The sequence below is a fragment of the Nicotiana tabacum genome, chromosome 9 (genome assembly GCF_000715075.1).
Source record: "Nicotiana tabacum cultivar K326 chromosome 9, ASM71507v2, whole genome shotgun sequence".
NCBI lineage: Eukaryota > Viridiplantae > Streptophyta > Magnoliopsida > Solanales > Solanaceae > Nicotiana > Nicotiana tabacum.
In genome coordinates this window covers 84564529-84636617 of record NC_134088.1, presented here as the reverse complement: position 1 = coordinate 84636617, position 72089 = coordinate 84564529, and the positions used below count along the sequence as shown (strand labels likewise).

The 72089-nt window shown below is 35.9% G+C and overlaps 2 protein-coding genes across 4 annotated transcripts; one reads left to right on the top strand and one right to left on the bottom strand.

Annotated features, from left to right (window-relative positions):
• Positions 1-31925: 31925 nt before the first annotated feature.
• LOC107780051 (serine/threonine-protein phosphatase PP2A-2 catalytic subunit) lies at positions 31926-37913 on the top strand. The gene is given in 10 exon segments (NM_001325295.1): positions 31926-32340; positions 32343-32363; positions 32365-32413; positions 32415-32421; positions 32424-32498; positions 34663-34777; positions 36091-36199; positions 36280-36357; positions 36955-37146; positions 37276-37913. Coding segments are annotated over 10 exon segments (915 nt in total). The 5' UTR covers positions 31926-32245; the 3' UTR covers positions 37450-37913.
• Positions 37914-38816: 903 nt separating this feature from the next.
• On the bottom strand, positions 38817-51520 carry LOC107780050 (uncharacterized). Of its 3 annotated transcripts, none has more exons than XM_016600571.2 (9): positions 51141-51520; positions 50332-51035; positions 45788-45887; positions 45508-45564; positions 44132-44249; positions 41752-41831; positions 39795-39856; positions 39614-39710; positions 38817-39385 (listed from the first exon to the last, which is right to left on the bottom strand). In XM_016600571.2, exons 2-9 carry the CDS (start codon positions 50691-50693, stop codon positions 39329-39331), a joined length of 933 nt encoding a protein of 310 aa, XP_016456057.2. In that variant the 5' UTR covers positions 50694-51035; positions 51141-51520; the 3' UTR covers positions 38817-39328. The 3 variants fall into 3 exon arrangements, with proteins under 3 accessions (XP_016456057.2, XP_016456059.2, XP_016456058.2); XM_016600573.2 differs by having other exon boundaries at positions 50332-50677; positions 51141-51437; XM_016600572.2 differs by having other exon boundaries at positions 50332-50717; positions 51141-51342.
• Positions 51521-72089: the final 20569 nt, after the last annotated feature.

The following is a 72089-nucleotide window of genomic DNA, read 5'->3' as shown; positions in this document are numbered from 1 at the left end:
CTAGTACTCAAAACTTTTATCAAAACTGTTAAATCATCAAGTTTTTTATCAAGAAAACTAATCTATTCTCCCAAAACTTTAACATATAAGCTCAAATAGTTATTTTGAGAAATTAATTTATTAATTTCTGCGATGCTGACTGCAGCAACATCTTCATCAATAAATTTTTGAAATACAGTAAAAGTAATACCTGTATTATTAGGTAAAACAAAAGGTGCTTGAGGAGGGTAAATAGCTTTAGTAATATTGCCACTCCCGTCTTTATAAGATCTTTCCAAAATTTTTATAAAAGTGGTAAATATGTGGTTATAAACCAAGGAACAAAATACATAATTTGATTAGGTAAAGCACAAGTTTCATAAAATTTTTGAGAAATATTGTTTAAATCCTCTTTACTATAAGTATCAAAAAACCAAGTTTTAAACCGGTTTCATTTATCACTGAAAAATTCCTTTTGAATATAACTTCTAGCTTGTGACCCTGGACTAAAATCAATTTGGTGTGGAATCATTTAAACATCATTTGGGTCAAAATCCATCTCGGACGCAGAAGGAATATCCTTATCAAAAATATTATTATTATCCTGAACAATATTTGTCTTGGGGTTAATCTTAACCCTTTCAACAGGTTTATCACCTACTTTAGTAGAAATTGTGTGTAAAGATGCAGCACGATTTCTAGCTGGTCCATAGACTGGTTCAACAGGAGAAATGTGTTGAATATCAGGCAACAGTCTACGATTGGTAAAGGAATGTCTATTATAATTAGAACTAGTAGCAGGCAAGAGTCTATTATTAGAAAAGGACTGCCTATTATAAGTGAAACTATTTTCATCTAACTGAATACAAATCCTACCGTCCGGATTTTGAGTAATATGGGAATATTCAGTATTACTAACAGCATTTGTAATCTGACTTGGTGATATTACCGAGTCCAAAGTCCATGTAGTTGGAAAATTAATTTCTTCCCACTTAATAGGTCTCCTTATGGTGACCTTAGACTTTGCAAAATTCGTTTTCACTAATATGGTCTGATCAGATGTATCATATAATTTACATCTAGGGTTTAACCTAGATAGCAATTTAAAATAAATCCTATACGATAAACATATAAGTTCAGAACCAGGCGCATAATTATAACCATGCGTTTTCACATTTAATGTTAATGCATCAAGTATATTAACATCAGATAGAGATAATTGCAGATTGGGTTGAGTATTAAATATACTGGGCCGTAGGCAACAGTAGATTCAATAGAACCCATCAGAGACTGTCTAAAATTCAGATTTCTGGCATCTTTGAGAGCAGCCAAAAACGTCTCTGGTAACCCCTTTAGGGTTAATGGCTTAAAAGCAATTTGTACCATACCAATATGCAGATAATTATGTTGGTTTTTATAAACATCTACATCATGCTTGTTTAACAAACGAATAGTCTGTTCAAACGAATTTAAAGCTAAAGATTGCTCAGTTGTTTTAACAAGTTATTTAGAAGAGAGTTTATCAAACCATCCTTAATCATAGATTGTTCTAATAGGGACTTTAGGAATAGTCCATTTATTTAACAAATCAAGATTTTGAGGTATATCTACCTCTTCCAACCTAGTATTTTTCATACTAGTTTCTCCTAAATTCATATTTCAGAAACATATCTATGTCAAATATTTCATATCTATCTCATATATACCATGAAAGTACCTAGGCTCTGATACCATTTTAACAAAAAGGATTTATTGTCTAGATTATATGACGCCAATGAAAACGAATCTATGAACAGTAAAATATATATATATATATATATATATATATATATATAAAAGCTATATTCGATAAACTATATATACATCTTATATACTATATATAAGATGTATATATAGTATAGTATATATATTAAATGTATATATAGTATATATATATAAGCTATATATAATATCTTATATATTATATATAAGATGTATATATAGTATAGTATAGTATAGTATAGTATATATATTAAATGATATATATATATATATATATAAAAGTTATATTCGATAAGCTATATATACATCTTATATACTATATAGATGTATATATAGTATAGTATAGTATATATATATATATATATATATATAAAAGTTATATTCGATAAGCTATATATACATCTTATATACTATATATAAGATGTATATATAGTATAGTATAGTATATATATTAGTCTAAAGACAAAAGGATGTTAAAAATAATATCTAAGTCTAAAGACAAAAATATTGTAAAGAGATATGCCTTGTAATTTTATTATAGCATTAAAAAATATGGCAATATCTTTCTTAGTCTTCATCCCCCTATGGAATGAGCACAACAAGGTGCTAATACCACCATTGAGAAGAAAAAGAAACTAATCAAGATGTGCCAAAATATAAGTTACATAATACATACTAAATTTTATTTATACAAGTTACATGGTATCTCTTACAAACTTCATAAATCTATCAAGGTCCGGAGAAATTTCCGTTGGTGGTGGCGGAAAAGTTGCTTGGTCATCGCCACTTCCGGGCGAAGCAACATCCTCCGCAAGTTCAGCTAGCATTTCTTCGTAAGCTTCGTCTTCATCTGGTTGTGATTCAGCAAATCCAAACTTTGTAGTAGGATAATATTGCCCAGAAAATTCATTTGTAGCAATATGAAATTTTTCTAAAAATTCTTCAAGTATTTTAACATTAGCCCAATCCCCATTTATAAGGTGCTCATCATCATCACTTACATGTGAATTAAATGTTGAGTTTATGGGGTTTCTATATTCATATGCAACAACCAAACTTTCATACATGTAATTCCATCTAGTTGGACAAGGTTTAGGAACCTTTCTTTCTCTTAGGCCAAATTCATCGCATCTTTTAAAATATTCTCTAAGTCTACTTCTACGGTTTGAATAAAAAAGTCAGTTAAGAGCCATTTTAACCTTTTTAATTTCAATATTTAAAATTCTCATACCATCACCCACAATTAAATGGTAAATATGACAAATACATCTAACATGAAAAATATCACTAAATGTAGGATTTAGCGTAGTGGTAAGCAAGGCTATAGCATTTGTGTTACTAGTAGCATTATCCATTGAAATTGACATTATTTTATCACTAATGCAAAAATATCTACAAATATCTGTAACTGTGCTAGCAATAAACTGCCCTGTGTGACGTGAATTAATTATTCTATAAGAAATAATGCGCTTTTGCATTATCCAATCCTCATCAATCCAATGACTGGTAACAGTAAGGTAATCACAGTCGTTACCACTTCTACCAATATCAGTTGTAATAGCAACACGATAATTTATATGAGTAAATAAATAGTGCAAATATTGTTCATATTCATATTTATATTTATAAATATCGCTCTTTACGGTTGTGCGAGGAAAACCTTTATAAGTAGGATTAAAAAAATTCTAATATAATGCACAAAGTTAGGATCAGAAGGAAAACTATAGGGTAAACACATAACAGTTACTATTTTTGCCAATTCTTTCCCATCTTTTTTTGGATCATAATATAAAATACTACCGGTAACAGTGTTAATTCCCGGTTGAAATTGATTTGAACCGGTACTAGAGTCAACCTGACTAGGAGTTGGTAGACTTTTTCCCTCGGCCAAAGCTTTCAGACGAAGATATCTCACTTTATCTTGAGGGTGTTTTATTATGTGTGTAGCCAAAGTCCCCCCCTCCCCTCGTCCCCCCCCGCGATCCAAAATATTTAAAAACTAACTCCGTGCCACAAGTTTTACACTTAGTCTTATTTTCTGGAATTAGTTGAGTAAAAAATGGTCAAACGGGAGATGTTTCCGTCTGTTTGCTAGGTTATCTAAAAAAAAGTAGGGGTAGTAACAGGAGTATCAAATGGGGCATAATTTGGATTAGCAGGGTTACCACTAGTTGGGTTAACATCAGGAGCAGGACTAGTTGATGTATCATCATCTGGTTGAGTTTCATCAAAATCTATTTTCTCGTCATCATTTTCATCAATAGTTGGATTAGAATAAAGAGCATTCATTAATTCATGGTCTAATTGTTCATCAGATCTAATATTATGGCAAAATTGACTTTCAGTAAATTGTAATAAACTATTATCGCTATCAATAATAGCAGGTGTAAGACGTATATGGAGTTTGGTTCGGGGAGCCCGGGGCAGTGGGGGTGGAACAGATTGAGCACTACATTCGTCATTCTTGGATTTTTTCTTATTTTTACCAAACAGTTTTTTTAAGGAAGCCATCTTAATTAATAAAGTAATAGAAAATAAATAAAATAAACAAAATTATAATATTAAAATTTAAGAGTTGGAACGAGTTTACTGAATTGACGAACAACTTGTTGGAAATTGATTATCATTGAAGACTTCAATTTCACCAACTTCACAATTGTTTCACAAATTGTAACAATAAAGTAAGCAATAGTAGCAATTATAGAAGAAAATTAGAGAGAGATTGTGATAGATTGATGATTTTGTAAGAAAAAATGAAAGAATGATGGGTATCTATAGTTGAAAATAGGGAAAAAGTATAATTATAAAAAGTTTGGGATTAAAACAAAGTTGGGGGTATTAAATGGCTATTTTATAAATAGCCAATGGCTATTTTATAAATAGCCAACGGCTATTTTTGACAGCCCAACGGCTATATTTTTTTTTAAAAAAAAAAAAAGCCGTTGGGACCGTTTGGCCCGCTAAGATCCCGGGCCTGACGGGCCTAAATCATAGGACCGGCCTACGAGACCGGCCCAGGCCCGCTAAAATCGGGCCAAACGGTCCTAGCCCGTTTGGCCCGCGGTCCCGGGCCTGGACCGGTTCTCTTGCCACCCTTACTGTGAACCATGCTGATTTGAATAATTATAATTTATTCCAATTATTATTATTGACCCATAGTAAGTGTCAAAGTCGGCTATCTCGTCTCTACCACTTCGAGATTAGGCTTGATACTTACTGGGTACATGTTATTTTCGTACTCATACTGCACTTGATGCACATTTTATATTACGATCCGCAGCTAACAGAGTCTCCTTCATAGTTATTATATTTTCCTGTCTAATTTGTATTCTGGACAGATGCTGTAGTTTATTTTTAATTTCCTAGTAAATGCTCATGCACTTGTGACACCGGGTTTTAGGAATGGTTGTGAATTGTTTAAAAATTTAGTTGCTAAAAATATTTATCATTTACTCTATGAGTTTTATCTTTACAATTTCATTGAAGAAATTTTTATTTCAAAAATACTAAAATGGGTAATTAAGTTAATTGATTATGGTTGGCTTGTCTGACAGTGGTGTTCGGCGCCATCACGGCCTTTAATTGAATTTTCGGTCCTGACACCTTGCCTTCTCCACGTGTCCATCCAAAGTCGACCAAAAATAACCTATTTGACTTAAGTTATATCGAACACTTTGGTCTGAAGACAAACCATCTCTGTTAGGTCTTCTTCTTCATCTCATCTTCTTCTCTATCGGTAGATGAACCACCATGAAAATCAGAATTATGAGGGGGCTTTTTCTTCTCAACACATTAATATATTGTCGTTCTCTTAGTTAGAATTCAAGATAATTTACCAATAGCGAAAAAAGGATCAAGCCATTTATGGGACCCATGATTTGCACATGATCCAGTAAGTGAATTCTCTTGTTAGAGTAGACAAGATGTATATTGCTTTAAAAATATAAGATCTGTTAATACTTCACCTTATATGTTAGAATTCTTTTATTCCAATTGATAATAGTAAACAACGGATCAGGCCATCTATGGGACACGTGATTCGGCCGTGATTTAATTTGTTTGTATAAGTGGTAATCTTGTTAGATTAGACTGGATTTATATGGCTTTTAAGAACATAAAATCTAAGGATTTTTACCTTCTTACACTACATATGAAATTTATTTACCCTCCCTAATCAAGTTTTAACTTAATTATATAGGCATATATAATTTACCAATTATATACAAATTAGTATTAATGAGTATCCATTTATATTAGGAATTGAATAGGGAATCAGTTATTTTCACATCCCTATGCTCTCTCTCTCTCTCCGTCTCTCTCCTTTTCTGTTCTTTCCCCAATTTTTCTTCCTTCGTTTTTTTCTACTTTTTATCCTCTTTTCTTATCAATGAATTTCAAATGTTTTAATATAGATTTTTAACTTAGCAATTTCTTTTATGTTGCATAATTGGTGTTCGAAGTGAAATTATCAATCAATTAATTATGAAGGTATTTGATTCTCCATCATTGACATCAATTAAAAAGCTTCAAAACTTTGAATTCGAATTTGAGTTTTCAAAAACTATTATTTGTTTGGATATGGTGTTGTTGCAAAAAATTAGAAATATTCTTTGGGGTTTGTATCTCAATTTTGAGGGTGTTTAGTGAAGATTAGACTTGATTTTGGCTGAATTTCAGATTAAAACTCGGAGAAGAAGAAGAAGAACACATGACATACAATATACTTACGAATTGTATTAAAATTTTATATAAATTGTATTTAAGTTATATTCTGTTGTAATTATATTTTTTTTTAATTTGAATGTTGTATGTAAGTTAAAAAATAGTTGTATAATATATGAATCATTGTATGAAATTTGTATTTAAGTTATAAATACTATTTTTTACATAAAGTTATTGATATGTATCAAAATTATTTTAAGAGAGGAAGTTTTGATTGGAATTTCAGAGAGGAAGAAGAACACATCACTTATAAAATATATACAAATCATATACAAAATATATACAAAAGACATATTGTATAAAAATTATATGAAAATTGTATTTAAGTTATATGATGTTGTAGTTGTATTTAGCTGATAGAAATTATGTATGAAAGTTATAGATAAATTGTAAATAAGTTGTATATTATATATCTAGTTGTATGAAATTTATTTTTACTATGTATGTTGTTGTAGATATTCAAATTTGCATTAAATTTGTACGAAATATGTTTTTAATTTGTATGTTAATGTACCATACATTGTTCATTTCTCAATTGATTTATTAAGGAAAGAAAAGTAGAGAATTAATTCCAAATCGACTCATGCACATTGATTCAGACTGTTTGAACTGAAAAACTTGAATATTGATGGGAACTGAATGATTTGGGTGAAGAAATTCCGAGTTTCACATTAAAAGCGCCATCGCCGCCCGTCGGAGAAACTAAGTTTTATGTGAGATTTGAATTTTGTGTGAGAAATTAACTGGGTAGCATAGATTCTTGTTGGAAATACTAATACAAAGTTGAATCTGGAGTTTGGAGGTGATCGAATTTAATTTGAAATCTGCTAAAACTTTGAATCTGCTCAAATTATGCTTTTTGATTCAACTGCGATTGGTGATGTAGTTTGACATTGTTGTTAAGAAATTATTCAGTAAAAGCAGAGTAGAGCAATCGGAGAGATGAAAACAGGGATAAATTTTAGTGACAATTGCGTTCAAAGCCGTTGTCATATTGTAGCGTATCTTTTTTTGTAACTAAAGTCCCATTTGTTATGGCTTAAAATAGTACTACCTCTGTTCCAATTTATGTGAACCTATTTCCTTTTTGGACCGTTTCAAAAATAATGACCCCTTTCTAAATTTGGTAATAATTTAGCTTAAACTTATAATTGTACCCTTAATGAGAAGCTTTTATAGCCACACAATTATTCTGGGCTCATTTTTGACTTGTTTAGGACCACAAATTCCAAAAGTATTTTTTTTCTTAAACTATGTGCCCAATCAAACAGGTTCACATAAATTGGAACGGAGGGAGTAATACACAACTGGAAGGACTCTTATTAAAAGAGGAGTGGAGAGAAAATAGAAAAAAGATGTAACTAAATCACCTAATTTAAGGCACTAATAATTGAGAAAAAAGATATAATTAAATCCTCTAATTTAAGGCACTAATAATAGATTGTATATAATTTGTAAGTATCCTTGTTTAGGGGGGTAATATATAAAATTAGGACAATTTCGATAAATAAGTTTTAAATATTATATAGGAAGGAAAAAATCTACTACTTCTCCTTATATATTAGCATTCTTTTAGTTACGATTCAAGATCAGTGCAAAAAAAAAAAAAAAATCAAAGTCATTTATGAGACGTGATTTGCACGTGATTCAATCTATTTATATGAGAGTGTCAGTCTTGTTAGATTAGAGGATTCAAGATCTATTAAGAAAAGCAAAAGAACAATCATGCCATTTATGGGACATAAGGGTGGTAAGTGGGCCGGTCCGAGACCGGGATCGGCCCGAAACCACGGTTCAAACATGCCAAACGGGTTAAGTGGGACGGGACTGGTAGGACCGGTACATGTGGGCATGTGCCCGTTATTGGCTTTGGAACCGATAGGACCGGGACCGTTTGGCCGGGACCGGACCGGTTCCTTGGCGGGCCAAACGGTCCCAACGGTCAGTTTTGTTTTATTAAAAAAATGGCTATTTAGAAAATAACCGTTGGGCTGCCCAAAAATAGCCGTTGGCTATTTAGAAAATAGCCATTTAAGCCCCCCAACTTTGTTTTAACCCCAAACTTTTTATAATTATATTTTTTTCCTCTTTTCAACTATAAATACCCCTTCATTCTTTTATTTTTCTTACAAAATCAATATCAATCTATCACAATCTCTCTCTAATTTTCTCCTATACTTGCTACTATTGCTTACGTTTTTCCAAAAAATAGTTCAAAAATATTGAGGTTATTACAATTTGTGAAAAATTTGTGAAGTTGGTGAATTGAAGTATTCAAGTCTTCAACGATAATCAATTTTCAACAAGTTGTTCGTCAATTCGGTAAACTCGTTCCAACTCTTAAGTCTAAATATTATAATTTTTGTTTGTTTTATTTATTTGCTATTACTTCATTAATTAAGATGGCTTCCTTAAAAAATTATTTTTCCAAAAATAAGAATAAGAAAAAATGCAAGAGTGTCGAATCTAGTGGAATTGTTGTTCCTCCTTCTCTGCCCCCGGCTCCCCGAACCAAACCCCATATCTGTCCTACACCTGCTATTCTTGATACCGATAATAATTTATTATAATTTATCGATAGTCAATTTTACCATAATATTGCACCCGGTGAACAATTAGACCATGAATTAATGAATGCTCTTTATTCTAAGATGTTATTTCTAACTGTTTAGTTTATATTACAGAACTTGCAAATTTGTTTACTCATTTTTCAGATGGTGGGGAAATTTATAAACTTGCTATTGATTCTATGAGAAAAAAGTTTTAAAAATATTGTTTTCCTATTCCCCCTATGTATGGGGTGTTGCTGCTTTGTTAAATCCTTGTATGAAATTAGGAGGTCCTCAATTTTAGTATGAAACTGTTTACAATGGTTTAGCACTTGAAGATGATGAGTTGGTTGAACTTCCGAAAGCAATAGCCTCAATTAGAATAAATGCTCAAACTATTTATAATGCTTATCAAGTTGCATTAAATCATGTTAGATCAAATATTCCAACTCCCTCTTCTTCTGATTCTCAATCATCTAAAAGAACTGCGGAAGTAAGAGCACTTAGTGCTTGGGCCGGGTTTAGGGGTTCTCAAGGTTCTAGTAGTAATGATTTTTCACAACTAAATGAGCTTGAAGTTTATTTGTCGCAGCAAATTTAGGAAGTGAATCTCGGCGGCTCCTTTAATCTTTTGCAATGGTGGAAGGACAAAGAAAAATACTTTCCGGTTCTTTCAAGGATGGCCAGAGATATTTTAACTATTCAAGCTTCAACAGTGGCATCGGAGAGCGCTTTCAGTCAAGCAAGACTTCAACTCAGTGATTATAGAGTGTATGTGAGGGAGAGCTTGCAAAAATTAGTACTTTTCAGAGATTAGATCCGTTCGGAAAGAAGAAATTTTGTACTTGCTGAATCACAACCAGAGGAAGACGAAGCTTACGAAGAACTGCTAGCTGAATTTGCGGAGGATATTGCTTCACCCGACAATGGAAGCGGCAATGACCAAGCTACTTTTCCGCCACCACCAACGGAAATTCTTCCAAACCTTGAAGGATTTATGAAGTTTGTAAGAGATACCGTATAACTTGTATGAACAAAAATTAGTATGTATTATGTAACTTGTATTTTGGCACATCTTGATTAGTTTCTTTTTCTTCTCAATGGTGGTATTAGCACCTTGTTGTGCTCATTCCATAAGGGGGAGGAAGACTAAGAAAGATATTGCCAATGCTATAATAAAATTATAAGATATTGCTTTGAATATCTCTTTACAATATTTTTGTCTTTAAATTTTGAATTAAAAAGTTTAGTTCACAATTCTATAATAAAATTTACAAGGCATTGCCTTAGATATTTTTTTTACATCTTTTTGTCTCTAATTTTAATTCTAATTTTTTTAAAAAAAAATTAATATTTTAGCCGTTGGGCCCACTTAACCCATTTAGCCTGTGAGCCCGACCCGTTTAGCCCGAAATCATGAGTTTGTGGGCCCGGTTCCGGGATGATTCCTAGAAAAAGACAGTTTAGCCGGGACCGTTTGGCCCGTTTAGTTAGGGACCGGCCAGAAACCGGGACCATGACCGTTTGGACCGGCCCACTTGGCCCGTTTAGGGCCTGGACCGGCCCACATACCACCCCTAATGGGACATGTGATTGTCATGTTAGATTGCATATTATCAATTTTCAAAACAGAAAAATTATTATTAAAAATAAAAAAACAATCAAGTCATTTATGAGACATGTGATTTGCACGTGATTCAATCTATTTATATCAGAGTGTTAGTCTTGTTAGATTAGAGGATTCAAGATCAATTAAGAATATCAAAAGAACAATCATGCCATTTATGGGACATGTGATTGGCAGGTTAGATTGCATTTATCACTTTTCAAAACAGAAAAATTATTACTACTTCACCTTATATGTCATGATCCAATTCTGGGTTAGGCTGTGATGGCGCCCAGCACCGTTGCTAGGCAAGTCGACACTGGACAATCTAGTGGTTTTTATTTTTTTATAAGTTTTTAAAACAACTAACTTTCCTTAAATTTAAAGAATTTAACAAATAACGGAATTTAAAGTGAACAAAACGAAAGCAACTAAATGAAATCATAACCGTAGAAATACAACTCAAAAATCATAAGTCTACTAGTGTGTACCAAGATCCGGTGTTACAAGTATATGGGCTACTAGTAGAATATACAAAAGAATTCTAATCTACTGCCTGAAATTGAATAGACAGAATAAATAAACAAAAGGAAGACTCTGGCTGCTGCAGAACGGCTCGGAAGGGTAGCTCACCGTATAGTCTCGTAGAGGGAATCAAATATGCACACCGAACTGGTAACCAGATGTACCTACCTCAGATCCTATACGGTCAAGTGCAGAAGTGTAGCGTGAGTACATAAACAACATGTACCCAGTAAGTATCCAGTCTAACCTCGAAGAAGTAGTGACGAGGGGTCGACTTTGACACTTACTATGGGCCAACAATGATATATCAAATTTTATACTAAGCATGGATTTCATGAACAATACTGAAAGCTCAAATATCAGGAAATGATAAATTCTTCTTTCGCAAATATTAAATCCCAAGTTTAGTTTCATTATTTAACAGCTCGTATTTCAAGGCATTTTAAGCAATATAAATCATGAATAGTTTCAAAGATTTTCATGCGCATATTATGACGAGGTCGTACGGCCCGATCCAACTTAATATTTAAATTGTGCATTGCCGAGGGTCGAACGACACGAACCATATATGTATTTATCTGCTACCGAGGCATTCAGCCCGCTCCACAAATAGAAAATATTTCAAATAACACACAAATTCTCATTTATAGTCAAGTGTTCCATTCGCAACTTAAGTAAATGAGTTTACCCTTTTACAATTCTTTTATCAACTTCCAATATGACTTAAGAAATTAACTCAACAAGCACGAGTGCAAACATTTCAAGTATGGCATGGTATGGGTCCTAGACTACCCGGACAATAGCATAATTAGTAGCTACATACGGATTCTCGTCACCTCGTACGTACGTAGCCCCCACACATAGGAGCACATATTAGTTATAATTTACCTATGGGGTTAATTTCCTCTTACAAGGTTAGAAAAGAGACTTACCTCGTCTCAAGGCCTACTTTCCGGTCTAAGATTTGTGCCCCACCCTCAATTTGGCGGCAAACGACTCAAAACTAGTCAAATATTATATGAAATAATTAATACATGCTTAAAAATTCATACCCTAACTATCAGAAATGACTTCCCAAGCCTATTTGCAAAAAATTCTAAAACTCACCCCCGGGCCCACGTGCCCGGATTCCAAAAATGTTTGAAGAAAGTTGTTACCCATTACCTTATGAACTCAAATATATGATTTTCACTAAATTCTATAACAAATTTCGTAGTTAAATCTCATTTTATCAAAAATCTAGGTTTTCACTTAAACCCATAATTTTTCACTAATTTACATATTATTAGCTACCCTTAATCTATGTCTTTAACTCAAAATTGGTAGAAATCACTTACCTCCAAGTGCTAGGTGAAATCCACTCCTTAAAATCTCTCAAATCGCCCAAGAGTGAAAGAGAAATGTGATAAAAATGCCCTAAGTCCCGTATTAAATGAACCCTCACTGCCTAGCGATTTTCGCACCTGCGATGCCATGGCCGCATCTGCGGTCTTGCACCTGCGGCAATTGCCTCACATGTGCGTTTTTCCCTCACCTGGCCTTACTCCGTATCTGCGGACAGAAGGGGCCGCTTCAGCGAGCCTAGTCGCACTTGCGGTCACGTAGGTGCGCCCAATCATCCGCATCTGCGGTTCCGGGGCTGCCCTCGATATTTCGCTTCTGCGGCTCGAGGCTCGCATATGCAAGCCCGCACCTACGGCTGGCCAAGCGCAGGTGAGATTATAACAGATCTGGGAGCTTCAGTTGTTTCTCTAAGCTCCCAACTTGGCCCGAGCCTTGTCCGATCGGCACTCGGGGGGCCTGGGGCCCCACCCGAACATACCAGCAAGTTTGAAATCATAAAAGAGACTCGCTTGAACTCTCGAAACGCCCGAAGCAACATTAAAACTAAGAATCGCACCCCAAAACTCATTGAATCAAACTTATAAACTTTAAGTTCTTCAATTTACTCCAAATACGCCAAAACGTACTTAAACTACCTGGATTGACACCAAAGTTTGCGTGCAAGTCTTAAATGATATTACGGAACTATTCCCAATCTCAAAAATTCTATTTGGACCTCGATATCACCAAAACCCGCTCCAGACCAAATTTAAAGAACTTCTAAAACCTGCAAAAGAACCAACCTTCACTATTAGGTGCCAAAACGCTCCCGGGTCATCCTAAATCCGATCAGGACATACGCCCAAGTCTAAAATCATCATACGCACCTATTGGAACCGTCAAATCTTGATTCCGGGGTCTTTTACTCAAAATATTTACCGAAGTCAAACTTGACCTTTTTAGCCAACCTTAAGGAACCAAGTGTTCCGATTTCAACTCGAACTCTTCCAAATCCCGAACTAACCATCCCGCAAGTCATAAAATAGTAAAAGCACATACGGAAGTCTTATTTAGGGGAACGGAGTTCTAGAAAGAAAAATGACCGGTCAGGTCGTTACATTATATGTTAGAATTCTCTTATTTTAATTAATAATAGTAAAAAACGGCCCAGGCCATAAGACACATGATTCGGCTGTGATTGAATCTATTTATATAAGTGGTAATTTTGTAAGATTAGACTGGATTTATATCGCCTTTAAGATCATAAAATCTATTACTTCTTCACCTTATATATTAACATTTTCTTAATTACGATTCAAGATCAATTGAGAATAGCTAAAAAAAATCAAATCATTATAGGACACGTGATTTGTACGTGACTCAATCTATTTATATATAAAGGATTTTAATAAGAAGAATGCAGTATATTGTATTCAATCTCAAGGCATGTATATATATACAAGTATAGATGCTGAAAGAATAATATAAAATAAAAATTAAAGAATATTCTCTATACACTTGTCATGTTTTCATTCCCTACTCCTATAACAAGATAACTAATTTTATTCCTCTACTATGTATTCACATGTGTGGGCACGTGTAGAGAAGCTTCCGGGCGTATCATTCTTGTAAGCTTAGTATGCCATATCGACGGCTGAGATTAAGAGCAGCTGAGGGTCAAGATGCTTCCATGTGTCACATTATTTTGATGAAGTTAAAAGACCAAAACTATACACTACATAGACAAATCCTAAATCCCTAATGTTCTTATCTGAAACCCTTCTCTTTCCCTTTCTTTCTTTCATCGATTAAAATCTTGATGCCCTCCTTCTTCTCTACATCACCTCTCAAGTTGGAGGGGAGAAAATAGACCCCCAACTTGTGTAAGAAAAGGTTATGCGAAGCTCACGATAATGGTTTGGTAAAAAGGTCGGTGAACTGCAGCTGCGATGGTACAAAAGAAAGGGTTATCAAACCGGAGAGGTACTGTTGGCGGACGAAGTGACAATCGAGCTCAACGTGCTTCGTTCATTCATGGAAGACATGATTGCGGGCGATGTGTATCGCTTCTTGGCTGTCGGAGTGAATCGGAACAGGAAGAGAAGGTGGAGATGACATATCTGCAAGAAGGCGTACCAACTAGGTAATTTATGCGGTAACTCATCTCATAAACCTATATTCTTCCTCTGCAGATGAAAGTGAGATTGATGCCTGTTTTTTCGATTTCCATGATATCGGAGCACCACCAAGAATGATGAAAAGCCCACTTATGGACCTCCTAGAGTCTTTGCAAGCTGCCCAGTCAACGTCACAAAATGCGATCAAATCAAAGGAGGGATCTGAAGATAGGAAGATTCCTTGTGAAGGATTTGCAAATAAGTAGCGTAAAACATACAAGCCAGCTGTGAAATGGGAAAGGCAGGGCCTTTGCATGAATTGAGTGAGGCAAAGCACTGCAAAGGACAAGTTATGGTAGGTGTTTGTGAGGTAATTAATCTTGCCTACCAAATGCCTGTAAAGACTAGGGTCTAAAATAAGAGGCTCATCATCAGCGCAGAGCTTGGAATAAGGATCAAGTGGTGAAGACACAACCGAACAGAGTAATCAAATTCCTTCAAAAGGTCCAAGGTAAATTACCTATGACTAATAATGAACCCCTGTTTGAATTTCCATGCCTAGGAAATAGTGAATATGTCCTAAATGTTTGACCTTGAATTCTGTATTGAGGAAATCTATAATTTGATTGTTTCCTTCAATGCCATTGCCTGTAAGCAAAATATCATCGACATAGACTGCTATGATAAAAATTAAAAGCCCAGATTGCTTATAGAATAATGAATGGTCATTGAAGGAAACTAGAATAACCTTTGTAGCTAAGTGCCCCAGCAAGCCTCGCATACCACTGCCTAGAAGCTTGCTTTAAACTATAAAATAATTTTCTCAATAGACACACTTTAGTAGGATCGGAAGGAGATAGGCCAGTAGGAAATCTCATGTAGACTTCTTCTTGCAAGTCTCCATGTAAAAAGGCATTGTTCACATCAAGTTGTGAAGCAAGCCAACCTTTCTTGACCGCTACTGTTAAGAGGCACCTGATTGTGATCATTTTTACCACAGGGGAAAAGGTCTTTGAATAGTCAATTCATTCTCTTTGTATATCCCCCCCTCTCCCTCTATCCCTTCCACTAATCCGGCCGTCAGCCTTTCTATAGTACCATATGACTTATGTTTTACTTTGTAAACCTACTTGCATGGTAGAGCCTTCTTGCATGGTGGCAAAGCCACCACATTCCAAGTATGATTCAGCTCTAGAGCTGCAATTTCTGCTTGCATTGCACTTCTCCAGCCTGTTTCCCTACAAGCTTCATGATAACTTGTTGGTTCTGAAATATTGGACACACTCTTTAGGACATTATGATTATTCAGTGTTAGTGCTCCAAAAGAAAAGGCGGTAGGTTTAGATGACTGAGTAAAAACATGAGTTAAGGTTAGTGAGAAATATGTTGTTGCACACATAATCATTTAGGTATATTGGTTTTTGACTAATCCTTTCAGATTTTCTGATTGGAGGTGATGGAATAGGAAAAGTGGGAAGAGGAGATGAGATTTTTGGATTTTCTAATTGAGCATGTTAGGGTCATAGGTTGATGGTGAACTAGGTGAGAAATGTGGTGAGTTGTTTAGACTAAAATTTGGTGTGATGACCCGATAGGTCATCTTATATTTTAAAACCTAATTCTATGATCCGAATTCTTAAAAATCATGTTTTACCCTTCCTCGATTTGTGTAAACAGTCCGTGCATCTTCCCGGAAAGCTTTTATGTTAAAAACTGAGAAAAATAAGATTTTTTTTGCCTAAAAACTTCATTTGAGTTGACTTCGGTCAATATTTTGAGCAAACGGACCCGGATTCATATTTTGACGGTCCTAGTTGGTCCATATCATGATTTGAGACTTGAGCGTATGTCCGAAATCGAATTCGAAAGTCCCTAGCCCGAGATATCGGACTTTGTTGAAATTTGAAATCTAAAGGCTTACTGAATTTGAAATGTTTGACCCATAGTTGACTTTTTGGATATCGTATCCGTATTTTAGTTCTGAAACCCGGTATAGGTCCAATACCATATTTATGACTTGTCTATGAAATTTGGTGAGAAACAGAGTTGGTTTGACGTGATTCGGACATCCGGTTGAGAAAATAGAAGTCTTAAAGTTTTCTTGAAAATATCCTTTGATTTGGTGTCCGATTCATAGTTCTAGGCGTTATTTTGGTGATTTGATCACACGAACGAGTTTGTATGATATTTTAGAACTTGTGTGCATGTTTGGTTTGGAGGCCCGAGGGATCGGGTGAGCTTCGGATAGTCTACGGAGTGAATTTGGACTTAGAACATTTGCTGGTGTGTTTTAGTTTTTGTTGCAGGCCTCAGATCTCGCAATTGCGAGACCAATCCTCGCATTTGTGACCACTGTTGAGTTCGCATTTGCGATCTACTCATCGCATTTGCGAAAGTAGCTGGGGAGGCCAGAGTTTGCATTTCGAACAATGTTTCGCATTTGCGATCACCGAGTCGCATTTGCGATCTAGCCAGAGTTCGCATTTGCAAACTATTCTTCGCATTTGCGAAGAAAGCGGAGGTGTGATGGTTCTTGCATTTGCGATGAATTCTTCGCATTTGTGGGGCTCGCATTTGCAAACCCCAGGTTGCAAATGTGACATCTGCAGCTGAACAAAGTATGACTTAGGCGGGATTTTTGATTCATTCTTAAAATTATCAAAACCTATAACCTTAGAGGCGATTTTTCCAAGACTCCTTCTTCCCTAAATCATTGGTAAGTGGTTCTAACCCATTTAATTTCAATCTTCCACTACATTTCATAAGTTTTCAACCTAAAATCTAAGGTTTCCATGGTGGAATTCGGGTTTTTTGGGTAGAAACTAGGGATTTGGTAAATTGGGGATTTAGACCTCAAATTGAGGTTGGATTCCAAAACAAATTACATAACCGGGCTCGAGGGCGAATGGGTAACCGAATTTTGGTCCGAATTTCGGGTTTGGACCAGCGGGCCCGTGAGTTGACTTTTGTTGACTTTTTGAATAATGACCTAAATTGAATTTTTTGCAATCGTGGATAATTACTAAGGCTTATTTTGAATCATTTGATTGGTAATTTGTTAGATATTATTGGTTCGGAGGCTGGTTTAAAAGGCAAAGCTGTGGTTGAGCTTTGAGTGGTCTTTGGAGCGAGGTAAGTATTGTGTCTAACCTTGACTTGAGAGAATTGGGAACCCTCGGACTATTTGCTATGTGAATTTCATGTGAGTAGTGTATATGTGAGGTGACGAGTGCTTATGTGCCGCCGAATTATCTATTTTTTTCATGTTTCCCCGTTCTTTTTATATTATCTCTTTCCCTATCTTAGATGTTATATGCTCTAAATGTGTTTCCATGCCTAATTGCTACTTGTAGTCATTGTTTCCTCCTGTTCATGATATTATTTCTTTCCATAGTTTCATAATCTCCTACTATTTGCTCAAGTTGGTTTTTCTGTACTTTGTAGTTGTAAATTCTGGATTGGTCTCGCTGTGTAGTATTACTTATTCGGATTATCATATTGTACAAGGTTTCCTATTTGTTCAGTTTGGTGTCTTGGAATTTTAAAAGGGTTCTTCTATGATTTGAATTGTGAGTTTTACTGTGCTTATTGAGTACGTGATATTGATATGGTAGGATCGGGTTGCACGCCGCAACAGGTGAAATAAGGGTGATATGTTGAGGTGGAATAAGGGTGAATTTCTACTATACGATGGGATCGGGTTGCACGCCGCAACAGGTGGAATAAGGGTGGATTGACATGGTGAAAAAAGGGTGAATTATGATACTGATATTGACATATATCGGGTTGCGTATATATATATATATATATATATATATATATATATATATATATATATATATATATATATATATATATATATATATATATATATATATATATAAACTATTGTTGATATCGTTACGGTGAAATAAGGGAGGAATTTGTGTTGTCTGGTGGGATCGGGTTGCGCGCCACAACAACCTATATGTTTCCATTTCTTGAGATGTGTTGATTTTTTTCGGTATTTATATCTGAATTTCTATTGTCTGGTGGGATCGGATTGCGCGCCGCAACAACCTATATGTTTCCATTTCTTGAGCTGTGTTAGTTTTTCCGGTATTTATATCTGAGTTATTAAAGATTGGTAATTCTGGACGACACTGGTTTATTCTTGAGGTTGTGGTTATTATTTTCAGTTGGCTGTTTAATTCTGTCCAGTAATTCCATTTTCTATCATTATTATATACTGCATTCAGGTTGTAGTGTAGGTGACCCGCCTTAGCCTCGTCACTACTTCGTCGAGGTTAGGCTCGACACTTACCAGTACATGAGGTCGGTTGTACTGATACTACACTCTGCACACTGTGTAGATTTTGGAGACGGTCCCAGTGGCAGCTACTAGAGAGCTCGGATTGGATGGCCTGCAGAGACTTGAGGTACAGCTACTCAGCGCCCGCAGCTCTTGAAGTCCCCGTCTTCATTTTTATTTAGCCGTGTATTTTCTTTCAGACAGCTTTGTATTTATTTCAAACCCTTGTATGTATTACTCTAGGAGCTCATGCACTTGTGACACCTGGGTTCAGGGATTTGTAGCAGATGTTTTTACGGTTTTAGCTTCTGCATTTATATTTGGAATATTGCAGTTAAATCAGTTCTTCTTCATTAATTAAATTAAAATTGTTAAAAAGGATAAGTTATTCTAACGTTGGCTTTCCTAGCAAGTTAAATGTTAGGCGTCATCACGATTCTGACGGTGGGAATTTCGGGTCATGATAAGTTGGTATTAGAGCACTAGGTTACATAGGTCTCACGAGTCACGAGCAAACTTAGTAGAGTCTGGAGGATCGGTTCGGAGACGTCTGTACTTATCTTCCGGAGGCTATGGAATTAGAAACAGTTTCACTTGTATTCTTCTCTATCGTGCGATTTTATTCTATCATTGCTTATTGGACCCTTCTATTCTGTTCTCTCGCAGATGGCGAGAATGTGTACCACAGCTTTAGCTGAGTAGCAGCCAGAGCCCCCAGTGGCAGCTCCTACGAGAGGCAGAGGTCGAGGCTGAGGCAGGGGTAGAGCTCAGCCCAGAGCTCGAGCAGCAGCACCAGTAGTGGAGCCTCATGTAGAGTTTGATGAGGAAATTCCAGTCCAGGCTGTGCCTGTCGGACCAGCTCAGGTCCCGAAGGGGTTCATTGCCACCCGAGTGCTTCAGGATGCTTTGGTCCGTTTGGTAGGCCTTATGGAGAGTGTGGCCTAGACTAGCGTATTCTCCATGGCACCAGCCGTCTCTCAGGCTGGAGGAGGAGCACAGACTCCTACTACTCATACTCCAGAGCAGATGGCTCCCCAGTATCAGACTCCAGCAGCTCATCCAGTCGGAGTAGTTCAGCCGGTTATTGCGACACAGGCTGGTGATGGGTCAGCTATGTCTTCCGAGGCTTTCTGGAGATTGGACAGGTTTACCAATCTCTTCCCAGTTCACTTCAGTGGTGCTCCTTCAGAGGATCCCCAGGAGTATATTGACAGTTGTCATGAGGTGCTAAACTTCAGCTACGGAGATCAGGAGTTTCTTGGGTTTGGCGGGCTATTACCGTCAATTTGTGGAGGGGTTTTCATCTATAGCGGCCCCGTTGACTAGGTTGACCTAGAAGGGTGCCCCATTCAGATGGTCAGACGAGTGTGAGGTGAGCTTTCAGAAGCTCAAGACAGCTTTAACTACAGTATCGTTGTTGGTGTTGCCCACAGGTTCAGGATCTTATACGGTATATTACATGGGTATAGTGGAGAGCAATGGGGTCGATTTTGCTGCATTTCAGATGTCCGGTTCAGCCAAAAAATGGTGGAGAGATTATTTGTTGACCAGACCATATGGATCGCCTGCTCTTACTTGGGAGCAATTCTCTCAGCTCTTTTTAGAGAAGTTTCTTCCCATCACATTGAGAGAGGAGCATCGTTGTCAGTTCGAGCGTCTTTAGCAGGGCAGTATGATTGTTACTCAGTATAAGACCTATTTTGAAGATTTAGCCCGTCATGCTCTTCTTCTGCTTTCTACTGATAGAGAAAGGATGAGGAGGTTTATTGACAGACTTTCTCAGCCTATCAGATTACAGATGACTAAGGAGACTGAGAGTGAGATTTCTTTTCAGGCGGCTACCAATGTTGCCACGCGAGTCGAGATGGTTCTTGCACAGGGAGGTTAGGGGTCTAACAAGAGGCCTCGCCATTCCGGTGGGTTCAGCGGTGCCTCATCTGGAGGCAGGGGTACTTTTGGTAGAGGCCATCCTCCTAGGCTATTTCATTCAGCGCTCCAGGCATCCCACAGTGCTTCAGGGAGTCGTGGTCCTTATGTGCCTCATTATGGACAGCCAGCTTATAGTGCACCACCATCTCCTACAAGTGCACCCCCTATTCAGAGTTACTACCGTGGTCATCCAGCTCGTTCAAGTCAGTCTCAGTTTCCACTGCCACAGTACCAGGATGGATGTTTCGAGTGTGGTGGTTATAGGCATATCAGGAGGACATGTCCGAGATTATTAGGCGTCATGCCATAGCATCAGGGTTCTCGTGCCATGATTCCGGCACCAGTTGCTGCACCACCTGCTCAGCCAGCCAGAGGCAGGGGTCAGGCAGCCAGAGGTAGAGGCCAGACTGTTAGAGGTGGAGCTCAGGCTGTTAGAGGTGGAGGTCAGGCCGTTAAAAGTGGAGGCCAACCAGCTAGAGGCCGTCCCCTGGACGTGGTTCAGGGTGGTAGGGCCCAGCTCCGATGTTATGCTTTTCCAGCCAGGCCTGAGGCTGAATCATCTGACGTCGTTATCACAGGTACTGTTTCAGTTTGCAGTAGAGATGCTTCAGTTCTATTTGATCCGGGTTCTACTTACTCCTATGTGTCATCCTATTTTGCTTCATATTTGGTTGTGCCCCGTGATTCTTTGAGTGCTCCTATGTATGTGTCCACACCTGTGGGGGATGGCATTATTGTAGATTGTGTTTATCATTCGTGTGTGGTCACCATTGGGAGTCTTGAGACTAGTGTAGATCTTCTACTTCTCGATATGGTTGATATTGATGTTATCTTGGGTATAGATTGACAGTCACCTTATCATGCTATATTGGATTGTCACGCCAAGACGGTGACCTTAGCCTTGCCGAGGTTACCTCGATTAGAGTGGAGGGGGTCTCCTGGCCATTCTACCAGCAGGGTTATCTCTTATGTGAAGGCTCGACATATGGTCGAGAAGGGGTGTCTAGCTTATTTGGCTTATGTCCGCGATTCTAGTGCGGAGGTTCCTTCCATAGATTTAGTACCAGTTGTTCGTGAGTTTCTAGAGGTGTTTCCTGCAGACCTGCCGGGGATTCCACCCGACAGGGATATTGATTTCTGTATTGACTTAGCTCCGGGCACTCAGCCCATCTCTATTCTACCATACCATATGGCCCCGCAATAGTTGAAAGAATTGAAGGAACAGTTATAAGATTTGCTTAATAAGGGCTTTCATTAGACCTAGTGTCTCACCCTGGGGTGCACCTGTGTTGTTCGTAAAGAAGAAGGATGGATCGATGAGGATGTGCATAGATTACCGGCAGTTGAACAAAGTCACCATCAAAAACAAGTATCCATTGCCGAGGATTGATGACTTATTTGATCAGCTTCAGTGTGACAAGGTATTTTCGAAAAGTGATTTGAGATCTGGCTACTATCAGTTGAGGAGTAGGGCATCTGATGTCCCTAAGATAGCTTTTCGGACTCGGTACAGGCACTATGAGTTTCAGGTGATGTCCTTTGGTTTGACAAATGCCCCAGCAGCATTCATAGATTTGATGAACCGAGTGTTCAAGCCTTATTTAGAATCCTTTGTGATCGTGTTTATTGATGATATCTTGATCTACTCCCGCAGTTGAGAGGACCATGAGCAGCATATCAGGATTGTACTTCAGACTCTGAGAGCCAGCCAGTTGTATGCTAAATTTTCAAAGTGCGAGTTTTGGTTGGATTCAGTCTCTTTCTTGGGGCATGTTGTATCAGCAGAGGGCATTCAGGTAGATCCTAAGAAGATTGAGGCAGTTTAGAACTGGCCTAGACCTATGCGTCCCGTGTTGGGCTCGGTGCGGTATTGATACATGAGGGTAGGGTGATTGCGTATGTGTCACGGTAGTTGAAGGTTCATGAGAAGAATTACCATGTCCATGACTTAGAGTTGGCAGCCATTGTTCATGCGCTAAAGATTTGGAAGCACTATCTTTATGGCGTGTCGTGTGAGGTCTTCACGGATCATCAGAGCCTTCAATATTTGTTCAAGCAAAAGGATCTCAATTTGAGGCATAGGATGTGGTTGGAGCTATTGAAAGACTATGATATCACCATATTGTATCATCCTGGAAAGGCCAATGTGGTGGCCGACGCCTTGAATAGAAAGGTAGCGAGTATGGGCAGCCTTGCGTTCATTTTAGTCGGTGAGAGGCCGCTTGCATCAGATGCTCATACTTTAGCCAACCAGTTTGTGAGGTTGGATATTTCAGATCCCAGCCGTATTCTAGCTTGTACAGTCGCTCGACCTTCTTTGTTTGAGCGCATCAGAGATCGGCAATATGACGACCCTCATTTGTTGGTCCTTAGGGACACAGTGCGGCACGGTGGTGCCAAGCAGGTTACTGTTGGAGATGACAGAGTTTTGAGGATGCAGGGTCATGTTTGTGTACCTAATATGGATGGACTTCGTGAGTTGATTCTTGAGGAGGCCCACAGTTCCCAATATTCTATTCACCCGGGCGTCGCCAAGATGTATCAGGACTTGCGGCAATATTATTGGTGGAGGAGGATGAAGAAGGATATAGTTGCTTATGTAGCTCGGTGTCTAAATTGTCAGCAAGTAAAGTATGAGCATCAGAGACCTGGTGGTTTGCTTCAGAAGATAGAGATTCCTGAGTGGAAGTGGGAGCGTATCACTATGGATTTCGTTGTTGGACTCCCACGGACTCAGAGGAAGTTTGATGTCGTTTGGGTAATTGTGGACAGGCTGACTAAGTCAGCACATTTCATTCCTGTGGCAGTTACCTATTCTTCGGAGCGGTTGGAAGAGATTTACATCCGCGAGATCGTCCGTCTTCACGGTGTGCCCGTGTCTATCATTTCTGATCGAGGTACGTAGTTCACCTCGCACTTCTGGAGGGCAGTACAGCGTAAGTTGGGCACACACTTTGAGTTGAGCACAACGTTTCATCCTCAGACAGACGGATAGTCCGAGCGCACTATTCAGATATTGGAGGATATACTCCGTGCATGTGTTATAGACTTCGGAGGATCGTGGGATCAGTTCTTGTCCCTTGCTGAGTTTGCCTACAACAACAACCAGTCGAGCATTCAGGTGGCTCTCTATGAGGCATTATATGGTAGACGGTGTCGATCGCCGGTTGGGTGGTTTGAGCCGAAGGAGGCTCGGTTATTGGGTACAGATTTAGTGCAGGATGCCTTGGATAAGGTCAAGATTATTCAGGATAGACTTCGCACAGCTCAGTCTAGGCAGAAAAGTTATGCCGACCGTAGAGTTTGTGATGTTGCATTCATGGTCGAGGAGAGAGTGTTGCTCCGGGTGTTACCCATGAAGGGTGTAATGAGGTTCAAAAAGAAGGGCAAGTTTAGCCCTAGGTATATCAGGACCTTTGAGATTCTGGAGAGAGTGGGAGAGGTGGCTTACGGGCTTGCGTTTCCACCGGGGTTATCATCAGTTCATCCGGTGTTCCATATGTCCATGCTTTAAAAGTATCACGGCGATCCGTCACATATGTTAGATTTTATCTCTGTCCAGTTGGACAAGGATTTGACTTATGAGGAGGAGTCGGTGGCTATTCTAGTCCGGTGGGTTCGTCAGTTGAGGTCGAAGAGTTATCCTTCAGTCCGAGTGCAGTGGAGAAGTCAGCCAGTTGAGGAAGCTACTTGGGAGTCTGAGTCGGACATGCGGAGTAGATATCCCCATATTTTTACCAGTTTAGGTACTTTTCTATGTTCGTTCGAGGACTAACGGTTATTTTAGAGGTGGAGAATGTTATGACCCGATAGGTCATCTTATGTTTTAAAACCTAATTCTATGATCCAAAGCCTTAAAAATCATGTTTTAGCCTTCTTCAATTTGCGTGCGTAGTCCGGGCGTCTTCCCGGAATGCTTTTATGTTAAAAATTGAGAAAAATAAATATTTTTGCCTAAAAACTTCATTTGAGTTGACTTTGGTCAACATTTTGAGCAAACAGATCCGGATTCGTATTTTGACGGTTCTGGTGGGTATGTATCATGATTTTGGACTTGGGCGTATGCCCGGAATCAAATTCGGAAGTCCCTAACCCGAGACATCGGACTTTGTTGAAATTTGAAAGCTAAAGGCATAATGAATTTGAAATATTTGATCCATAGTTGACTTTTTGGATATCGAATCCGTATTTTAGTTTCGGAACCCGGTATAGGTCCAATACCATATTTATGACTTGTCTGTGAAATTTGGTGAGAAACGAAGTTGGTTTGACGTGATTCGGATGTCCGGTTGAGAAAATAGAAGTTTTAAAGTTTTCTTAAAACTTTCCTTTGATTTGGTATACGATTCGTAGTTTTAGGCATTATTTTGGTAATTTTATCACGCGAGCGAGTTCGTATGATATTTTAGAACTTGTGTGCATGTTTGTTTTGGAGCCCCGAGGACTCGGGTGAGTTTCGGATAGGTTACGGAGTGATTTTGGACTTAGAACATTTGCTCGTGTGATTTAGTTTTTGTTGCAGGCCTCAAATATCGCAATTGCGAGATCAATCCTCGCATTTGCGACCACTGTTGAGTTCGCATTTGTGATCTACTCATCGCATTTGCGAAGAGTAGCTAGGGAGGCCAGAGTTCGCATTTGCGAACAATGTTTCGCATTTGCGATGGGAGCTGGGAGGGGGATTCTTCGCATTTGCGATCACTGAGTCGCATTTGCGATCCAGCCAGAGTTCGCATTTGCGAATTATTCTTCACATTTGCGAAGAAAGCAGAGGTGTGATGGTTCTTGCATTTGCGATGAATTCTTCGCATTTGCGAATCCCAGGTCGCAAATACGACATTTGCAGCTGAACAAAATATGACTTAGACGAGATTTTTGGTTCATTCTTCAAATTTTCAAAACCTAAAACCTTATAGGCGATTTTTCCAAGACTCCTTCTTCCCCAATCTCCCACTACATTTCACAAGTTTTCAACCTAAAATCTAAGGTTTTCATGGTGGAATTGGGGGGGGGGGGGGTTTGGGTAGAAACTAGGGATTTGATAAATTGGGGATTTAGACCTCAAATTGAGGTCGTATACCAAAACAAATTACATAATCGGGTTCGGGTTGAATGGTTAATCGGATTTTGGTCCGAATTTCAGGTTTGGACCAAGCGGGCCCGGGAGTTGACTTTTGTTGACTTTCTCCATAATGACCTAAATTGAATCTTTTGCAATCGTGGGTGATTCGTAAGGCTTATTTTGAATCATTTGGTTGGTAATTTGCTAGATATTATTGGTTCAGATTCTGGTTTGAAAGGCAAAGTTGTGGTTGAGCTTTGAGTGGTCTTTGGAGTGAGGTAAGTGTTGTGTCTAACCTTGACTTAAGGGAATTAGAAACCCTTGGACTATTTGCTACGTGAATTTCATGTGAGCGGCATATATGTGAGGTGATGAGTGCTTATGTACCGCCGAATTATCTGTTTTTTTCTTGTTTCCCCGTTCTTCTTATATTATCTTTTTCCCTGTCTTAGTTGTTATATGCTCTAAATGTGTTTCCATGCCTAATTGCTACTTGTAGTCATTGTTCCCTCCCGTTCATGATATTAGTTCTTTCCATAGTTTCATAATCTCCTACTATTTGATCAAGTTGGTTTATCTGTACTTTGTAGTTGTAAATTCTGGATTGGTCTCGCTGTGTAGTATTACTTATTCGGATTATCATATTGTACAAGGTTTCCTATTTGTTCAGTATTTTAAAGGGTTCTTCTATGATTTGAATTGTGAGTTTTACTGTGCTTATTGAGAACGTGATATTAATATTGTGGGATCGGGTTGCACGCCGCAACAGGTGAAATAAGGGTGATATATTGAGGTGAAATAAGGGTGAATTTGTACTATACGGTGGGATCGGGTTGCACGCCGCAACAAGTGGAATAAGGGTAGATTGATATGGTGAAAAAGGGTGAATTATGATACTGATATTGACATATGGTAGGATCGGGATATATATATTGTTGTTGATATCGTTACGGTGAAATAAGGAAGGAATTTGTGTTGTCTGGTGGGATCGGGTTGCGCGTCGCAACAACTTATATGTTTCCATTTCTTGAGTTGTGTTGGGTTTTTTTCGTGGTAATTATATCTGAATTATTAAAGATTGGTAATTCTGGACGACACTAGTTTATTCTTGAGGCTGTGGTTATTATTTTCAGTTGGCTGTTTAATTCTGTCCAGTATTCCCATTTTCTATCATTATTATATACTGCGTTCAGGTTGTAGTATAGGTGACCCGCCTTAGCCTCGTCACTACTTCGTCGAGGTTAGGCTCAACACTTACCAGTACATGAGGTCAGTTGTACTGATACTACACTCTGCACACTGTCTAGATTTTGGAGACAGTCCCAGTGGCGGCTACTAGAGAGCTCGGATTGGACGGCCTGCAGAGACTTGAGGTACAGCTGCTCAGCGCCCGCAGCTCTTGAAGTCCCCGTCTTTATTTTTATTTAGCTGTGTATTTTCATTCAGACAACTTTGTATTTATTTCAGACCCTTGTATGTATTACTCTAGCAGCTCGTGCACTTGTGACACCGAGTTCAGGGATTTGTAGCAGATGTTTTTTCGATTTTAGCTTCCGTATTTATATTTGAATTATTGCAGTTAAATCAGTTTTTCTTCATTAATTGAATTTAAATTGTTAAAAAAGATAAATTATTCTAACGTTGGCTTACCTAGTAAGTGAAATGTTAGGCGCCATCACAGTCCCGACGGTAGAAATTTCCGGTCGTGACACTTGGCAAGGGGGAAGAGACATCAGAATGGTTGGTGGTCTAATTTACTGTCGTAATTATCCTTCTAGGTGTAGAAAAGGAAAGAGATTCAGTTGAATATGCTCCAGGTGTAGAGATAGTGCTGATGGGTGGTTGAACATATGGTGGATTGTCAGAGGATATGGTAGAAAGGAAAAACAAAGGCTGAGGTGTTGTGGTTGTCAAAGTGAATGGAAAATGATCCTCATGGAACTTTACGGACCCGTTTGGCCATAGATTTTGCCAAATATTTTCCAATTCTTTTTGGCAAATACATATTTGTTCATAAATTTTATCCATATGTTGATAAATTCCCAAATTTCAAAACCATTGGCCCAAAATTTTACTATTATATTTTAAAAATATTTTAGAAATTGCACCAAACTTTTGTATTTTATAAAAGAGCCCACCATTTATTATTTTTTAATAATGTTGCTTCGTCTTCTCGGTCATCTGATAGTGTATTATGTAGTTCATTACAAATGATAATTTTGTACCAAATTTATTTATGTTCAAGACTATGGTTTGTGATAATGATAATGAATGTTATTGATGAAGGTACTGTTGGGTATTTGTGATAGTTATTAAAACTTGTGGGTATAAGTCATATTTCATATTTATTTATTTTTTAAAAGTGAAAAATATTTTAAAAACTGATGTTCAAATACATTTTCATCTTCAAACCAAACTTCACCCAAATCAGATTTTTCAAAACAAATTTGGGAATCTATGGCCAAACGTTAGCTACATCCCTGAAAATAGACACCTTTCTTGTCTCAATTTCTAGAACTTTATAACCTTTTTGACCTTGTGCATAGCCCAAGAATACACAACTCTTAGCTCTTGGCTCTAACTTACTCCTGTTATGAGCCAAAGTAGATGCATAACATATACATCCAAAAGATCTAAGAGATTCATAGTCAGGTGATTTCCCAAAATAGAACCTCATAAGGTGTTTTCCCTTTCAAAACTCTATAAGGTATTATGTTGATGAGGTGAGTGGCTGTCAGTGCACATTCTCCCCAATATTGAATAGGGATCTTAGACTGAAAAAATAGACCTCTTGCAACCTCTAAAAGATGCCTATACTTTCTCTCAACCACCCCATTCTGCTGGGGTGTTTCCACACAAAATATTTCATGCAATATCCCTTGTGATTCAAGAAAAGCAGCTTCATGTGATCCTTTGCCTAATTCGCATGCATTATCAGACCTTATCCCTTTTACCATCATGTCAAATTGCCTCTCTACCATGCTCAAGAAGGATTTTAGAACTGTAAAGGCATTACTCTTGCAACTCAACAGAAAAGTCCATGTAGCTCTACTGTAATCATCTACAATAGTTAGGAAGTATTTATAACCATTGTATGTCACAGTCTTGAATGGTCCCCAAGTATCAATGTGAATTAAATCAAAAATTCCCTTTGTTTTAATATGACTTAAAGGAAAAGAAAGTCTAGTTTGTTTGGCTTGAGGACAAACGTTACACACATAATCAAAATTTGAAGGAAAATTAATGAAACTAAGATTCTTCATTACTGAAAATGGAAGATGACCCAATCTGACATTCCATTGGCTTACATTAGAAATAACATTAGCCACTGATCGTGTTTAAAAAGAAATAGAACTAGAACAATGATTGAAATTTCTTCCTTTTAGAATTGAAACTACATCTTGACAGGGCAGAATGCCAGAAACTACACTAGTGGCCCTGAGTAGATATAAACTATCTCTTACTTTACAAAAAACATGTCTCCTCCTCATTAAAGGGACCTGCATTAGGCAACCATCAGAAGTTAGATTTAAAAAACATTTGAATTGACTACATAACTTATGAACATATAATAAGTTATATCTAAAAGAAGGCACATGAAAAACTCTTTTAAGGATCATATATGGTTGAATGGAAACACTACCTATGTGTGAAAGGAGTTAGGTAGACTAATATGTAAAGGGACAGGTAGGGGAGTTAAATTGATAAAAGAACTTGAATCAAAACACAGGCTCCTAAGTCAATGATCCAAGTCCTAGTATTAAAAGCTGAAAGACAAGTTCAGTATATTTAAGAATTGTACCAGCCACAACATTGGCATTGATTTCTAAACTTGCATGTGCTGAGCTTCCAATCTGAACCTGTTTGATCAAGTTAACTAGCTCAGAGACTTGCTCCTTGCTGAACATTTATGGATGATTGTTCATGTTTTCCTCATTTTTAACAGCTGCTGCAACCTCCTCATGTCTTGTTACCACTGCATTTCCGTTCACTGTTTCCTGATAATTGTTTGGTTTTTTGGTGAACTAAAAATCTTCTAAAAACCCTATTAGTCTGTAACAATCTACTCTCACATGTCATATCCTCATGCAATGAGAGCATGTCACATTAGGGTTGTATTTAGACTTCTTTCCTTTGAACTTTTGTGGACTGTTTCCAAACTTTTGAGTGGTAGTCCAGAGTTTCTGAGTCTGATTGTTGTTCCTCTGTTGAAACTTTGTCTGAGCTCCTACCATAAAGGATGCTCCATCAGAAGGGTATTGAGGGCTCATGTATACCTCTCTTTGACTCTCACCCTGAAGTAACAAAGAGTAGGTATGGTCTAAGCTAGGTAGAGGATTCATCATAAGAATATTTCCTCTTACTTGGCTATAGATATCATTAAGTCCCATAAGAAATTGAATAACTCTTAGATCTACCAAAAACTTAGCTACCTTCTTCTTTCCATCACACACACAATCACAGATGCATCCTAAGTGTGTGCTCAGAGAGTCCAACTCATCCCACAGTCTCTTTAGAGTTATGAAATAACCTGCTACACTGCTATTTCCTTGAACTGACTTTGATATCTCCTTTTGCAGGTGTTATAATTTGGCCCCATTGGATTGGCTAGATCTGTGCTCAAGACTGTTCCACAATTTTATTGCAGACTTAGAGTATATGACATTGTCTCCTATTTCTTTAGACAGAGAATTCAGTAACCAGGAGGTTACCATGTCATTGCACATGCTCCATTGAGGAAGGTCATTGGAATCCAGACTTGGTTTTCCACAGCTTCCATTGATGAAACCAAGTTTATTCTTGCTAGAGAGTGCAACTAAGATTGATCTCCTCCAACTTGGAAAGCCTCTTCCATCGAATGGTGTGTTCACGAGAGTCATACCAGGTGCATCAGAGGAGTGAAGAAAATAGGGGTGCTTACAGTCCTGATTGACTGTAGTAGATGAAGAACCAGTGCTAGAAACCACTAGAGTAAAGATGACTGGAGTTTTTTTTGTTACTGCCATGGTTGATCTTGAAGTTTATGAAACTTTGAGATTAAGTTTATGAAGGATCGAGCTATAAGAGCTCTGATACCATGAAGGATTTTAACAAGAAAAATGCATAAATTTTTTCTGTATATTGTATTCAATCTCAATGCATGTATATATACAAGTATAGATCCTGAAAGAAATAATGTAAAATAAAAATTAAAGAATATTCTCTATACACTTGTCATGTTTTCATTCTCTACTCCTATAACAAGATAACTAATTTTATTCCTCTACTATGTATTCACATGTGTGGGCACGTGTAGAGAAGCTTCCGGGCGTATCATTCTTGTAAGCTTAGTGTGCCATATCGACGGCTGAGATTAAGAGCAGCTGAGGGTCAAGATGCTTCCACGTGTCACATTATTTTGATGAAGTTAAAAGACCAAAACTATACACTACATAGACAAATCCGAAATCCCTAATGTTCTTGTCTGAAACCCTTCTCTTTCCCTTTCTTCTCTTTCCCTTTCTTTCTTTCATCGATTAAAATCTCGATGTCTTCCTTCTTCTCTACACTATAAGAGATTATTCTTGTTAGATTAGAGGATTCAAGATTATTAAGAATAGCAAAAGAACAATCATGCATTATGGGATATGTGATTTGCACGTAATTCAATATATTTGCATAAATGGCTAATCTTGTCAATTTAGATTGCATATTATCGCTTTTCAAAACAGAAAAATTATTACTACTTCACTTTATATATATTATAGCCATTATTTTAAAATTATTTTGGTTTTTTTCTCATATTTAGTGTGGGAGGATAACAAAATTTCACAAGCTACAAAACAAAGATACAATATAATATTGTCGTCAAGCCTTATAATGAGTTCACAATAGGTGCAGGTTCGATTCCTACTTTTCCCATTGCCTTTTCATTCCCCACCAACCGTTTGGAAAAAAGTAAAAACTTAAAATAAAATAAAAAATTTTAAAAAATAAGAGAAGTCTTTTGAATTTGTGAGTTAAAACGGAATTAAGGGGTCTGATATATATATATATATATATATATATATATATATATATATATATATACAGCGGAAAAGAGTATTTAAAAAAGTTTTTGCTTCATTTTCAGAGAGAGAGAGAGAGGAGGAAATGGAGACCAATATCAGAATTAGCAGATGATTTGGAGATTCAAACCCTAGTTATTTCCACTTTTATCGATATTCAATCTCTTTGTATTTTAAATTTTTTCCTGCTTAATTTTAATTTTCGCTACGTATATTTTCATTTGATTGATATCAGCTGGATATTCAATCTTCGATTCTCTGATCGGTCGGCGTGAGAATTTCAGATCGGAGACGAAAGCTCTGTATAAATCTCTAGAAAATTCTAGAGAAAAAAATGCCGTCGCATGGAGATCTAGATCGGCAAATCGCACAATTGATGGAGTGCAAGCCGCTATCAGAAGCGGAGGTGAAAACGCTGTGTGATCAAGCGAGGGCTATACTTGTGGAGGAATGGAATGTTCAGCCGGTGAAATGTCCGGTGACTGTTTGCGGCGATATTCATGGACAGTTTTACGATCTCATTGAGCTCTTTCGGATTGGCGGCAACGCTCCTGATACTAATTATCTCTTCATGGGCGATTATGTTGGTATGTTTTTCCTTTCGATATAGATTTTAGTTATATGCGTTGACAACGTAATGAATGTTTTACACTTTATGTGTAATTTAACATGTTATAATACGTTACTTACAATTTATTACAGATTACCTATCAATGTTATTAAATAAAGTTACCTGCAAATGCCTTTTAATTGACTCGATTATGTAAATATTTTTTACGGCTCTTTGGATATATGTTTCTGTATTGGGGGATTTTGTGGTTTGTTGCATTTATTCGGGCTTTGGATTCTCTAGATGTGAATTGAATTGTTTAAGTAATTTTTTGTGGTCTAATTTTTTTTTAAATTGCAGTTGCTAATCGTGCCTTAGATTTCCTATTGAAATTTTCATGTTTGTATGTCTCTAGAAAATTAGAGAACCTTAAGTGATAGAGCTCATAATTGAAATTAAAGTTTGAAACACGTATTGGAATGAAATGAGTCCAAATAGAGCGGAATAGATATTGTGGATTCATATAACTGATAGTTTGGGACTGAGGTGTCATTGTTGTTGTGTTATCATCTGGTATGGACAGAGATGAGATGTATGGTAACAAGTACTAATGAGAATGCCACTAATGTGAAGGCTGGTTAGTCTTGTAACATTATATATGAGATTGTGAACGATAACTTTTATGCTGAACACCTATGGTTTGTTGCCAGCTCTAATAGTCATGTGAGTGGTTTTGCAAAGAGTAAGGTTGCCTCAAAGGCAGCCACGTGGGGGCTGTTCATTTGTTGTTTCAGGAAGTGGACGACACATGATTGTCCATTCATTAATGTGGTGGAGTTATTATGGTGGTCCATTTTTTATTTTGGCAATTTACATTGAAAACATCTTTGCTATGACAGGCTTTAGTTTGAACTGTTCATTGTTTAGCTTCGAAGTGATGAATTATTGTTGCGATGCAAAGTTGAAATGTTCTTTTGGTTGGGATTGGCCAAAAGTGAGATAATGGCCTTGATGGCCACAGGTGGTACAGAAGTTCATTTGGCAAACTTCGTTGGCCAAGATATTTTTACTTGTCAAACATTGCTTGGTTAAATATCCTGTTAACACATGCAGGGTGCTAATTTACGAACAGTAGTTTAGCCAACCAAAATGATGAGTGACTAAACTTAGTTTGTAGTTATGATTTACTTTATCAGATAATACTGTTGCTTGTCGTCCATGTGTATTGTCCTTTTGTTAAGCTTGCTCAAGTGCGAGAGGACAGGGCTGGATGGTGAGTGTTGGGTTGTTGGATTTACTTTCGCTTGTTGTCCACGTAGATTGTCCTTTAGTTAAAGCTAATTGAAGTGTGAGAAGACAGGGCTTTCAGGAAAGTGAGTGCTGGCGCGTTTGATTTTATTTCCTGACTCATAAATTCGGTAAAAAAGGTGCTAAGGTTTATTACCTGTGACAAAGTGTTCTGTTCTGGCTTTTCTTTTACAAAAAAAAATTGTAAGTAGAAGTGTCTCTCATCCTATGTTGCTCGGACTCGGGTGCGGTTATCCGATCTAGGTGCGGATCTAGAGGTCGAATCCTTCATAATCTAAATTTTAAGATTCGGGGGTGCGGATCCAGGTGCGGGTGCGGGAATTCGGCTAAAAATAATTCAAAATTCTAAAAATAGATCTATAAAAATATCCTAAATTATGTGGAAAACTAATAGGTAATGGAGATCAACCAATAATTCAATCTTTCATTTTGAGAAATAGAATTTCTCAAGTTGTAGGCAGTTAGGCACTACGCATAGCAGGCAGCAGCTAAAATTCAATCTTTCATTTTTCATTTTTCCTCAAATTTATCCATGGATTGTGGTCAAAGTACCCGATCTCGATTGACCACACCATGTACGAATCCATTCCCCTACCAGTACAAGTGTTGTGTCGACACGGGTGCGTAGGCTAAAATGAAGAGTCCACGCAACACAGCTCTCGTCACCGCTTTGTACTCTTTATGTAAAAAAGATTCATTTTAGCCTAGTGGAATACAACAGAGGAAGTGTTATCACGCTGTCAACTGACACCGACTCATCCCAAACTTTCTTGAAAACTTTTGCTTGCCCAAGGTTGTCTTTTGTTTTTTTAATAACTTGCACTTTATCAGTTCTCTTGTTGGTTAAGTATTTTATAGTTGTTTATCGTTGTATAATTGTTTAATCAATGCAGACCGTGGATACTATTCGGTGGAGACTGTCACACTTTTGGTTGCTCTCAAAGTCCGTTATAGAGATAGAATCACAATTCTTAGGGGAAATCATGAAAGCCGGCAAATCACTCAAGTGTAAGTCTTTTTAATATTTCTTCAAGTAATATTGTTATTTTAATATGGGGTGCTTAGAAATGGTTCATCTTTCGCAGAGGTTAGATTCAAAGAGCTATCCTTTTCATAGTTCGATCATTTGGTTTATAGATGAGCATGTGGACTTTTTACTGCGTCTGTTATGATATTTTTCTCGACTCTTTGTATTTAGCTATCTGAGATTATATGGCAGTAGAAAAATATGGAGAAGGTCTAGTACTTCCTATTTTTTATTACTTCCTATTATTTTTATTGTACAATATGGGCTTTGAACTTAATTGGAGGTCAGTGAGGATTCATATAGTCAACCCCAACTTACTTGGGATCGAGGCATAGTTGTTTGTTGTTGTAGTCTCTTTTGTGTTTAGTTTTTAAATGTAGCTCGGCTGCTGTATGCTCTGATTTTGTTTTCTAACATGCCCAGAGTTAATGCAAACAGAGTTACAAGAATGTTTAAAACCTACATAATCTACTCTGCCATGAAGTCCATAGAAAATATTTCACGAACTGACCAAAGAGTCTTAACCTGCCACTTGGCAAAGAAATTATTTCCATTCTAGTTTTGCTTCAAAAGCTGTTGTTTTCTCTTTATTAAGTTATTGATACGCAATCAGCCAATATCCCTTTGCTCTTCTCGTCATTCCAGTTTTAGAAAATGATCTTGAAATAAATTAATTACTGGTTCTCTACCTTATTCTATTTTTGTCTTTATATTAAGGTAGCATTCAGGATAGACTATGTAGCATGATACACCTGTGTGTGTGTGTGTATTATCATTTACTTTATCAGGTTAATGAACGACATTGTGCTTGTTTTTGGACTCACTTTATTGTCTTCTCACATCAGAAATGCCAAAAGAAAAAAGAGGTGGGAGTAAAAATTCTATAGGAAAAGGTGGAAGATCTCTATTTTCTCTGGACGGTTGGAGTTTAAAGTGAAATAATATGAAAATCTGCATGCAGTTTATTGGTATATATTCTACTATTAATAGTTTGTGAACATGGTTTTTATATCCAGAAATTGTATTAGTACCGGAGGGAGGATGAACGTTGTTCCTGAGGCTAAGGAGAAAAAGGAGTTTTTTCATTTTTTTTCATTTTTTCGGGGGGTTGGGTGGGAATGGTTCCCAAAATTTATGAATGATGAGGAACTTCAGGACAATGCAAATAAGGATGTCCCACAGTTTTTTCTTCTTTTGGAGTAATAAGGCGGCCAAATATAATTTGATGTTATAGAGGACCATATGACTGATCAAGTCATGGATGGAGTAATTGATATACCTCTTTTCCTGCCAGGTATGGTTTTTATGATGAATGCTTGAGGAAATATGGCAATGCGAACATTTGGAAGTATTTCACTGATCTTTTTGATTATCTACCACTGACAGCACTTATAGAGAGTCAGGTTTGAGCTCTTATTGTACTGATTTTTCATTTGAACAGAACTGCTGGCTAATATTATGTGCGTTTATCAATTTGTTGTAGATATTCTGTTTGCATGGAGGACTCTCGCCTTCTCTGGATACACTGGATAATATCCGAGCGCTGGACCGCATACAAGAGGTACATAAATGGTTGTGAGATTTAAGCATTTGTATTTCGATGATATGTAACATAGTCTCTTTAGTATTTTGTCACTAGTGGCTCCCCTCCTGCTTGATCAATCTTGACTCCTGCAGTTTTTATCCCTCCCAAATTTAGTGGCTGTCCTCTCAGAGAAATCCTACAGAAACAAAGTTTGATTTCCTGTTTTATCTTCCAAAAAGTTTACCTCTTTGGTGCAACGGCTTTCTTCCCATGACAGTTTCTGTTAACAGTAGTTCTGCAGAAATATCCAGCAGGACTACAAAGTCAGATCTGGAGATAGCAGTTATGATAGCATTATTAACCTTTTGCTGCTCTGCTATGCGTTGGTATCTCTATTCTGCTTAGAGACTTAGAGACGGCAATTATTACCTTTTATCATCTGATATCTCCCTGTTTCTTATTCTGATGAAGTCTGATATCTCTGTTTTCTTATATCTGCCCTGTTAACTTTTTGCTGAATCTTGCACATTTGCATCAGTGGTCTCCGTTCTCTCTGATGTCTCATGATATCAATTCTATGCATGTTAATGTTGCTGCCCTCATTGCTTATGCCTCTTATTTGGTGGTTATTAGGTTCCACATGAAGGGCCAATGTGTGATCTCTTGTGGTCTGATCCAGATGATCGGTGTGGTTGGGGAATATCACCTCGAGGGGCTGGTTACACCTTTGGACAGGATATAGCATCTCAATTCAATCACACCAATGGTCTCACTCTGATTTCTAGAGCTCATCAGCTAGTCATGGAGGGTTTTAATTGGTGTCAGGTTTGTGGACCTAAATTGAGGCACCGCCTCCCATCTCCCCCTTTTGTTAATTCTGTGGAACTTGATTTTAGCAAGCAGTTTGTGTTTTTTTATTTTTTAACATGCTCTTTGGTGGTGTAACTTTGGCAGGATAAGAATGTTGTGACAGTATTTAGTGCTCCAAACTATTGTTACCGGTGTGGTAATATGGCTGCCATCCTAGAAATAGGCGAAAACATGGAGCAGAATTTCCTTCAGTTTGACCCAGCTCCTCGGCAGATAGAGCCTGACACCACGAGGAAGACTCCAGATTACTTTTTGTGATCCCAATACTTGCACTGATTGCCTGCAGGTATGTTTTACAAGAGGAGTTTTGCTGGTTGAGTGTTCTCGGCATCATTCTTTTGTTTGGAGCTTGACTACCTATGCCAGATGCTCACCAGAGTTGTCGAAATGCCTTAATTGGTTTTCATGTATATTTCCAAAAAGGAAGCAACATGGTACATTCTGCTCTGTAATTTTGAAATTTACCGTAAAAAGCAGGGTTTTTTTTCTTCCAAAGTCCAATTACCAATTCGTGGCAGCCAAATGCTGTCATTCCAAATTGCGTCTAGATCTCTTGATTTTAGACAGGACATACTAGTTTTCAGAAGAGATGAATTGGTAGTAATAGACTAATAGGTATTTGTTCGTATCTTTAGTCTTCTGTAGTTGTTTTAGACACGAGATACTTTTCATTTGGTCTCTGGCATTGCTGTTATGGGATCATGTTTTTAAATTTATTCTAATGATTCTTCCAAACGAAGGTCTAATTTTTGCAATATCCGAGGTTAATATTAGTTTCAAGTGAGATGAATTAAAAAAAATTCCCAGACAGTTCAGGAAATGTTTAAAGACCTTTCTGAAGTTCTCAAATAGATTTATTCATTGTCTTCTGATGAGTCCTTTATTCTTTCTTTTCATTATCGAATTTGAAGGAATTTAAGGTAATTGTTTTACATCCCTCGTTGAGAGGAAGATGCTGTTTTCTTGTTTTCTTTTCTTCCTATAGCTTTCGAGTTTGGAGGTGGAGATTTTCACTCCGAATGATATAGCGGAATAAATCACCAAATCTGATTCGAAACACAACACTATAAGATTGGTCGAATCCTTTTTGTTTTTTTCTTTCTTTGATGTTACAAGTCTCATTTTATACTGGAAAAGTGCTTATATATGGTAAACCCGAGATTGGTTCATGTCACTGTTCCTTTAATTTGGAGAATGATAAGGGTAGTAGGTATTATGTGATGTGGTAGAAATAGTATTTAAGAAAGTAAACATTATGTGATGATGGTCCAAAAGGCAACATTGACATTTGACAGTAACCAAGAGATGATAACAAATTTTATTTTTCGTCTGTCTTAATCAATATTCTTAAAATTTAGACCGGTACCATTTTGCTATTATTTGTTATGTATCTTGCTAATGTCCATATTACTTTTCTAAGTCGTATTAAATTTTTTATTCCATAACATAAATTCCAGTGCGTCTGGTATGACCGAACATATCTATATAAAATTAAAAAATTACACGAGAGCTAATATTTTTTCTAGAATTCAAACAATATCCCCAATTCAAAATGGGTGGAGATTTACAGTACTAAAATGGAACCAACTCTAACACAAATGATATGAGAACAGCAAAGAAATAGCTAACTGGTCTCAATCTTCTCTTCTTACATCTCGTTTCTTTCCTTAATATTCATACCAAATCAAGACAGGGTATTCAGTAGGAAATCAAGTATTATTTGCCCTATGAAATATACACCTAAAGTGGAACAAACTCAACACAACATGAGAATCGCAAATGATAAGGCATTATAAAGCTAATAGTTAATCAAGCACCACGGAATTGATTTTGAAGATCGATTTATCCCCTAAATTTACACACAGAAGGCTGAAACAAGAAGAAGAAAAATGCTTGTAAGTGCAGTATCAAGATAACAGTTTTTCCCCTGATATGCAATAACACGAGGCTGCTATTTCCTGGTGCTTGTGTTCAGATGTTCAGCTTCCAAAAAACAGGTTCTCATAAATGTTCTTCCCGTGGAACCCAGTCGTATACCCAAGCTGCAAAGACCTGCCAGCTTTTTATGCATTTACAGCAAAAAATTTGGTGTACTTACACAAGCTAGTAATCCAAATTTAACACCAAGCGTTTTGCATCAGCAGCCTGGCTCTTGTTTCAGCTGGATTCCACTTGTGGAGCCAAACATCATCGGCTAGAAAAACAGAACAAACCATAAGCATTACGACATGTTTGGAAGAAACATAGTTTCAGCAAAAACAGAGATCAACTTTTGTTAGTTGCTGAGGTAGTCGCAGAGAAATTATTTCATTAAGGTTACAAGTGGGCAACTCCTGTTACATGGTGAAATTCGTATTGGGTGAGAGATTTAATAAGATTAGGGAACTACGCCTAAAATAGCATGCAAAAAGCCTGATTTTACCTGAGTCATACTAGGCAAAACACTACTAGCAAGTTCCTCATTCAACAAAACTGGAAGGGGTGGCATTTGGCTCATAATCCCTGGCATATTTCTCATGCTGCAGCATAAACAACACTATCACTACATGAATTGTATTGACATCTAAATTCAGCCTGTCAAATATAAAGAATGACAACATTACTCGTTTAAAACTGCCTTTATATTATTTCTCGTTCGGATGAAGAGATCAATGTTGTCCTGCAACTGCCCATTAACACATGTTGATGTCAGATATCAGCTGATATGCTTAACTGAATACTGTAAAGTATTGACAAACCCCTCTGCGTACCCAAAAGTTGCAACCAGAAATAAGACATAAAAATGAAGAAAAAAACTACGCAGTATAACATGCAGAATCAATTTGATGCAGTCTTTTTCCCCCCCTTTTCAGGGAAATGGGCATACAGTACTTTTGCTTTGATATTTCACTGTTCTTTTTCCCCTTTCACCGGCTGAGGTGTAGGCAGGAGGAGGGCAATAAGCTGATTCTCATTTATTGTTTTACCTGTTACGATAAAGGGATGAAAGAACTGAAAAGAAAAGACACGAAATAGAGATCAGATTAGAGGGGGCAGGGGTAGATAGACTGAAGGAGCATCACCAGTCAGTTCTATTATACAATACAAATTACATATAGGTAAGGTAGCAAATATCTGTATTCTCTCGGTAGAAAAAGTACCATACAAATAACTAATCCCTTATCATGAGCTAATCTTGAAATTCCCAACTGTCTTTTGTTAGAATGCATTCCTCGATAATCCTTTCATTTGAAAGGAACATAGTAAGTTGTTACACCCCACACAATTAGCAGGATTGCTAAACTTAACACAGCAGCTTAGGCTCAAACAAACAGAGAGGCAGGTGGTTTCCCTACATCTTTTATGCATTCTGGACTTCTATTATTGCAAAAGACCAAGAATTTACATGCGAACTTGCAAAGACAGAGCCGGGGTTTTCTTATATCTCTTGTGGACTACATAAAAAGGAGGGATTACGAGACATTATATTTCCACTGGAATAGTAAAAGTCTCGCAAATTATGGCGAATATCTTCAAGGAAACCAAATTCTTATTAGAAAATTTAGGAAACAACTTTTTTCCAAATCTTTAATGGGGACTTGGACCTCTCCTGATTCACCAATTCAGACTTTTACCACTTCACAGAGACCAGCTTCAGTGAAAATCCCAAGAGGAGACAACCAGTAACAGTTAAGCACTTTCACAATTACTTTATTAAGAGTCACAAAGTTTTTTTTAATGAAGTTCAGTAAGAGTCGCAAAGTTAAGACTGTCTTGACTGAAAGACAAAAAGAAAGCAAGTTTAAATCCCACAACTTTTTAGAAGCTGTTGATATGCTTCCTAAATACTGGGTTCTGGGTGATCAACGCTCCAACTCATGACTTATCTATGAGAATAAATAAAGGCAACCATTGTAAAATGAAATAAAATAAATAGAGGCAGGGTAATGAATATGTTATCTTTTTACTAGTTTCAGACTAAGTTGCACCGACACGGCAGTTTAGATGCCGCACCCGTGTCGACACGACACTAGTATGGGCGTGGGTATGAGATCCGTACCGGATCTGGTCAAATAATTTTGAGTACTTTGACCGCGACGGACGGAAAAATTCGAGACGAGATACAATTTGATTCCCGAAATCATAACCAAAACTAGGGTAAATTTGAAGAAAATAGCATGCCTTATCTAGGAAATCAATCCTTTACTTATCTACAACTTGAGAATAAAAAAGAAATCCACACTTTACAAGCTATACGTAAGTATTCCACAAAATTTCTCGTAATTTAGAGATATTTTTATATTTTTATATTTTTGTATTATTTTTAGCCGGATCTCCGCACCTATATCCGTACTAAGATCCGTATCCCCGAGTCTTAGAATTTACATCTCGAAGGATCCGACCTCTAGATCCGTACCCGTGTCGGACACCCGCACCCGTGTCCGAGCAACTTAGGTTTCAGATGCAAGGACCCAAGTACTAAAGTAGAAATATATGTAGTACTCCAACATTTTAGCATCTTACTTTTCTTTTTCCCTTTCAATCATCAAGACTCCTACTACAAGAGGTTGAGATTAATACCTTGACTGTTGAAAGGTTGGCCGAAATCTGATTGAGAGCCTGATTGTTTTCTTCCAGTAGATGTCTCGTTCCAAGTAATGCTGTAAGCAACAAAAACCAGGTAAGTTTGTGAATTGGAGCCAATTGAAAAAATGAGACACACAAGATGAACAAAGAATCACACAGGAAGAAAAGGGAAACCATACACATACAGTGGCAAGAAAAAAGAAGATTTGACGGCAATCTATTATCAGCAAAAATTTTACCACATAATTCCTGGTACTCTCTCGATAGCTTCAATAGTTCACTGAAAGCCTTTGGTGTAATAAACCGCAAGCCCTTCAGAAAGAAAGACATAATATAATAATGAATTAATTATAGGCGGCTTCGCCTTCAAGCCGTCAATAAAATCGAGCTAATATGTGATCATGACAGTACACTGATGCATAGGTCTCTCCCTCCCACCAAGACAGGAAAATAACAAATGAGAAAGAGGATGATTCCTATAATACATTACTCCAGTCGAGTCCAATGGAATTTCAAAATGAAGATATTTTTATTTTGTTCAAAATGTGCAGTTCCTCTTTCTCGCTCCGAGAAATGCATTGTTGGAACTGGGTTGGAACGACAAGCAGCTCTAGATTCGGGGGCTATATTAGTCTATTATATTAGATTAGTATTAGTTAGTGATCCCGATTTAGGAACTAAGACTCGCATCTTTGACACATGAAGATGCCCTAATCTACGATGCCTCACTTGGTGACTTCTTTTACATGTCAAATAATATTTATTGAACACTGTACCTTACGACATTGTACTAATCAACTTTTTAGCTTTGACACAAATAAATTTGTTGAATAGCTCTAGATTAGCCAATACATCTATGTAAGTGTCAATGAATCTTGTTGACTGATATAAAGTTGGGTTCAGTGCATTGATTACATTTTCACTCCCCGCTTCTATTAAGTCTGATATACAATTCCTGCTTTGCAGCACTTGAGTTAAATGTACAAGGAACCCACACATAGGTGGCGGGACAGTTTTAAGAAAGTTATGGGGGCCACATTTAGCTGGGTTTTGGCCCAAATACAAAGTAGTTTGAATGTGAAACAAGCTTTTGTTTGTTTTTGGATTTTGCTGAAAACCAAACTTAGTTTTCATAATAGCCCGCGAGGTTTTACAGGGTATCACTTACACACGTCTCTTTTCCAGAATTGTCTATATAAAATTAAAAATTTAACTTTTTCGCCTCATTATTATGTTTCAAAAACAACTTGTGTTTTTATTTCAATCTATACTTTTTTTTCCAAAATGTTGTGGGACCACACACCACGTGGATCCCACCACAGGGAAAACTTTCTTCCAGATCAAGTCAAGTTGTAAGCACACAAATTCTTCTGATTTCAAATTTTGAACATTCCTTTTCCATCCATTTGGAACAGAACTGAGAAAATCTTTAACCTGCTCCTCACTTTTATCAAGAAACTAATGATATCCAAATAAAACGCATAGTGACTCTTGTATAAGAAAATAAGCTAGTAATGGTTAGCTTTAGCAGCTAAATAAATAAGTGGATTCTGAACAAACTTTTCCAAAAGTGTCACTAATTAGACACATATTATTACATTATTTTTAATTAGAAAAAGAACAGTCATCATTGAAGTTTTATCTCCAAGTGTACCACAGGTATCGACAGATGGTTACTTTTCTTTCGCTTGCCTAACTCCCATGAATTAACAGACATTAGCATTAGTATTCTTCCAAGGTTTGCCCAAAATCAATTTTTGGCAAAGCAACTTTACCATCACTTCTATTTCTTTCCCTGCTTAAAGACAAATTATAAATTACTCCCTCCATTTTAGTTCGTTCCAAAACGAATGACAATTTTTTTAATGATAAAGTTTATATTTGGAAATAATTTAACCTTAAACTTTTCATGTTACCCATTTTACCCTTAATGAGAAGCTTTTATAGCCACATAAATGTCACGGACCCACAAAACTTTTACCCTTTAAGCTTTTAAGACCACAAGTTTCAAAAGTCTTCTTTTTTTTTTCTTCCTTAAATTTCGTGCCGAGCCAAGCTACCTCACATAAATTGAAACAGAGGGAGTAACTTATTTCTCAAATTTCATCAATTGCATACACAAGAAGCTTAATGAAATCTCGTTAGTATACTGTCACTATATGATGGTACTTTTCTGTACCATGTGAACCATAGATAAATTAAAAATGGTATTTTTTTTTCAATTCATATAGTATTGAGCCATCATGAATGAAAGTTCTTTTACTCCAAGAAAAATCAGAAAGCAGTTTGTTCAAATTGCATGTTAATACAATTTATTTCTGTCAAAGAAAAAGCAGAACACATTGATCCCTACAGCTAAACAGATGACACTAACCTGCAGAAGGGATATTTTCACCATGGTTACGATGATTTGAGGAGAGTGAATATGGAATGAAGCTCAATGGCGAAGCTGAGGATGTACCAGTTTTCATGGATGCTTCTGCTGATTTATCCTGAAGAAAAATGAACTTCGTAACGTTATCTTCTCAGTTAATGTAACACATACATGTGTGTGGTAACATATCCACCTACACAGACATAAATAAATGAACACGAGTACAGACAATTAGTGACAAGTATTGTGAAATATTTAAAAAGGACAGTAAAACAAGAACTTACAAACTATTCCAAAGAACTGCATTCAGTACGCATTGAAGCATTACCAGTATAAATCTACCAGCAGGGGGTGTAAAACTAACTCCACATTCTACAGATTTAAACAATTCTATTGCTCTTTTTCATATGACGGAAATTGTAATGTTTTACTAAAAGGACAAAGAGAAAATTTCGTCTAACAAATCCTTGCCTGACACACACCAACACCAGTCTTGCTTCTAATATTAGGTAGATGATGTAATAGGTACTATGACGAGCCATCTACTTTCAGGGTATTAGATGCACCTATCTTGCTCTTATCAACAAATTTATTCACCAATTGAGAAAGATGTTTGAAAGCTTAATAACTGACATGATTGTATGAGCAAGTAGGCAGATTAATGCAACTGGTTGATAAAGACAAAAAGTAAGTCCAGGAAAAAAATATATAAACATTTAAGAAAGACATCAGATCTACTGATTTCACTTTAGACGCCACATTAAGTTATAAGGTCAACGCTTCAGAAAGGCCACAAGCAGAAAGGAAAACACTTGGTCTTGAGAATCCATGAGATTTTCCATAGAATCCAACACTAAAATCTCAAGTCTATTTGGCTTTTTATAGATGGAAATGACGGCAAAGCTGGAATACCCGAAGCCCATTGGATTAACCGTGCAAGAACTATATAACTCCACAAATTTGCTAGCACTACCTCGGACCTCGCATCTTTAAAATTTAAAAATACAAAATGTTTAACACAATCAATTGTTCAATTCTCTAAATATTAATCATATCACGTCGAACTGGACAGAAAGGTAATAAGATAAAACAGCATGTCGCGATTTCTTCACTAAGACAAGGACAAATGACCAATGTAACGCCTTAAGTCCTAACTGATGATATGAACTGCAAAAACCTCCAAACAATGATTTCAGATTCAAAGAACTTAAAGCCTAAGCAATTGACTTTCAATAGTTAAGTGTTTCTTTTTGCCCTTGGATAAGCTAGTCAAAGTCAACTACTAAATACTAGACCAAACGAATAAAAAAGTCACTTCATAAGACAATACCAGGAAAGGAAGAAAAGATGAAAAGAGAAAGTAGTTGCTGGCACACCTTCCTGTCTTTCACTTTCTTCCCCAAACTATAGTCCTCCTGTTTTCTGCGCTTTCTCTGACAAACAATCAGTCAATAGGTAAGCAAGTCTTGTTCAAAAAGCATAAGCTATCAACTAAAATATATTTAGAGAAATTAAAAGAAAAACATTCTTCAGATATTAATTACTACAATATTTAGAGAAACTCGCCAAATTAAACTGCTATTTCTATGGAAAGATACCACTAAAAGTTTACTTGTTCAAAATAATAATAATAATAATACAGGTCCAGTAGCTCACCGTCATCCACCTACATCTTAATGCAACATCACGTACAGTTTTGTCACGGAGCGCGGCTGCAATCTTAATATACTTCATTATACTGGGTTCATTCGCGAACCTATCATCAAAACACTGTGACAGTCATACATACACATAGAAGGGGAGAAGAGATGAAATGAAACAACATCAGAGATCAAAACAGATTCTAATTCAAAGAAAGTTCTGATCAGTCCAAGGAGTATCAGGCTCATGAAAAAGCATTTTCAAATTCATTTCCTTAATAAATTTTACAATTTTTCATTTACTGTTTTCAGTTATTCATCAAACTAGCTTGGATATATATATATATATATATATATATATATATATATATATGAAATTTCCAATTGGGTAAGCAGACAACCCCAGTAGTGAACACTGAACACTACGTGCCAGCCCATCATCAACTTACAGCTACTGAAGTCCTAATTAAAAGGCAAATGTAACATAGTTAAACAACCAACTAATTTGTTAACAAATGATCTTGATTTGGCAAATTCCAATTAGTTAACAATCAAGTCCCGAACAAGACAAGATAAGTAGCAGTCTCTGATGCTTCCACAAAAAGTGAGAATCTTTTGCTGCTCTTTGCTGGGTTAGGGAAAGTGATCATTTCATTGTTTTCATTTCACCATGCGCCAGCCCATCATTTCACTGTTTTCATCCCCCCCACCCCCCCACCCACCCCAAAATCCAAATAACTTGAGAGATAGATGAAAGAAATGTTCATTAAGGAGGAGAGTTACAGACAGCGCATTAGTGAAACAATACTCATAATGGAGGAAAGGAAAAAGTTTTTTGACAATTAGGAGGAACGGGATAATGTTGTCAAGAAGATTGGAAGGGCTAAACAACTTTGCAAGGATGTTCTCTTTATATGGTTAAACATGGAAAGCATCAAATTCAAGTGTTTTCACTTGGCTCACTTTTGAAAAGCAACCTCAGAAAGAAGGGATGCTTCCTCCACCGAAAAATTAAAAAGAAAAAGAAAAAAAAAGGACCAAGTAACCTACTTTCCATCATCTGGAAATATAAAATTTACAGTTGAATCTATGGCATTAAGAAGTAAAATTTGAAACTATGCAGAAAATATGAATCACAAACAAAATAGGATTATCCGTTACCTAAGCCTAGACTCGTACTCCGAGTGCACTTGATCATAAAACAACTGATGGGCATTATAGATTGTGTTTGATCTTAAATTAATTCCATTCTCGTGCATGTTATATTTCCAGGGAAATACAGATTCTTTAATTTCTACAATACACTAAAAGAAAGTGTCTGTGTGTGTGTGAGAGCAGGTGAGAGAGAGCGAAGACTTTATACGTGATTGAACCATAAAATAATTTGTTAAGAGATCTCTGTTCCCAAAGCTTCTACAATAATTCTATAACCACTTTGACAAATTTTCCGTCGCACTAAATATGTTCACACAAAAAGAAGAAGAGAACCACACTAATTGATACCTCAGACGCTGACAGGAAGTTTTTACCAAGAATAACCCTAACCACCCAACCCAGACCAGCGGTCTTGGACGTGAAGTGAAAGAGAGTAGGAAAAGAAAGGGGTTGGAGTTTGAAAACACGTCCGCAGTCACAAGAAGGAATTTTTCCAGAACACATCCTTCAAAGTTGGCAATGGTCTCTACATATTAAATACCGGAAAGACAAATGGATTGGCAGCACAATCCTACAGGAATCCTACCCAGGGTTATATCAGCTTGCATGTAACAAGGATGCTTTTATTGCCCAATTTAGAGAAAACAATAGCTGGAACCCCACATTCAGGAGAAATCTCCAAGATTGGGAAATCAATGAACTACTCACACTCCTTGCAGCCTTGGAAGACTATAGCTTTAATTCACATCAACCTAACAGAATCTTGGAGGGAAGCTCTAAAGAAGGGAGGTACACAGTCAGAGCTGGTTATCATCACTTGTGCTATCAGAATGGTATCCTTGAGGATTGGCCATGGAAGCACGTGTGGATGATTAGACAACCTCTCTAAGTCTCATGCTTTTCTTGGATAGCACTTAATGGAGCATGCCTAACACAGGACAACCTCAACAAAAGAGGCATAACCTTAGCAAACAGATGCTATTTGTGCCACCAAAGTTCAGAGAATGTCAGCCACCTATTTCTACACCTATGTTGCTCGGACTCTCCAAAAATGTTCCTGGGTGCGTGTTGGATCCTCCAAAAATAGATTATTTTTGGAGGATCCAACACAGGTGCGGCATTATTTTGGAGAGTTTGGGCAACATAGTTCTACACTGCCCACGCACAGCTGATCTCTGGAACTTCTTCCATTCTATTTTTGGTTTACATTGGGGTCATGCCTCATACCATCAAGGAAGCATTTATTAGTAGGCATTTTTGGAGAGTTGATAAAACCATCAAAAGGATCTGTAGGATGATCCCAGCCGTAATTTTTTGGTGTGTCTGACTGAAAGGAATAGCAGGTGCTTTGATGGGATCTCAACTACAACTTACACTCGTAAGGCCAAATGCTTAGTTAGATTGTTTAGCTGGCATTTTCATTCCCCTATAAACAATGTTGATAATTTTTTGAATTTTTTTAGCTCCCTGATTCTAGCATAGACATTGTTCTGGAGCTAACTTTTTGCTACCTTGTATTCTGCATCTTCCAGATGCCTTTTATTAATGATAATTACTTACTTCATTAAAAAAAGAGTAAGAAAAGAAAGGTCGCATGGAACAAGAATTTGGTGGTAGACACTAACATGCACAAACCAAATAAGCATTCAAGGACAAGCTTGTACATGTATTATTCACGGGGATGGATTTTATATGGATGTGGTCCATGAAGAAAGCAAGGGAAGTCTTGTAACTAGGGACCTTTTCTCTCAGCACTATCTTGGCGCTGAGATTTTATTTATATATCAATGAAATCTGTTACCATTTCATAAAAAAAAAAGAAAAAAAAAGAAGGGATGTAAATTAAAAGAAATCAAATGTTTAAAAAATTGATCAGTTATAGGAGTAGTATAAAAGGTGGAGTTATTCATATAGTTTTCACATGCCCTTACATACTTTTGCAACTTTTTCAGAATAATGTGCTTCAAGATTTTGTTAAAGGTATTTTCATTAATTTTTGACTCCTCTACCGTGCAGAATTTACTGGAATAGTATTTCAAACTCTTTATGGTAAAACTCATAGTTCTACTAATTTGGATTTGTTTAGTCAAAGCACTAGAGGTATATTATTATCTATTCTTCATTGTACTTCAGAATCCTTGTTTTTCTTTTGATAAGTTGATTTATAGATTTCTTTTTTTTTTATATCGGTGTAAATAAGCCACCAAAACTTAGACAGAGCAGAACCTAGTGCATTTTTCTTTTGTCTTGCTAGAATTTGAACCCTGATCTTATAGATTCCTTTTCTATGCACTATCAGCCTTAGTCAATTAGAAAAAACTATATATTTACTTCATGCGTCGGCTAATAGAGAATTTGAATACACAATTATGTTTATTCTGATTTATATGAGGCAAGTCTAATCTTATCGTATAATGCCTAAAGAGAATCTTCTAAAGCCCAAAGCTTACATTTTTTGCCTTATCATTTCTTTCTCAATTTATTGTTTCCCAACTTCTGTTATGCTTCAACTTTCCCTAAGCCATTAGCTCTGTAATTATCTTTTGCTATGAATACATGAAGCGTTTATTATTTCTGATTCCTTTGAGTGTTTATATTTTATCTTTCTCCCTTTTCCCAAGCTATCAGGGTCTACCACACGCAGCATTCTCTTTCTTTTTCACTGTAGCTTGGCCTAGACACGACCAAAACCTTAGCAGCACCAACAACTTTCAGCCTTAGTTTTATTCAATTGTTCATCTTCATACCCTGCAATTCAAGGGCATAGCAACTTTTCAGATCTGTCAAGATTTAGGAGACTTGCCTGCTTCCTTCATAACTAGGATTGTCCCTTGTTTCCTTACTAGGAACCACTTTCTTCTGTTACCATTGCATACTTTTTTTTTTATAAGTACAATTGACATACTTTCTTATCTCTCCCCTCCCCCTTCAAAAGTATTTTAATCAGGTTATAATTTTCTTTTAACTATGTTACTTTCACATGTCAATACTTTTCCCAACCACTTAAACATAATCATAGCGCTAAAATCCAACAAAATGAAGTGACTGAAAACTGCAATAAAAAAAGAATGTTGTTTCAACAGAGGACCACTATATCCGCTCCAGTTGTTTCCCCTTAGATGATTATGGTATGTGCAGTCTAAGAGTAAAACAAATGAAAGGAATGGAAGGAAGGAAGACAAGGAAAAGAATGGTTTCCACTATCACTAATATCTATATATACAAATCAAATTAACATGTAAACGCCATGCACAATAGAATGGTGTCAAACAAAATGGAACGATGGATTACCAAATATATACAGAGATGAAAATATTTGCAGTAAAATGTAACAAATATGGATAAAAGAAAATGCACATCTCAGCATACATACACACATCCAGAGACCTGGAAGAAACTACCTACTTGATAAGTCCTTCATCCAGTTTGTACTGTTCCTCAAGGGTCCACTCTACCGCCAGCCCAGTATCATGCTTGAGCCCCGGCACTGAATCGATAAAAAAAGAACTCGAACAACCTCCAGACTGACTCATTACTGAATTATTGTTGCTACTCCGTCCACTGTTTGTCATCGCACTTGGATTCCCAGAAAACAACATCCCTCCTCCTCCGCCGCCATTATTATTTACATTGAAATTCATTCCAAGGTTATTGTAGTAATTGCCCATCAACATCATCTCGGACGATGAGCTCCCTAACGCCCCCGATTGAAACGATAAAGCTTGGTGATGAAACCCTGTATTAGAAGACTCTGCAGCCATTCCCATACATATACACCTGTTACCTAACTCCTAAATCCACCCAGAATTTACTATTGCGTACAATAATAACATTCTAACAGAATAAAACATCCGATCATAGCTCCAAAACCCCTCAAATAAATAAAACCCTAATTCATCAAAAAGTGTTTCCGGTACACAAAATTGGACAATATAATTCAACTACAAAATAGGGGAAATAAGTTTAATCAATCCGTCCCACGACGCGATTGTTCCCAAAACCTTCCGTTTAAAATCTCAACTTTTCAATATAGCGAAGGCAAACTTAAAGTTGAGAAAGTTAACCCATCACTGAATGCAGAAGACTCAGTGAAAAAATGAAACCCTAACCTAAACAGAATGAAGAAAATAGCAAATGTTTTAGTGGATGTACAATGAGAAAGAGATTTAGAATTGACATAAGGGAAAAGAAAGAAGAAAAAAAGAAGAATATACCTTTTTCTGAGTGCAGAATTTTATCTTCTTTGTTTAAGCCTTGTTTATATTTTCAACCACAAATAATAGTAAAAATATAAAGTTGGGTGGGTGTGAAGTGTGTAATGTTAGTGGTACTCTTTACAACTTTCAGCTCAAATGGGTTCTCTCTCTCAACTGTTTCAATATCCAATGGGGAAGAAGAAGAAGAAGATAATTGTGGGAGGGACGTGCAAAGATAAATAATTGAAGGGGATAATACCCTTTAGGGGTTTTGGTATTTTGTGGCAGATCTTGAAATGTTAGCAGCAACAAAGTGCGAATCCCAATAAGCAGTTGATGCAATTATTGTGACAGTTCACTCTACCATTCCCACTTTTGATATTTTTGTTTTTCTCCCCTCTTTTCTGTTTGTTGTTGTTGGTAGATGGATTAGTACTACGCCATTTTCACCTTGTTACCCGTCTGCTATAGAAATGCATGGATTATAGCCCGTTTGGTCAAACTTGAAAAAATATAACTTATTTTGAGAATTGTTTTTTTTTTTTAAATATACTTTTGGTAAGGTTTGACTAATTAATTTGAAAAGTATTTCTAAATAACATTTAGTGTTTGGTCAAATTTTTAAAAAGTATTTTTAATTGTATTTTTCTTAAAAGTGCTTGCGGGAAAAAATTATTTTTTTCTGCTTCTCCAAAACTGTTTCTAATTCTATTCAAAAGCACATTTTTTTTCTTTTAAAAACTTGGTCATAAACACTTCAACTTTAGAAAAAAAATTGAAAAAAAAAGTGCTTTCTCAATTTTGAAGAAACTTGGCCAAACAGGCTATTTAGTACCGCTAAAGGGTCGTTTGGTGGGAGGTATTAGAAAAAATAATATAAGTAATATTAGTTTTATTCATTATTAATACTTTGTGTGATATAATTTTTTAATCTTTGTACAACTAATACTACTTGTATTAGTTATACATGCTCTTTGATATTATCCTATGTCAATGAAATAATTTTTAATACTTGCATAAACATGATTAAAGATGTAATCGTCCCTCAAAACCTATTCCAAATACTTTTCGTCATATTTTATTGAAACATCGCTGCTCTCTCTTCTCTCAAATGCTTATGATGAGGATAAAAAATAGTAGCCAGTCAAAAATCAGTGATTCAGAGTATGCCAACTATTTTTGAATGCTACCTAAGTTTCTGCTAAGTTCAACTTAGCAAATAATTGAGAAAAAACGGTGCCTTCAAACTCAATATGTTTGATGATGAAATTTAGGTTTAGCCTCTTTTTGAAAATTTATATGTATTCATTCTTTCCATTTTTTATGGCAAAATAAAGGGTGTTATTATGGATCTTCAACCACTGTCAAAGTAATAAAACAATTTCAATAAAAATAGCGTACAAAGTTAAAGAATATAGAGGGTATTTTTATAAACAACTAATTTTTTAAAAAATTTATGTAATATTTTCAATCAAAAATTTTGAAGAACTGTATTTAGTAAAGTTGTCTATAATAAACTAGTTTTGACCAGTATTTTAAAAGGTGTGGGCGTAAGGCGAGGCGTTTTACATATACCTCAGCGAGGCGTAAGCCCCATGAGTATTTAGTTTTTTTTAATATTTTATAAAATAATATAATTACAATAAATATTTATAAATAGGTAAAATTGCATAAAAATTGAAGAAAACTATAAATATGTGAAAAATATATATAGATGTGCTCCATCCCCACAAAAACTAGTCAAAACAATTCATTATACGTTACTTACAAGCACAATTAACTTGAGTTGAAAAGAATAAAGTTTTTTACATAGAGGAACAAAAAGAATGACTAATCTGCAATTTGAATTTTGAACTTACTGATATAATGGAAATTGGAGTTCTCTTTGTATTTGCAAGAAAAAAATAATTTCACTATTCGTTTTTGTAAAAAAAAAATATTTGTTACTTTTGGGAGATATTAGCAGACTAGCGGATAAAATAAAGAATTGGGAAAGACCATAAATTAGGGCTTCAATAAATAAATAAGATCTTGACTTTTAAATTTAATACATTTCAGTTCATTTTTAATTTTTTTGAGTAATTACAAGCTGACTTTTGAGAATTTGGGTATTATATGAAGGACTTATTCAACAAATTTTATTTTAATTTGAAAAAATCTTTGAGCTTATGCCTCACTACAAAAATGCACCTCAAACGCCGGGCGTACGCCCCGAATTGTTGGGCATACGCCTCTTGAGACTTTCGCCCCACACCATCACCTCGGGGCATTTTTGGTGCGCCTCGCCCCAAGCTCGCCCCAAAAATACCTTTTAAAATACTGATAATAGCATAATTAATCCCAACATAACTAATACCAACATTATTAATACATTTTATTAAGCACTATTCTTATTAATCATACCAAAACGACCTCTTAAAGGTTGTAACGGGTATGGTAAGTACTTTTTATTTTTAATTAGAAGTTCTGAATTTGTGTGTCGAGAAAAAAGTGACATTTTAGTACATGATGTTTAGCTCTAAAGTGGAAATTTTCAGCGTGAAATCCAAATTATTTGAATACCAAAACGGATATATAACACTTTGTAAGAAGAAAAATTTATGATAGTATTTTCTCGAAACTTGAAAATTTTGGTATTAGATGTGGCACAGACGTTAGACAAGAAGATTAGGTCGCTTTTAAAGTTTAAAGTGTGTAACATGCACTTATTTATGATAGTTCCTCCGTTGACTTTTATTTGATATATATACTAAAATTAAATTTTTATTTTTATTTGTCACTTTACGCATACTAAGAGAAGATAATTTTTTTTCCTCTTATACCCACCGTATTTATTACTCATTTCAAATCATTTTCTCAAATCCAATAAAATATACATCAATTAATATGGGTATCATGATAAATTATACACTTCATTTATTATTTCTTAAGGGGCATGAAAAGTTAAAACGTGTCAAGTAAAAGTGAATGGAGAGGAAGTAGTTATTTTCGAAAAAAGAAATGAAAGTACATTTGACCTCATTTAATATATTATAATTTAGTGGACGTAAATGCAAAACAAAATATTCCCTCCACTTAGCCATTTGTATTAGGAATATGCCTCTTGAGAAAATACTACTAACTCCTAAATAAAAACAGGTAATTTGACTAAACTGTCCCTAATTAAATATATTGAGATTTGGTCACTTAACACTTCGTTTGGACATAAGAAATTTTTTCCTTTTTCTAAAAAAAAATTCACTTTTTTCGAAATTAGCATTTCTTCATAAAATTTCCAATTTTCATTTGAAGATGCATTTTGAAAATTTTCGGTAATTTGAAAAACTCCAAAAAACTGTATGTCAAAATTTTCACTCAAATTACTCACAAAACTTCAAAAACAATCCAAAATTATATTCATGTCCAAACACAACTCTAAATTTCAAATACCATTTTTACTTGAAATTTTTTTTCCCCCTATTTTAGAATTTTACAATTCTTATGTCCAAATGCCCACTTTAATAAGAGCAAATCCGAAGAAGAAAAAAAGGTTAATTCTCTCTTGATTTGATAAGTAGACACTTTTTTGAACCAAGAAAAAAGCTAAGTACCGAGGAAGTACTTACTACTCCCCTGTCTCATATTAACAATCGTGGTTATTAAAAATAGTTGTCTCAAGTTATTTGTCATTTTAGAAGTTCAAGACAAAACTGATTATTTTTTTTCTTTTTTACCCTTAGTAATAATTGTTTTTGAAGATGGAGATAACACATAAATAGAATAAATATTTAATGAAGAGAGTTTATATCTTATGTCATAAATAAGAATAGAATAGTCTAATCCCTTTTTTAAATAATATTTCTTAAGGGGTGTGTAAAAAAGAAACGCGACACATAATATGAGAAGGAAGAAGTAGAAAATATTTAGAAGTAATAAATACAAGATCTGTAAAATTCATAAACTTGCGAGGATAAGAAGCAAAAAAATGAAAACTTTATACTAATATTGTGTCGCTTTAGATGGAGTATAACTTTTCATAGACCAATCACAAGGATATCAAAGAAAACGACATCAAACGCACCTAACAAAGATGAGTTCTCCTTTTAAAGCACTATATAATAATTCTATTTTAAGGGCTGTAAGTATCCTAATTCCTAGGTCCCATTGAAAGTGACGAAAATTCTCTTCATATCAATTTTATTTTACAAGTTTTGTAGGATAAACTTTTAGCATTTAATTGAGTACAAAATAAGTAATATACGGTACTATTATATATAGTACAGAGGATATGCAGGCTGGAGAATAATTATTTGAGTATCTAAGGTTGACAATAATATTGTTGCAGCGTAGCTTAAAATAAGTGACGCGGAGTACGGACTATGAGAATTGTTCTCTCTTTTTGATTAAAAAATACTTTTAAAATAAAATATTTTCCGTCAATTCAATGTAAATGGAAGATAATTTCAGTAAGGAATTAATAATTCTTTTTGGGATAACGTATTCCGGTCATACCCTTCACAATTCACACCAACATAAAATATGGCTTATGGATTTGCTAGATGAAGATGCAATTATGAGCATTAATGGAATGTTTGGTTTCTGCGCAACATTATTTTTGGGCGAACAAATATTTTTAGTCCGCGGCCGAAACTATTGATATTTAATAGGCGTAAGAGTATTGATAAAATTTGTATATTTTTTTTGTATATAACCTATAAAAACAAAGGTAAAATTAGTATATGGTTTAATTTAAAATAGTGAATTACTTTTTAGCAAAATAAAAGTTTGTATAGTAGGATGTTTTTTTTTTTTTGGTTTCCCACCCGGTGTTCGGTACCCGCATTGGAACCTGACTATATCCGAATTCGTGATCGTGTAAGGCCCATTTAATGGGAAAGCACTCTCTAATAGATTTTTTTATACCCAAGGCTTAAACCACATACCTTCGATTAAGAGTGGATGATTCTATCCATCCCACCATAATCCGTGTTTGTTGCTCAAATAACATTGACTTATGTAATATATGATGATTTGCTACTTATTACTTTGAAGAATCTAATAATGCGCAATTTAAGAATATTGCATTGTTGTTTATTCCGAATGCAAGGCTGTTTGCACCCTAGGAAAAACATAGATACTACGAACCATCATAGGGGTCGTCTGCAGCACCTTATAATAACCAAATAATCTCAACATAAAATTTTACAAACTTTTGCATACTTTTTATGCTTCGTCTAAAAAACATAGGGTTCAGCTAAACAATATAACTATACTCTCCATATACCATTGCTATCTACGATATAACATGAAATAAGAATACGCGAATAGAATCATCTACGGACAAAAAAGAACCTTTAATTTAAAATAAGGAATTACCGCATAAATACACACATACTATTTTTTTTATACGTGACGCTTCTTCATACCAGAAGTCAGCTATAGCTTAGCTTGTCGTTCTCATCATGTCCCGACACCCGTATATTAGTTATTTTTCGAAATAATAATAATTGTTGTATTGTGAGTCCTTGCATAATAAGCAGGTCAACCAAATAATACTTCAGATAAACGGTGCTTGGGACTTTTAAAGTCACTAGTCTTAGTGTACGCGTTTTACGCGTGTACCCATATTAATGAATATAAATATTTTTGAAAATTATGTAAATATTATTAGTTATTTATATAAAATTATAAAATAAAAGTTAAAGATTTTTTTTTGAAAATAATAGATTTTTTTGTATTTGGCTAGCTAAAATAGATGATGGAATCATGTCCAATTGAAGTTTTCAAATGACTTATTGTGAAAGATTTATGTGAAAATATCTTATGAAAATTATTGTTATTTCTGTGATAATACTAAAACAAAATACAAAATTTATTTTTGCACGATTCTTAGATTGAATATTTTGGTCTTTTAATTTGATAATGAATAGATTGGCCTTGTACCTCCTAAATATTAATAATAAAAATGTAAAATTTTAAAATTTGACTAATGTTGAGTTAATATTTTGCGATAAATAACTTAAAATATGAAGAATATAGGGTGTTGTCCTTCGTCGGAATAAATTCAAAAAAGAATAATAATGAAGGACAACTCATTTAGAATAAATATTTTAAAAGAAAAAAATAATGAATGATAATTCATTTAGAATACATTTGTACTTAGAATTAATGAGCTCAAAATTTTGAATATCACTTAAATATTATTAAAAATATATTTTGAGTTATAAATTAAAAATTAAGAAAAACAATTTAAGTTTATAAAAAATATTTATCCAAAATTTAGCTAATTCAATAAAAAAGTAGATAAGTTTTCAAGTGAATTGCAAGCCTCTTGCAAATAAAATTCTTTTACTTACCAAAAAGAATATTAATTGTAAGAAGAAAAAAAGTTAAAAAATAGATATCTTCCACCACCTATCCATCACGTTATTTTCAATATCTAAAAAGTTGTGGTAAGGTTTTAATTAATTTTAACCTAAATATTAGGATTTATTACTTAGTTCCATAAGTAAAGATATAATAATCAAACTTTTAGTTGATTTTATTGTCCTAGATATTAGGAAAATAATTTAAATTACAATTTTGACCAATATAATATTTATTTTAAAGGGTAAAAAAGGCAAACAATATTTTATTAAGGGCCTTCGTACCTTTAATATAGTACTAGTTTTAGGGTACACGCTTTGCGCGTGTACCCAGATCGTTGAATACATAATTTTAAAAATTAATATAAATATTATTAAATAATATTTGACTTATAAAATTAAAATTAAATAAAAAATGCAAGTTCTTGAAAATGATAACGAATGATCCTATTTTATTAGCTCAGTAAGGAAGAAATTTTGCCAATATAAGTCCTCATATACCTTATTGTGATTTCTGAGGAATTCTATAGAAGTATCTTATGAAAATTATTGTTATTTCTATAGCCTAATATTGAAAATAAACAAATAATAGAAAATACTTTTATTAACAAAGATAAATCAAATAATTTAAAAATTGAATCTTTTGGTCTTTAGGAATGATGGGGTTGGTTTATAGCTCATAGAAAAATAATAATAAGTGACAATGTGAAGTCTAAAAATAACTGATGTTGAGTTAATATTTTACAACTATTAACTTAATATATAAAAACTATAGGAGTTGCCTTTTTTGGAATAAATAATAATAATAATAATAATAATAATAATAATAATAATAATAATAATAATAATAATAATAATAATAATAATAATAATAATAACAATAATAATAACAACTTATTTATAATATATTTTGTCTTCCATTATTTCATCCTCGTTATTTTAGTATTTTTACTAATTTGATTCTTAATACTAATTTCAACTAATTTTGGTTCATTTTTTCATCACTAATGCTCTTTCTATGGAGATAATTTATATATTCTAAGATTTTTGTTAACCTGAAAACTAATTTACTTATATGATGAAATTAAAAATAATTAAATTGAATTCTTTTGCTAATTAGTAATTCAAAGATTTAATTATTATTCTTAGCATTAAAAAATAGTTTGTTCTTTATTCATTTAAATTCTTCAATATATTAGCTCATTCATAGTTTAAATATTTAACTGTAATTATAGTTTTATCCAATAAAAATTTTGCATTGTTGAAGTCAAAAACTAATCCAATATTTCACTTTTGAATTTTTGTTTTGATAGAACTATCTACCATTTTTTTTCTCTCTCTCTCTCTCTCTCTCTCTCTCTCTCTCTCTCTCTCTTTGTCTTTTATAATTCGTAAATACCTTTTTAGTAATTTGTCTTATTATTGGTCAGAACTTTTCAAATATTATACAAAAATAATATTTAGAAAGATAGAACTTAATTGCAATTAGAATTTCAAAAGTAGGTTGTATTCTCATTGAATAATATGAGAAATTAGAAAATGAAGTCCACTCAAATTCATTTACTTCTCTAGTGTTATATCGTTAGCTTTGGTTAGGTTTTCATGCTTAGTATCCTAATAAAACATATATAAATATATTGTTATAAAATATTATTTATAATTATAATTTTACTTAACTATTTTTACACTAATTGTAATTAAAGAATATTAATTGTCTGAGCTTTTGTTTTTTTACCAATTATAAGCCTTAAGCTTTCCTTTTCTCAAAAAAGGAAAAAATTTGTTTAGTTTTTCATGCGTATTTCACACGTTAGGCCTCATCACAGAAGTTCAAACAAGGAATATTTAATATGCAATATTGCAGTTGATTTGGAACTCCTATATATTAGGGAAATAAAATGCAAGTTGATTTACAACTCCTAAATATTAGAAAAATAATTAAATGACTATTTTGTCTGGCGTAAAATTTATTTTTAAAGGGTAAAAAAGGCGAACGACATTTCGCTAAGGGCTTTCGTGCTTTTAATATAGTATAGATATATATCTAAATTAAAGGTTGGTCCACGATTATCAGGTTATATGGCTCTTCAATGTGTTTTATTAGAAATATAACAGAAATGTTTCTTACAGTGAGAGATGATCGTCCATACCAATACATTAACAGAACTACTGAAGAAATCCATTTAATTCAATTCAAAGGATGTAAGATTTTCTACCAAGAAAAAGAATATTTCAGTTAATATAATAGCGAATGACTTGATCAAAGTGTGTTGCTTTGTTCGTTTGAAAAAGTAAGAATTTTGAGTTATCATTGTATAGAAAACTCTGAGTTTATTACGTCGCTGGGTCAAAATATTCCTGGTATAAATCCTAGGTGAAGAAATGGAAAAAATTGGACAGACACAGAGGTTTTATGTTGCCCACTTGAATAGGATATCCATCGAAGGGTATACTAGGATGGATGAATCTCTTCGTCTTTAATCAGAGGTCAAGCTCGAAGAATTAAGAAATTCCTAGTTGATAAGGAGCGTTTCCCTTTTAATAGACTCTGCACAAATTTGGATTAATCGTTGGTGATACAGCGCTAATACATACTATTATTAAAAAAAAAGTTTGAATATGATACACTCTATCCGTCTTCTTTTTTCATCATTCCACCATTATAAATAGTTAACTTTAATATTTAAAATATTCATTTGAAGAGTAATTTCAAAAGAAGTAATAATAGTTTCTAATCACAAACATTCGACTTATTTTTCTAAGTGCAATTCAACGTCTAAACATAAAATTCTATATTCAAATACTCTTTTTCATAGTAGTTCCTAAATTTTGAATTCAATCAAATATTATCCAAAGCCTAGTAAAATTTCTGAACAGCTTAAGCGGAGTTGTTGGACACAAAATCTAGCTAGATTAAAGTCAGGGCAGTTATAGGAAGATTTTAAAATCGGATTAGAAAGTGGTCAACTAAAGAAGAACTCATTACTTTAGAAATGTATATGACTTTTTCAAAGCAAAAATATTAACATTAGATGGTTGGATATATAAAGGAGATGCATGTTAACTAAAGTATGTATGGAAATTACATATGATAAAGAAGAACGATGGGGAATGAGTTGAGTGAGACAGGAAATTAAAATTTTCTTGTTAGTTTTGTCTCACTTTTTAGCTCCTAGACGTGTCACTCAAGAACTGGTGACATCTAAAGTACAAATATTTCACCCTCAATTAAATGATGGACCTTTCGAAAATGAAATGTTCATTATATTGAGGGAGAAAGATTTGTTTGAAGTTTAGAGACAAAAACAATAGAAAGTGAATTCGTAATAGACGAAAAAGAAACAGAGGATAATATGTGCATATACAAAGGGTTGGTAAGGATTTTTCTTATGGTAAATTTATATTTTACCCTCAGGCTAAATGGAGTTAGTTGTATGATTAATAAATTAACTGAGAGAAGGTCATTGCTATGTTGACGAGTTAGAATAAACAACTATAAACTTATGAGTGTCATTTAGTACTATATAAGAAGACCATTCAACATTTAAAGATGTTGTAATTTTTTTGTGATCAATATAAGTACTACCCCTTCTAACACCGTAAATTGTATAATCAACATTTAAAGAGGTCTAGAGCCTTACTATAAGAATTTGCCAAAAAAAAAAATGTATCTTAAATTCAGATATTTTGCGCATAAGATTTTGAAGCTTCATATAAATAGATATAGATAAAATCAAATCATGAAGATCGAAGGAAACAAAGAGAGTTTTAAAAGTGAAAGTGAATGGAAAAAAATATCAAGAAATTAGATTTACAGTAAATCATAAGAGTATATAATTTTTATCTAATTATTTTATACATGTCATCATTACAGTAACATACTTCACATGATATTTGTTGTGTAACAAAACACCTTTAATTTCTAACCATTATTCAACCAAATAGATTTCTCGTGACGAGCGTGATGAGTTCCATTGCCTTCTTTAAATTCTTCTATGTACCTCAGCCATTGTCGCTAATTTACTCGTGGCTATGACATATTGAGCCGAAAGTAATAAATTTACTTGAACCCATACACCCCTCTCTGATTGCGGGTGTAGACATTTGCGTGTATATATATATATATATATATATTGCCCTTATAAAAATGGCAACATAACGTACTCATTCATGTTTTGTTACGTTGGTTGGAATTTTCAATTTGGAATAATTAGGAGGAGATGATGGCAATCTAGCTGTAAAATTCCTCGGAGGAAAGTCCTCAGTATCATCAAAATTTGTTTCATTATTGTCCTCAAAATTCTTGGCATAACTGAGTTGATCGTAGCTAAAATCTGCAGAGGAATGGCGACGATGTCGACCAAATCGATTCATAATATTCTTACATTTCCCTTTTATCTGATCTGGAAAATGATCATGATGATTTTTCGAACGAATCCACGATTGATTAGGAGATTTCTTTAATTTTGGCACCTCATGTGTAGAAGATGTTGATGAGGAGTCACGAGAAATATGATCTGAAGTACTATTATAGTTGCTCGAGAAAAAACATGAAACACTTGATGATCTTCTGTGTCTAGTAATACTCCTAAATGATGAGCTCTCTTTCTCATTCTCATTCTCCATTGACATGGACAAAGAGAAATGGTAACTTTTCTAGTCAAGCAATCAATTAAAGTGTAACCTAGGCAACGAAAAAAGAGCCCGATACTTTAACTAGAGGAGCGACCAGCTAGTTCATCAAATCCCAACGAAATATCTAATCCTCCTTTTCTCTATTTGGTGTGGCTTTAAATTCTGTTGTACCTTTCCGCTTCATGCAATAGCATGCTCCGAAGCAATTAGCGGGCTTTGCCCGTAGTCTCTTGAATTAGTCGACTAGGTTCTTTCCGGCGAAGTATAAACTGATTTAATAAATTACAGAGTGATTACAGAAATTATTAGCAAGCTTGCACACACGTGAGAAAGTTGAAGCTTTCTGATAATGGAGAACCTCGAAATCGTTTCAATACCTAATATATTTGATGTAGTTGAATTCTTTATATTCGAGTTGATGTTATTTTTTGGAAAAAGGCCGGGAAGATCGAGCTTTTTCAGATGAAGAGGAAGGGGATAAAAAGTTTAGAAGAAATTAAGGAGTTTGAGATGATTGGAGATGAATGCATATATGGGCATGTGACCTGCTTGCAAGGTTAATATTGAATGTAGAATGTGTCAAATTGCTAACATAAAATATGTTGCTTTAAACATCCTCAACACTTGGATGGTTATACGTAAATTAAGGATAGAGCTGAAAGGTGGGAAAATATATTGGTATAATTAGTCTTAGATCTATCAAAGTAATTATATTGCACATAATTTCTAAGAATAACTTAATTAGTTGACGGTGATTGTTACGATGTATTGGAGCAATGTCCTGAACAACATCCTAATTAACCCAAGCTTGTATGCAAAAGAGAAGAGATCACATAGATATATATTGTCTTTCGTATATTTTAATTGTACACCGTATATTGTACTTATATAGGATCAACTAGTTAACAGTAATTTACTAATTTATCCTAGTGGGTCTTAGGAGCACCTCTTATATGAGTGGACTCTTTTACCAACATTTCTTTTAACACATTTGGTTACTTGGTAAAAATATTTACAGCGGCTAACCAATTTTACTATATAGACTTGTCTGGACTAATCAAACCCCAAACTGCACATTAAAAAAGTATCTATATCTACATAACTATGAACGCCTATAATGTATAATTGGAATTAGGAAACCCCTTTCTGATTTTCTCCAACTCTTTCTTCTAATATCATAATATAAACATAAATTACATGATCCTAATTTCACAATGAATATAATCTCTTCATCATGGGACGTGCAAAATGATATGATTCCAGATTGTATGTTGTTCCTATTTGAAGAAAAGGATGATATATGACACTCCCATTCTTCTTTCCATCCTTTTTCTCATTCTTCTAAAATCCACAAGTGGATATATATGGACTTTGTCATTTTTTATAATTCGTGATTGCTATTTTGCCCTTCACCTCTATCAACTTGTTATCATGCAACCAGTGAGAACGTAACGAGATGTTCCACAATGCAATAATTTTGATTTTTTTTAGATTTAACATTAAATCCAGCTATAGCAAGTTCATGATAATGGTAAACAAGCCGATACATAACTCCACTAATGCAATCTCAGGGCATATATATATATATATATATACTTAATATAAGGAAATGCTTGTCTCTCACCATGATTTGTCTACTCCTAGCCAGTATCTTCTATGCTCCTTTTGAACATGCGATTGCAAAAGAACTTTGCAAAAGAACTTTGTACTTCTTTTCTTCTGGTTCAAAACCTAACGAATAGTTAGTTACACCCAGAGAAAACTCCATTTAGGTAGGGAAGAAATCTCACTTCTCTTGTACCGGGATTGAAATTAAATTGCAGCAGGTTGCACAAATATTGGTATCCAAAAGTAAAATAAACCATTAGCGCAATCCGAATAATTAAGGATATAGAGGAGCAAGGTAATAGAGTGCATCAGATCTCTCAGTTTGAAGAAGAGAGACTTTACCATATTCCTCCTTTTGCTCAAAAGTGTAAAAACTCCCCCGCCGTGTAGAGAGAACTTTGTTCCAACAGGACGAGTCCTAGAGTGACATTTATGAATAATATTCACAAAATCTGATTCTGATATCTGGTAACGCACTTTGTAGGAATAGGGTTTCATGAAGAAGAAAAAAATAGGGTAAGGTTTTGCCTCTCACTTCCTTCCAAACTTTTATTTCCTTTTAGTTTCTTTATAAAAGACAAAAGAAGTTGTAAAACAACAAAAAGAACGTTGACGCCTTTTTTCTGTAGGGTCTAAAACCCTCCCCTTATGGAGCACTTATTTATCAGACGCATGCAATGCACATTGTAAAAATTTTTCGTATGCGGTATTTATACCAATTCAATAAATACATGATACATGTCTTTGCATATAACTCCTATCACTACATCATAATCAATTAATACACATTCTCCTCCTAATGTATAACTTATTAACCATGATAACTAGTATGGTTTGATTTAAACGCCGAATGCAAATTTTAAGTGTTCATCTTATAAGTGGGGAAGGGTAGAGCGCAAACCTATAACCAGAACCATGTGAGCTTCAAACCTTGCGCTAGCTGACCATCAGGGAATTTCTTGGTTTTAAAAAAAGAGTTTAAGTTCTATGACACTGTAATCGATGCTTATACAATCAGGTCACTTTGCATAGCATTGATAATATCCCGAAAACTATGATATTTATCTTCATGTTCTGCCACCTCTGTTGAGTTTTTTGTTTTTAAGATGAAATAGTCTTAAAATGAGGGTGAATGGGAAATGGAGGGAAAATGAAATTTTGAGTAAAATTTTAAGTTTCCCCCTCTTGACAATGAGACATTGTCCCATATTGGAAGAGGAAAAGATTTTTGGTGGGTATATATATAATTGCTCTTCTTGTAGCTCTTAAAGAGTTAAGAAGAAAGAAAGCCTCGCGCCGTCGTCGTCGTCGCCTCGGCTTCGGCTTCGGATTGACCATTTATAACGGATATTTTCCAATCCGTGTATTGACCATTTGGCAGCCGCCTAATGCTCTTCCCACCATGAATGTGCTTGCTCCACAAATAAGCTAATGCTTGCTCCACAATGGAGGGTGGACGTTTGGTCTTCTTCAACATTTTGCTGCTATATATATGTGAAGCAGATGTTGAAGAAAGACACTCAACACACAAACTGAAAACTGAAAATCGCTCAACATATTTGGCTATACATTGCACTGCTTCCTCTCAGCATTTTCATACGATTTTCTGAGTTTCTACTCCTTCGTTCTGCATTGTTTTAACTTCAAACAAAGCAATTGTAAGTGTGATTTGCTACCGAACTTTGTGTTCGCTGAAACACTGGGGTTTGAAGTACCGCTACACCAGTGTACGATTCGTTCTATCCTGAGAGGAAACAATCCATTACCTTGGGTACTAGGAGGGGATTAAATTCCTTAAGGAAACACTGTGAATTCAGTGGGCTCGAATTAATTACTGTTTCAATACGCTAACTTATATTTTACAGAATTATTATTTATAAATACAGCAATATTTGCGGGAATAACAACCTCATCTTCCTCATTTTTGTTCCCTGTGTCCTGGAAATCTTGTGCATGCTATAAGATACAATTTCATGCAATATTACTTGATCACATGAAAGAAAAATTAGCAACAGAGAAATGCAACACAGTCATAAGTTCAGACTGAAGTAGGGATGATATTTTCTCCAGAATATTTGAAGATTTTCATAACAACTGAGTGCTTGAGGAAAATCAGGGGACTATGTTAATAATGATTAATGCTTTATGATATGCGGATGGCACAGTGGTAATTGGTTATGTGCGAAACAGATGAGTTGCAAGATGAGGTATTTGAGGGAGATTAATAATACTTAGTTGTGTGTACTGTTTGCATACCGGTTTTTACACCAGCAGGAAAAGTTGGCCTATAAAAATAACTTAATAAGTATCACAAATTACATGGCACTAATAGTGTAAAAATGCTTTATGCTTTCAATCTATATAACCTTAAATCTTAATACTTAACGTTTAGTTTTCTGTAGTCCTGCTTATTAAAAAAAAGAAGAAAGAAAAGCAAATTCAAGAGAACACATAAGTATTATTGCGGAACTGCTCAAGTGGAAAGAAACTTAATTTCCATATAACTATTCTATCTACATAACTATAAATTCTTTAGATGTTGCTGAAGCCCCTTGATTTATAATTCCCTCCAACTCTTTCTTATGACATCTGTATATGGGTAGAACCGAGTTCGATACTTGATCGAGCATCTGGAACAATAGACCAGGCTCGGCACATCTGTAAGAGATCGAAGTTACAGATGAAATCGAGCTCGATATCGAGGTTCAACGTTCGACAAGACCATCAAATTTGCCGAAGGCACGACCGATCCTGCTTCTAACGGCCTCGAAGAAGAGCTTTGCCAACTCATCCAACAAGGATCCGTGATTCTCGCAATTAACCAATCATTATGGCGAAAATCACGAGATTAAGTCAAAAAGGGAGCTAACGGTCTACATAATATCATATAAAATAATGTCTTAAAAGCTTTATCTCCCTAAATATATAGAGGGGACTCGGTAACTCAGAGAAAGGGGGTAACATACTTCAAAGAACAAGATACTATTTTTTTCCAGTTTTGTTCATATTATTCTAGCTTCAATAATATCACATCTAAATTTAAAGGAAGTTAACTTCGAGAGGCTTAAGTTGTTCAAACTGCATGGTTTGCATTTATATTTCTACTTATTCTTCCATATTAAATCTGATTTCTCACCTTGTATTAAATTAGATCACATATCCTTAAAACTGTATATAAATTCAATTGTTATCCGATTTTGGGGGGTAAACAGTTTGGTGCCTACCATGGGGCTAAGGATAATAGTGGTTATTTAATACAAATCTCCATAACACACACTGCTTTATACTTGTTCTTTGAAGTGTCTTTGATTTCAGGCTAAAAATGACAAACTCTCAATTAGCACCTCTACATATCGACAACGAGTCCGGTCATCAAGGTGAGAATAACAGCATGTCGCCCGGTAACACTGGGCCACCCGCTGATGTCATTGGAATTTGGACCGCGGATCCGATTGATGTAAATTCGCATGTGGCCATCGAAGCAAACTTGTCTACCCACCCTCAAAATAGCGTCCGTGGTGGAGCCCGATCGACACAAAACATTGAAGAAGACGGGATCAGCATACGCATGATCTTCGAAATGCTGCAAGCTCAACAAGTGACGATAGCTCAGTTGCAGAACCAAACCCAAGCACCGAGAAGGGTTGAACACGATCCGCCCCAAGAAGTCACTCACAGAACGGAACCGGCCGTGATAAGATCGAATGAACGAGAGTCAGGGACTAATCCCGAAATTATAAAAATGCTAGAGGAGGTGACAAAGCGAGTAGAAATTAGGGGAAAAGAAGATTGAAGCGAACGATAAAAATGTCAAAACATATAATTCCAGGGTAAATCAAATCCTAGGAGCACCCCCGATATTGAAGGGACTGGATTCCAGGAAGTTCGTGCAAAAACCTTTTCCTCCAAGCGCGGCCCCAAAACCGATCCCCAAGAAATTTCTTATGCCCGAAATACCTATGTACAATGGAACGATCGATCCAAATGAGCATGCGACCTCTTATATATGTGCCATCAAAGGAAATGACATTGAAGACGACTAAATCGAGTCGGTTTTGTTGAAAACATTTGGGGAGACCCTGTCGAAGGGAGCCATGATATGGTATCATAACTTACCTCCTAATTCTATTGACTCATTTGCTTTGCTTGCAGAATCTTTGGTAAAAGCACATGCCGGTGCCATCAAGGTCGAAAGCAGGAAATCGGACCTTTTCAAAGTCAAACATATGGAGAACGATATGCTCAGGGAGTTTGTGTCCCGTTTTCAAATGGAACGAATGGATCTGCCGCCAGTTGATGATGATTGGGTTGTTCAGGATTTCACTCAGGGACTCAATATTCAAAGCTCGGTGGCTTCGCAACAATTAAAGCAAAACATAATAGAATACCCTGCCGTTACCTGGGCCGATGTACACAATCAATATCAATCGAAAATTAGAGTGATGATCAACTCGGGGCACCTTCGGAGTCTATATATTCCGCCAGGACTCTCAATAGATCCAAGAAGGACATCGATCGTGAACCGGGATCAAACAGGGATTGATATCGGCCCTATAATGGAGAGTGGTGGAATAGTATGTCCGGGCGGAACCCCATAAGAAACGAAAGAAGAAATGACCAAGGTTGAAACAACCAAGGGCTAATGACCAAAAACAGTTTTGACAGGCCTACCGAGCCTAAAGAAGCGTCGAGGCTATCAGAGTACAACTTTAATATCGACGCATTTGTCATCGTATTAGCCATCGGGCGAATCAAGGATACCAAATGGCCTCGACCTCTGCAATCCGATCCAGCTCAAAGAGATCCCAACCAAGTATGCAAATATCATGGAACTCACGGTCATAGAATGGAAGATTGTCGACAACTGAGAGAAGAAGTATCCCAACTATTCAACAACGGGCACCTTCGAGAGTTGTTGAGCGACCGGGCCAAGAATCATTTCAAGAACATGGATTCTAACCAACAAATGGAACAAGAAGATACCAAACCTCAACACGTAATTAATATGATCATCGGTGGAGTCGATATCCCACATGAGCCAATGTTGAAACGCACCAGAATCTCCATCACCAGGGAGAAACAAACTCAAGACTACATACCGGAAGGAGTCTTATCCTTCATCGACGGTGATGCGAAAGGGATCATACAACCTCACAACGATGCGTTGGTAATATCTATACTCGTAAATAAAACTAGAATTAAACGTGTGTTAATTGATCCAGGTAGCTCGGCCAACATTATTCGGTCGAAGGTCGTAGAATAACTCGGTCTACAATACAGGATCGTGCCAGCAGTTTGAGTCCTAAACGAGTTCAACATGGCATGTGAAACCACCGAGGGAGAGATAACGTTACCGGTCAATACCATCGGAATAATATGAGAGGCCAAGTTTTATGTAATCGAAGCGGACATGAGGTACAACGCCCTTCTCGGGAGGCCGTAGATCCACCACATGAGGGAAGTACCCTTAACTCTTCACCAACTACTAAAATTTCTAGTCCCGGGGGGGATCAAGACAATCTATGGGGAACAACCGGCCACAAAAGAGATGTTTGCCATTGAAGAAGTGGTTCCGATATCAACGCTCACAACACCAAAGGAACCGAATTCTAGCGCCGACCCAGAGGCGAAATAGCAATTACCGATTATGGTCACAATCCAATTAGATAAGCAAAAGACTTACGAAGATGATGATTACGGGGTTCCCCGATCTTTTATAATCCCCGATGACTCCGACAGAACCAAATCTAAAGTCGAGTCATATTTTACAAAGGTATGTGTCATTATATTCATTTTGTTTATGACAGTACATATCATATGATTACTTATGCTCTTGGACATCTTAAATAATTTAAGTACACTGCAATGATAAAATAACTATTAGATGGCATCAAAGTCATTAAACTAGCTACACACTAATGAAACTACTTATAATATTCATGGACTTCTTGAATCAACAAAACAGTAATTAGAAAAGTTAAGAGAACTGTAACTGTAACAGTAATTAGGAAATTAATTTGAACATTGTCTTATCCTAATTTAAGGTTTGATGTTGTTTAAGGTTTCCATTGATATTGTGATTATTCTTGTTTGTATTAATTATTATTATATTGAGAAGGTGTTTTGTCATTCATACTAGTACTATTCCATATGTACTAACGTCCCTTTTGCCGGGGGCGCTGCATCTTCAATGGATGCAGGTGGTTCTACAGCAGGAGACACTAATCAGTGATAGTGGTACACACACTTCCCAGCAAACTTCATAGTTAACATAGATTGTTTTGCTTGGTCCCATCTTGATATGACAGGGATCCCACCAGAAATAACCACTCACAAACTAAGCATGGACCCAAAAATTAATCTGGTCAAGTAGAAGAGAAGTCCCCAGTCCGAGGTCAAACATGCTTTCATCAAGTACGAGGTATCTAAACTCTTAAAAATAGGGTCCATTCGAGATTTTAAATACTCGGATTGGTTAGCAAACGTAGTGGTAGTCCCTAAAAAGGGAATAAACTAAGAATGTGTGTAGATTACAAAGATTTGAATAAAGCATGCTCCAAAGACTCTTTTCCTTTGTCCAACATCAATCGTATGATCAATGCCATGGCCAACCACGAGATCCTCAGTTTTCTCGATGCCCATTCCGGGTACAACCAAATATGGATGGACCCGGGTGATCAGAAAAAAACCTCTTTCATCACTAAAAATGGCACATACTGTTATAATGTAATGCCGTTTGGATTAAAAAATGATGGCGCCACATGCCAACACCTAGTAAATTGAATGTTCGAAGAACAAATAGGAAAATCGATGAAAGTTTACATTGACGATATGTTGGTTAAATCCCTGCGAGTAGAGGACCATTTAAAGCATTTGCAAGAAACCTTCAGTATATTGAAGAAGTACAACATGAAGCTTAATCCGAAAAAATATGCATTCGGAGTCGGATCAGGTAAATTTCTCGGGTTCATGGTATCCAACCGGGGAATTGAGATCAACCCCGACAAGATCAAAGTTATCCAAGATATCACGGTAGTGGACAATGTGAAGGCCGTGCAAAGCCTAACTGGGCGCATTGCCGCCCTGGAGTGATTCATCTCGAGGTCCTCCGATAAGAGTCATTGATTTTTCTCGTTGCTGAAGAAAAAGAACAACTTCACATGGACCCCGGAATGCCAATGGGCCTTGGAAGAACTTAAGCGACATTTATCGAGCCCGCCACTGCTTCACACACCGAGGACAGACGAACCACTATACTTGTATTTGACAGTATCAGAGATAGCGGTAAGTGGTGTCCTAGTTCGGAAAGAACAAGATACACTCGATTTATTATGTTAGCCGGACCTTGGGTGAGGCCGAAACTAAATACCCCCACCTAGAAAAATTGGCGCTCACTTTGCTAAGTGCCTCTAGGAAGCTAAAACCATACTTCCAATGTCACCCCATATGTGTCATAACTACTTACCCGTTAAGGAACGTTATGCATGAACCCGAACTCTTGGGCCTATTGGCCAAATAGGCCGTGGAAGTAAGTGGGTACGATATTGAATATCGACCTCGGACCGCCATTAATTCCAAAATATTGGCAGACGTCGTGGATGACTTTACACCGGCCCCGATACCTGAGGTCGAAAGAGAGTTATTGGTTAACTCAGGGACATCTTCGAAAATCTGGACCCTCTTTACAGACGGGGCCTCGAACGCCAAAGGGTCTAGACTTGGTATCGTACTAAAGCCACCAACAAGTAATATAATTAGACAATCTATTAAGACTGTGAAATTGACTAACAACGAGGCCGAATATAAGGCCATGATTGCAGGCCTATAGTTAGCCAAAAGCTTGGGAGCAGAGGTGATTTAAGCCAAGTGCGACTCCCTCCTTATGGTAAACCAAGTTAATAGAACATTCGAGGTCAGAGAAGAACGAATGCAGAGATACTTAGATAAGTTGCATGTGACATTACATCGGTTCAAAGAATGGAGTTTGCAACATGTACCTCGGGATCAAAACAGCAAAGTCGATGCCCTCGCTAACTTGGGATCATCGGTTGAAGATAACGAGTTCAATTCAGGAGAAGTCGTGCAGCTTATGAGATTGGTGGTGGAAGAAAGCCACGCCGAGATCAACTCGACGAGCCTAACTTGGGACTGGAGGAACAAGTACGTAGAGTATCTCAGGACCGAAAATTTGCCCTCAAACCCAAAAGAATCGAGGGCCCTACGTACAAAAGCAGCCCGATTTAGCCTGGCTGAAGACGGAACCTTGTTTAGAAGAACATTCGATGGTCCACTTGCAAAATGTCTAGGGGGATACTGAGTACGTTCTGAGAGAAATCCACGAGGGTACTTGTGGAAATTATTCGGGCGTCGAATCACTAGT

Bases quoted from the DNA above. Each gene is read 5' to 3' on its own strand.
- LOC107780050 (XM_016600571.2), bottom strand. From the start codon at position 50,693: ATGGGAATGGCTGCAGAGTCTTCTAATACAGGGTTTCATCACCAAGCT. The intron at 45,888-50,331 runs GTAGGTAGTTTC...TTTTGATGATAG, and splicing joins CTGGATGAAGGACTTATCAA to GTTCGCGAATGAACCCAGTA. The intron at 44,250-45,507 runs GTGTGCCAGCAA...ATTTTTCTTCAG, and splicing joins AGAAAGTGAAAGACAGGAAG to GATAAATCAGCAGAAGCATC.